This window comes from Callorhinus ursinus, unplaced genomic scaffold, assembly GCF_003265705.2.
Source record: "Callorhinus ursinus isolate GAN/ISIS: 27379988/994484 unplaced genomic scaffold, GSC_fseal_2.0 scaffold25, whole genome shotgun sequence".
Classification (NCBI taxonomy): Eukaryota; Metazoa; Chordata; class Mammalia; order Carnivora; family Otariidae; genus Callorhinus; species Callorhinus ursinus.
In genome coordinates, this window is record NW_027397087.1 from 38,043,471 (window position 1) to 38,112,332 (window position 68,862).

The 68,862-nt window shown below is 53.9% G+C and overlaps 3 protein-coding genes and 1 long non-coding RNA gene across 7 annotated transcripts in view; 3 read left to right on the forward strand and 1 right to left on the reverse strand.

The window, feature by feature from the left end:
- The first annotated feature begins 22,380 nt into the window (after positions 1 to 22,380).
- On the forward strand, positions 22,381 to 25,540 carry ISLR (immunoglobulin superfamily containing leucine rich repeat). 2 transcript variants are annotated; one of them, XM_025884170.2, is made up of 2 exons: positions 22,381 to 22,718; positions 23,521 to 25,540. In XM_025884170.2, the coding sequence occupies exon 2, from the start codon at positions 23,529 to 23,531 to the stop codon at positions 24,813 to 24,815; it is 1,287 nt and encodes a 428-aa protein (XP_025739955.1). In that variant the 5' UTR covers positions 22,381 to 22,718; positions 23,521 to 23,528; the 3' UTR covers positions 24,816 to 25,540. The 2 variants fall into 2 exon arrangements, with proteins under 2 accessions (XP_025739955.1, XP_073733561.1); XM_073877460.1 differs by lacking the exon at positions 22,381 to 22,718 and adding an exon at positions 23,130 to 23,320.
- Positions 25,541 to 28,040: 2,500 nt separating this feature from the next.
- Positions 28,041 to 54,711, reverse strand: STRA6 (signaling receptor and transporter of retinol STRA6). 3 transcript variants are annotated; one of them, XM_073877355.1, is made up of 19 exons: positions 54,670 to 54,711; positions 48,421 to 48,558; positions 44,908 to 44,974; positions 44,432 to 44,595; positions 43,177 to 43,316; positions 42,562 to 42,585; positions 42,218 to 42,384; positions 40,739 to 40,861; positions 38,403 to 38,470; positions 38,213 to 38,289; positions 37,880 to 37,941; positions 36,788 to 36,950; positions 33,488 to 33,563; positions 32,283 to 32,416; positions 31,005 to 31,122; positions 30,820 to 30,921; positions 29,897 to 30,060; positions 29,514 to 29,663; positions 28,041 to 28,914 (listed from the first exon to the last, which is right to left on the reverse strand). In XM_073877355.1, exons 2-19 carry the CDS (start codon positions 48,525 to 48,527, stop codon positions 28,745 to 28,747), a joined length of 2,076 nt encoding a protein of 691 aa, XP_073733456.1. In that variant the 5' UTR covers positions 48,528 to 48,558; positions 54,670 to 54,711; the 3' UTR covers positions 28,041 to 28,744. The 3 variants fall into 3 exon arrangements, with proteins under 3 accessions (XP_073733456.1, XP_073733455.1, XP_073733457.1); XM_073877354.1 differs by lacking the exon at positions 54,670 to 54,711 and adding an exon at positions 51,792 to 51,827; XM_073877356.1 differs by lacking the exon at positions 54,670 to 54,711 and having other exon boundaries at positions 43,177 to 43,247; positions 48,421 to 48,965.
- Positions 29,871 to 31,143, forward strand: LOC141370034 (uncharacterized). The gene is made up of 3 exons (XR_012373718.1): positions 29,871 to 30,066; positions 30,404 to 30,615; positions 31,011 to 31,143. It is a non-coding gene; the product is annotated as an uncharacterized lncRNA (long non-coding RNA).
- A 7,930-nt stretch (positions 54,712 to 62,641) lies between the features above and the next one.
- Positions 62,642 to 68,862, forward strand: part of CCDC33 (coiled-coil domain containing 33) — a 100,956-nt gene continuing 94,735 nt past the window's right edge. Inside the window, exons 1-2 of the mRNA XM_073877363.1 lie at positions 62,642 to 62,991; positions 63,880 to 64,215. Of these exons, the coding sequence (XP_073733464.1) occupies positions 62,682 to 62,991; positions 63,880 to 64,215 (646 nt within the window). The 5' untranslated portion in view covers positions 62,642 to 62,681. The remainder of the gene's footprint in view (positions 62,992 to 63,879; positions 64,216 to 68,862) is intronic.

A 68,862-nucleotide genomic window follows, 5' to 3' on the forward strand; every position in this document is an offset into this window, starting at 1 on the left:
GTTGTAATGTGTCAATTAATTGTTTGCATTTGTAACACACCCACCTACACATATGTGTTCAATGACAAGATTTTGCCTTAGGACTCAATAGAGAATAATATACTGAAAATGGAAGATCTGCTGTGACTGGCATATAAAAGAGATTGAATTAGAAAATGTCTTGCAGTATTAGCATTTAATTCAAAATATGGCCAGTTTTCCTAATGAGACTTGATATGGATTTTTTGAAAAAGCCATCCAGAGACCCCATGATGGGCAGAAAATAAAACCAACTCATTGCGTTAAATCAGTTGGAAAGACTTTGTACCATCCTTTGGTTGAGTAAGTAATTTAGGTAATTTGAAGATGATATGATTTTTTAAATTGTGCTAATTGCACATGCTTTGTCTGGACATGTGAATATAAGTTTAATAATTAAGTTTTAGTCCACATGGAATAAGGAAAATAAATGTTTATATTTTTATCAACTGTTTACTGCTTAAACATGTCCCCTTGTGTATTAGGAGTTAATTTGGTTTTGTCAAATTAGATGCACTTTCTCTTAGCAACACTCTAGCAAACTGGTCCTTAAATTGAGTCGAAAAGCCATTCAAGGCGTCCAACCATTTGAGAGAAAAACTGCCACAATCATAAACATCAGAGAGGAACTTCCTAAGAATTGATCAGTGTTGAAATAGGGAAAGAATGGGAATGGAGAATTAATTATCAATGCTTTTTTTTTAGTACAAGTGGCTTACTGTGTATTTAGACAGACTAAAAATGCTAATGGTTGCCTAATAAATATTAAAATAAGTAAATTAAATGAAATTAAAATGACTTATTAATACTACCAACAGTAGCTAACAACTATTGAACTCTTAACCATATTTCATGCACATACATACTGTGGAATTTATAAGAGTTATTTTATTAATCCTTATGATAATCTTGCATGGTGATAATATTATTTCAACTTAGGCAAAGAAAACAAAAAGCAGAGAGGGTTAGAAATTTGCTGAAGGTCACATAGCTGGTGATTTGCAGGGTTGAGGTTTGTGCTTTGCAACAGACCTCTTAGCCACAAAGCCAAACCTCCTTCTGATACCTCTATAAATCAGTTTAAGTGAAGGATAATATATTTTATATATTGTTAAATTTGCCTGATTATGAAGTTTGTCTAGAAAAAGAGTTTCTCTTGCTGTCTCTCTTATTTCTCAAAATCGCAATTTTTTTCCCAATTGTAAAAGTTATGCATGATTAAATGCAAATGGGTATAGCTACTTTGGAAAAATATTTGACAGTATACAAAGGTGAAAGATACATTATAGCTTGTGACTTAGCAATTTCACAGGCATCTATCCAATAGAAGTGAGCACTTAAGCCCATCAAAAGACAAACGGGTCTTTCGGTGGACACAAGTGCAAGAATGTTTGTAGTAGCTTTATTTGTAATACGCCAAACTGACAATAACCCACATATCCACCAAGAGTAGAATGGGAAAAAAACTGTGGTATATTCATGTAATAGAATAGCACACAGCAATGAAAAAAAACAAAAAACAAAAAACAAGCTGCAACTACACACAACAGCATGGACGCCATGATGTTGAGGGAAATAAGCCAGGCACAAAAGAATGTGTAACGTGTGATTTCATTCATATGAAGTTCAAGGCAGGCAAAACTAATTTGGGAGGAAAGAAGTCAGAATAGTGTTGGAACGTACTGACCAGGGAGCTTCCCATCTGGTTCAGTTCAGTCTCCTCAAGGGAATGTGTAGGTGTAGGGTGTTATCTCCACCCTCCACACCCCACCAGGGGTCTAGGGCTTTACACTCCTTCATCTTGAGCAATGGTGGTCCTGGGAAAGCGTAAGAACTGACATCACCTGGGCCAAGTCAGACAAGGGGCTAAGCACAGCCTCAGGGCAGAGCTGAGAGGTGCTATTCCTGACTGTAAATTAAATGGAGGTTTACCCAGTAAGGACTGTATGGAGAGCTAGCCTGTGGCCCAGGGCCAGCCTGCTGGTGACGCTTGCTAGGGGGAAGCCTGGGAGATCCGTAGATATGACTCAGCTCCCACTGGACACTCTCACAAAGGTCTTGTGCTGCTTTCACACCGCAGTGGAGCCCGTAACTCTTTTGCAAGGTTGCCCAGAATCCTGCTGGTCCCAACATAATAATTTTCTCTCTGGGTAGCACTGCAGCAACTTCTGGCACGGGCTTCTTCTGACTCAGACCAATAAAACTCTCCGTGTTTACTTTTGGAGTTCAGTTCTTAATTCATCAATTTTTAAACTTTATTCATTTTAATGTACGCCTTTAGAGCTATTAATGTCCCCCTAAGTGCCATTTTAACAGCAGGCCCCAAGTTTTGATAGGTAGTGTTTGCATTGTCATTTAGTTTTAAATATTTTATTTCGTGAGATTTGTTCTTTGGTTCATGAATTATTTAGACACATGCTTTTACATTTCCAAATGTATGTGTTTTTTTTTTTCCTGCCACTTTTGTTTTTTTGGTACTGATTCAGTTGTATCGTCAGAATTTAGACTGTATGATATTGGTTATTGGTTATTAAATCTTGCTCTGAGGAATAGTATGTAGTGAATTTTTGTGAAGGTTTATGTATGTTTGAAAAAAAATGTTCATTCTTGAATTGGGTTTGTGATTATGTGTTCATTAGGTCAAGTCTGCTAATTTTATTGTTTATGTCTTCTATTTCCTCACCAATGTTTTGTTCGGCTTGCTCTATTAATTTCTGAAGATGTGTCCAAATCTCCTTCCGTGATTATGGATTTGTCAATTTTTTTTGTCATGTTGCTCATTTTGCACTGTATATTTTTGAGGCAATGTCCTAAGGTGTATTCTTTTCCAGTTGAATTTTTATTGGAATATAACATACACACAGAGAAGTATTTTCACAAAGAGAAAGCATGTACAAACAGCCCTCAGATCAACAAAAAGAGAATGATGAGGCCCTAGCAGCCTCCCCTTCTTCTCTTCCCTCACTCCCCTGCCTCCTCTCTCCTGTCTTCTAACAGCATCAATTAGTTTTTTTTTTTTTAAGATTTTATTTATTTGATAGAGAGTGACACAGCGAGAGAGGGAACACAAGCAGGGGGAGAGGCAGAGGGAGAGGGAGAAGCAGACCTCCTGCGGAGCAGGGAGCCCGATGTGGGGCTCGATCCCAGGACCCTGGGATCATGACCTGAGCCGAAGGCAGACGCTTAACGACTGAGCCACCCAGGCGCCCCCAGCATCAATTAGTTTTGCCTGTACTAACATTCTGCTTGTGAGATTCATCCGTGTTATTGCATATAGCACATTGCATCGTGTTATTGCATATGTTGTTCATTCTCACTATTATATAATGTTCCATTGTGTGAATATACCAATTTCACCATTTATTCATACTACTGTTTTTGGACATTTATGCTGTTTCCAGTTTTGGGCCATTAGCAATCATGCTGTTGGGGCGCCTAGGAGGCTCAGTTGGTTAAGCATCTGCCTTCTGCTCAGGTCTTGATCCTAGGGTCCTGGGATAGAGCCCCTCGTCGGGGAGGGGGTCCCTGCTCAGCAGGGAGTCTGCTTCTCCCTCTCCCTCTGCCCCTCCCCCACTTGTGTGCTCACTTTCTCTCTCTCTCTCTCTCAAATAAATAAATAAATAAATAAAATCTTTAAAAAAGAGAGAAATAATGCTGTTGTAAACATTTCTGTATCTGTCTTTTGGGGAACTTATACATTTTTGAGGGACTGGAATTACAAGGCAGTATAGTATACATATGGTTAGCTTTGGCAGATACTGCCAAACAGTCTTGCAATATGTACCAACTGACCCTTGCACCAGCAGTGAGAGTCTTCAATCAACACTCAGCATTGTCTGCTTTGGGTTATAGACATTCTGCTGGGTGTGGAACAGCATTGCACTGTGGTTATAATTGACATTTCGCTGATTAATACATTGAATGCTGTTGTTTACTGTCCATCTGGATAGCCTCTTATGTAGTAGTGTCTTTTACTCCTTCCATTTGGAATAAGAATCCTTTTCTTATTGATTCATAGGAGTTTTTTATATTTTCTGGAATATGAGTCCTTTGTATTTAAAATGTCTTCTCCCTTGCTATAGTTTTCTTCTATTTTCACTCTTTAAAAAAAAATTTATTTATTTGAGAGAGAGCACGCAAGCACACACATGAGCAGGGGGAGGGACAGAGGGAGGAGGGAGAGAGAACCCCAAGTAGATTTCCCACTGAGCATGGAGCCCCACTCCATCTCACCACCCTGAGATCATGACCTGAGCCAAAATCATAAGTCTGATACTTAACCAACTGAGCCACCCAGGCACCCCTATTTTCACACTTAATGGTGGCTTTTTTTTTTTTTTAAATAAAAAGCTGTTCTTAATTTTAACACATTCCAGCTTACTGATTTTTTTCTCTATGGTTAGAACTTTTTTGGACCATGTTTAAGAAATTTTTGCCTATCCCAAGGTCATGAGATTATTCTCCTATGTTTTCTTCTAAAAGCATTATTATTTTACCTTTTACACTTAGTCTACAAGCCATCTGGAAATTCCTTTTGTGTATGGAGTAAGGTGGGATCAAGATTCGTTTTTTTTTTCCATGTGGATATCCAGCTGACCCTACACCTTTTATTGAAAAGATGATCTTTTCCCCTCACTATAAAGCCTTGGCACCTTTGTCATTAGTTAGGTAACCATATATGTGTGGGATTTTTTTCTTTTTTTCTGGACTCTCTGACCCTGCTTCTGTCATCATGTCTCCTTCTGTGACTTTCCTGTATCCCTATTCTACTTTTAAGGATCTTTGCAATCACATTGAGGCCACCCAGACAATCAAGGATAATCTCCCCATTTTAAAGTCAACTGATTAACAATTTGGATCCTGTCTATAACTTTAATTCCCCTCTGCCTGTAACATTGTCACCGGTTCTGGGGATTAGGACATATATATCTTTGGAAGGCTATTAACCTTCCGACCACAATGAGTGACCCAGTTTTTCTGAATCCTCACCAGCATTTGGCAACATTACTATTTTTTATTTTAGCCATTCTAATAGGTGTGTGGTGATATCTCATTGTGATTTTCGTTTGCATTTCCCTAGTGGCTAATGACATTGAGCATCTTTTCATGTTTATACACCACCTGAATATCCTTTTCAGCAAAATGTGTGTTCATGTCTTTTGCCCATTTTCTCATTGGGTTTTTTTTTCTTACTGTTGAGTTTTGAAGTTCTTTATATATCTTAGATACTAGTCCTTTGTTGGATACATGGTTGGCAAGTATTTTCTCCCACTCTGTGTCTTGTCTTTTCATCCTCTCAAAAGGTCTTCCACAGAGCAGAAGGTTTCATTTTTTATGAAATCCAGTTTTCAAATTTTCCTTTTATGGATCATGCTTTTGGTGTCAGGTCAGAGAACTCTTTGCCTAGCCCTAGATCCTGAAGATTTTCTCCTATTTTTTCCTACAAATTTTGTAGTTATAGGTTCTACACTTGCATCTGTGATCCATTTTGTGATCCATTTTGAATTAATGTTCGTGAAAGACGTGAGGTTTAGATGGAGAGCGCTTTGCCTACAGATGTCCACTTGCTCTGACACCTTTTGTTGCAAAGGCTGTTCTTCTTCCATGGACTTGCTTTGCACTTTTGTTGAAAATCAGTTGGGCATATTTGTATGGGTCTATTTCTGGGTTCTCTATTCTCTCCCATTGATTTGTCCCTCCACCAATACTAGACTGTATGGATTATTGTGACTGCCTTAGCCAATAGAATGTAGCAGAAGTGCCATGTGACTTTAGAAATTGGGTCTTAGGAGGCCTCTAGCTCCCTCTTTCTCCCTCTCACCCTGATTACCAGGCTGTGAAGAAGCCTGACTAATCTCCTGCAGGATGAGCCACCACATGGAAGAGAACAGAGGCACACCAGCCAACAGCCATCACCAGCTGCCATACATATACTGAGGACATCCTGGACTCTCCCGCCCCAGTCGAGCCACCAGCTGACATCAGCCTCATGAGTGATCCCAGGGAAGACCAGCAGAAGAACTGCTCAGACCACCAACCCACAAGATTGTGAAAAATGAGAAATCACTTTTTGTCTTTAACCACTAAGCTTTGGAATGAATTGCCATGGAGCAATAGGTAAGTGAAAACACTTACATATCACATATAACTGGATTTTCAAAAATCCAGTCTGAATGCCTTTCTTTCCATTGATAACAACGTATTCACAATTTATTGTACTGAATGGTATGTTTGGATCTCTTCCTATCACCTTATTTTGAGTTTCCTATCTACCATACTTTTGGTTTTCTTTTTTTTCCTCCTGTTTCTTGCCTTTTGTTAGATAGGTCAAGTTTGATTTATTGTAGTTCTCCTCTTGGGGTCTGGAAAGTACAAATTCTGTTTCATTCTTCTGGCTTTTCTATTGAGGAAACAAAGGAATATATCTGAACCTGTCTCTTCATTTTTCTTTGGCTATAGGGTGTGCTCTGGGTGTAATTAGATTGAATTTTACCCAACGGAAGGGAAGCTACTATTTGTGGCCTGGAAAAATAGAAAATACAGAGTAAAGCAATCAGAATCACCACAGGATAGGAATCCTATGGTCTGTGTGTGCGTGGGGGTATGTGTGGCTGTTTACTGGGAAATAGTTGAGGGATGCAACTCACCAGCAGTGGCCTCCTGCTCACCCGTCTGACACTTATCAAAAGCGTCAGTTTCTAGAGATTGACCACGTGTCCACAAAAGCCCATTGCTTACTCTTTGCTTGGTCTCAACCACATTTTAGGCAGACTTCCATCTTTCCTACAGACCTTGAACTCTGCTTTACCCCATGCCTGAGCAAGCACAAGAAAAGGGGAATGTATCCCCCTTACTAGCCTCTCCTGGAAACCGGCTGACCAGGAGACACTTTTTTGGTCAGACCTCACTGGCTTCCCCTCCAAACTTTCTGCTCATCTTTGCTTGCTTCCCCTCTACCCTATGAAAGAAAAGCCCTTTTCTGTTTTATTTTGTTTATTTATTTTTAAAGATTTATTAATTTATTTATTTGAGAGAGAGCATGAATGAGGGACAGAGAGAATCCACAGACTCCCTGCCAAACGCGGACCCCGATGCAGGGATGGATCCTGGGACCCCGAGGTCATGACCTAAGTGGAAACCAAGGCTCCTTAGCCTACTGAGCCAACCCAGGCACCGCCCCCCCCCTCACTGCCGCCGTTTGATTTTAAAATGCTTGCACATTTCTGAGATGGGAGTGTTCTTTCACCCTATTGCAATAATCTTTGTTTCTAATGAAAGTCTCTCCCTATCTAAACCTGGATTTGCATTTGTATGACAAGATATAATCCTCATTTCCTGGGACTGAAAACTTGGATAACAGCAGAAACCAGGAGGGTAGACTCCTTGCAGGCAGGAGGACCTTACTCACCTCTTCGCTGGAACATAGGCCACATTTGAAGCGTAACAGGTACTAACTATGTGTTTCATGAATGAATGAATGAATGAGTGAACGGAAAGTTGCACAACTCAGGAGATGGAGAAGGAAGCTGGGAGACTTGCCCCTCTTTGCCCCAGAAGCTAGGTTCTCCCCATTTATAGTTCCAGTTACCAAGGATTCTGGAAACACATCCTTCTGCCTTGGAAATATGTTCAGTCGAAAGCAGGAAGCTTTGAGTTACTTCTCATTTAGAACCTGATCACTAGAAGTCCTTTCTTCTGCAGGAATCCGTGAATGGGCAACAGCAATGGAGTTCACACGGTTACCTGTGACAGTCTCACGCAAAAGGAAAGAAAGGAAAGAAAGACAAAACATTTTGCCAGTGACTTGAGTTCCCTGCCGACGCTTGCCTTGCTGTCCCCCAGGTTTACTTCTCCAGCTTCTTGCAACTGGATGTCTACACGTGTCTCAGCAACAGCCTGGCCCGCCCGCGTGACTGAGGCAGGAAGTCGATCTGTTCAGCTCAGCTGCTCCTGACAAAGCTGAGTCGACTAAAATCTGTTCACCCTTCCCTTGAAGCGGCTGCTAAGGCCCATCCCCATCCCCTGGTGGCTTTGTCAGCCTTGTTTAGCTTTTCATCACTCTTGACCGGCTCTGGATTATTTCTGGATCCTATATCTGTCCCCTGACAAATCCCACATCTCTGCCAGCTTCCTGGTGTGTATAACTCGGAGAGGCATGGAAAAACGACATTGTCCAACAGAACCAGCATCCCACCGTGGCAAAAATAGACTCGTCAAAAGCAATTTGGGCACACATGAATGTCCCCAGTCACTGAACAGCCCTGGTTTTCCCCGTGGCGAGAGGTCCATGTTTAAGCATTTTTATGGACTGATTTTAATTTTGACGGCTCCTTCTCTTTCTCCCTTTTACTTAAAAAAAAAATCACTGAAGTCCATTTTTAGCTGATGATTCCTTCTCTGAGCCACAAGCTCAGAAACAATGTAATTATCCAACAGTGAGAGACATTCCGCCTGGCCCCGGTGCATGCTCTCTGGGGCTCAGGGTGCAGGCCAAGCCCTACTTATCTCCTCCTCTGGCCCCGCTTGTAGCTAACTTGTGGTCTGGTGGCGTGGCCCTCTGTCTTCCCCAGGAATCTTTTCCGACCAGCTGACCTCTGCCTGGTCCATCCCAGTGTGACAGAGTGCCTGTCTGTTCCCGGGGAGGGGGCTGAATGGAGCCGAGGTCCCGCCCGTGGATAACTGATGACAAAGGTCTGTCTGATCTGTGCACCCAGCGTGCTCCCTCTGCCAGGAATTCAGCTGTATCCCAGGAGCTGCATCCGCTCGCTCTCCCTGCCCCTCCCCAGCGCCGAGAAGGGAGGATATTATGGTAGTGAAATCCTCCCCTAGCTCACAGTGCCCAGCACTCGCCCCTCCCCCACACCGCCCAGTCACTAGAAGGCCTGGAAGCAGGCCTGATGATTACGGCATCGCCTCCTGCCTTTCCAGCTCGTGGAGGAGCTGTGCACTGGTCTAGAAAAGTCACCCTGAAAACCAGCTCTAGTTTGGGGAGGTGACACACTCTTGTTTTGTTCCAAGAGATGTTCTTCTGCTCTCTTTGCCATGGGGGGCATGCCTCCTGCGCTGCATGCATCAACCTGGCCGACCAGTGAGGGATCTGGTCACCACCTATGGAGGCTGAATCTCTCACAAATCCAGATGAGACAGGTATTTCTAAATCAATCAAGATTTTTCATCTCCTCCCCCGAAACACTAATGCTCAGTTGAACCATGGTAGCCACTGAATTAACCCCAGGCACATCACACAAACTCTCATTATTGTGTTGTGTCCTTGATTGCTTTATGAGACATAAGCAAAATTATGTTTCCTGATTCGGGGGTTGCAAGTAAAATGTCCTGTAGGGAAACAGAAGGGGCAGGACTTTCTTTCTTTCTTTCTTTCTTGCTTTCTTTCTTTTTTTTAAGATTTATTTATTTACTTGAGAGAGAGAGAGAATGTGTGAGGGTTAGGGGAGGGGCAGAGGGAAAGACTCCTCAAGCAGACTCCCCGCTGAGCACAGAGCCCAGTGCAGGGCTCCATCTCACCACCTATGAGATCATGACCTGAGCCTAAACCAAGAGCCGGATGCTTAACCAATGGAGCCACCCAGGTGCCCCAGAAGGGGCAGTTTTGCTAATGGATGCTGTAGCACTTCACAATGCAGAGCTGATTCTGTGAGCTACTCTAGCAAGCAGACATTCTAAACTATTCCAAGCAATGCGTTGAACATGGCAACAAAAACATGCTCTCCCTAGCTCTTGGGTATTTTGATCTGAAAAATGGAGCTTCAAATTGTTTTCCTGACTTTTAGGAAGATCTTAAGGAAATCACAGCATATATGAAATCAAAGATTGTTGCTATCTTTTCCAAATGCAAACTAGACTTTGCTCATCTATCTGCATATGTGGCAAATGGTGCAAAAATAAGTTTTGGAAAATTCTCTTCAGTCTGTGAACTTCTTATCAAAAAATTTTTTTACAAATCTTAGAGCCGAATGTCCTGCTTACCTTTTAAATAACATTGCATTAAAAAAAAAAAAAGGCGTGATTTGTTTACCTGTGATATTGAGACTTTCATAACAAAATTTTTGGTCACTTTTCAGTTTCCTCAAAGCTTACAGAAGCACTTAATGAGATTTCTTATTTATAGAAGTGGAAGGAGATAGCCTCCTTAGACATATGCCTACAAGATGTCTTGTAGAAAAGACGTGAAAACGTTGGCCTGCTGTAAAATGGTATTTTCAAAGTGTGGAAATTTCTCTAATTTGGAAATACACTGAGGAGGAGACTGGAGAAGGGGGTTACTGTAAAAATGGAAATTTACATGGTGTTTCCCCAAAACCATTTGATGACCTTCGGAGAGGCCATGCAAAAGGATGAACCAAGTGCACCTGACTAATTCCATTTAGGTTTAGGTGTGACAACACCCCACCCAGTGGGGAAAAAAAAATGACTCATTTCTTGGAAATAAGACTGCTTCAGAACTCAAAAAATTATCACCAGTAAAGGACAGCCAAGTTAACGGAACTTTCTGTTTCTTTACAAAACTATAACTTATCTGAAATCCAACTTCAATTTCACAAGTTCAGATTACCTCTGTGTTTTAAAACCATTTTTCCTGAGAAAAGAAGTTTAACCTCTGAAGACATTTGATGTGCTTTGAATTTAAAATGAGGACCATTTTAGACACGGATAGCTTCTATGAAGAATTTATGGATGTAAGGACCTGACTGACAAACCGTTGGTCTATCAAAGCAAGCCTGTGGGCACAGAGAGGATGGGCATTTGTGGAGAGGTGGAATTTAATCCCTACAGTTCTAAAAAGCTGCTCTTGCTGAAGTAAAATCTTAAGTATTCCATGATCAAACCCTTTGGTTGAGAGGATGTTTGCATGGTGTCATCACATTGAACTGACACGAGGAGCACGTGTAATGTGGGCTCGAGAAGAGCAGAGTGAATTTTACATTTGTCTCTATTTGGGTTTCACCACGACATGAAAGAAAAGGATATTCTAAAGGCTGCAGGAGATTCAGAGAAGTGTTACTGAATGAGGGAAACTGAAAGAGTAAAAATACCCACCTGCAACATAGGATGGAAGGAAACACGTCATTGTCATTTCTCTTTTTTTTTTTAAGATTTATTTATTTGAGAGAGAGAGAGCACGAGCCAGCAGGCAGAGGGGCAGAGGGAGAGGGAGAGGGAAAGAGAGAATCTTAAGCAGGCTCCACACCCTGAGCCTGACGTGGGGTTCGATCTCACAACCCTGAGATTATGACCTGAGCCACATTCAAGAGTCGATGCTTAGCCGACTAAGGAGCCCTTGTCTTTGTCATTTCTTGTTAAATATAGCTAATGTCTATTTAATTAATACTACAATACTTACATTTTCCTTTTTAGAAGTCTTAGATCTATGTATCTTAAGCATATACATTATTAGTCTGTAAAATGTAAATATCCAATACAGTTTAAAAAGTTAAAATATATTACAGTATTAGAGGATAGAGAGAGTATATAAATATTGTTATATTTTTCTCACATGTATTATATATTAATTAGTTCTGCTATTAATTAGTACTAATTGCCACTGTTGTTTTGTTTAAATAATAGCATTTATGTAACAGAAAGTAAAAATAAAGAATAATATGTAATTTCAAATAAATACTTATTTTCATATTTGTATAGTATATTTGTATTAAAGTAATAGCACATACACGTATAACTATTTATTATATATTATATTATGGATTTTTGTGGTCTGGCATGGCATGGCTGTGTCTTGGGTTGTCTTTCTTTTTAAAAAATATTTATTTATTTATTTATTTGTTTATTTATTTGAGAGAGAGAGCGCGCGTGGGGAGGGGCAGAGGGAGAGGAAGACAAGCAGAGCCCGAGTTCATGCCCTGAGCTGAAATCAAGAGTCGGTCGCTTTAATCAACTGAGCTACCCAGGTGCCCCTTGGGTTGTTTTTCTAAAGGGTGGTCACCCTGTTTGTCACTCAGTATTATGCTGAGAGTCATCCGAGTTGTGTTTATCAATAGATCTATTTTTTTTATTACACTGAGGAGTATTTTGTAGGATGGATATACCACTGTTATTTTTTTTTTTAAATCCATTCACTAGCTGATGGCCTTTCTTGCTATGTTCGTTTTTTGGTGATTATGTGCATGTAAGGTTCTGTATGAGCATATGTTTTTCCTTTTCTTGAGTAACTACCTAGGCAGAAATTGGTATGTTGAATGGTAAATGTATGCTTCACTTCGTGAGAAACTCTCAAGTTTTTTCCCAAGGTGGCTGCGCCATTTTGCGTTCCCCGCACCAGCAAGATGAGTTGCTCTACATCCGAGAGCGTTGGATAATTTGAGTTTAAATGTTTTCCCTTTTTCAGCCGTTCTGATAGATGCTCGGTGGTACTTCATTATTTAAAAATTCCACCGCAGCTATTTTGATTGACATTCACAACTGTCTCAAATGGAACAGCGACAGAAAGAAAACAGAGACTTCTTCCTGTGGAGCTGGAGAATGGGGCAGGTGTGGCAAGGGGCCTAGGAATGCGTGTGACGCTGAGCTTATTCCGGGTAAGGAATCCAGTTCTGGCTGAGCTGGTGCAGGAGTGGGGGGATCACCCAGACTCCCCTCCCCCAGAAGCTCACACCAGAGCCCTGAAAGTTGCCAAGAGGAAGGAAGGAATGGAGGGGGGAGGGGCGATGCTTGCTCAAAAGTTCATTCTCAGAGGGGGGCATCCACGAGCTGCCCATCCATCTGTGGTCAGTCTTGTCCCCTGCTCTGTCCCCAGAACCTGGCTTGCTGCCTGCCTCATGCCGGGAGCCCAAGAGAGACAGCGGAATGAATGAAGGAGTGTCGCTAGACCACCAGCCTTGCCACCTCTCCCCCGCCCTTTGCGGACATGGTCCCAGAGCAGCGACCAGGCTTCCTGCCAGCCAGGGGGAAAGCCCCCTCTGCTCACCCTAGGCCCAGTCTGTGGCCCATCTGGTCACTTCCTCACACCTGTCACACGTAACCGCCCCGCTGCGCCTCCTCTGGGGCCACTGACAAGCAGTCTCACAGCCCTCCCCGTGCCCCCACTTTCTGTCCCGCCCTACCTGCAGCGGTGCGAAGTCATCATTCCCAGCCCTCCGGGGCAGCCTCCCATCCACGCGTGCGCACTGGCCCCTCGGTGCCCACAGGAGAAAAGTCCTGCTCCCATCCTATATCCCAGCTCCCCCTGGCCCTCTGCAGCCTGGGGATTTTCGTCACATGCCACTTTTCACGTCTTCCATCCTGCCCTTTTCTGCTGGAGCCGCTTCCTATCCAGCCTGTGAGGCCCCTCAATGGAATGGAAGAACTCAGCCTGGAGAATCAGACAGACATGGGTTTGAACTCCGCTCCCCTTATGTCCTTAACCTGAGCCTCAATGTTCTCTTCTCCAAATGGGCAAGAAAAATACCTACCTTTTGTGTGGTTGCAAGGAGATGCAATGTATCAAGGGTCTGGCACATAGTAGGTATTTAAAGAATGGTAGATAATATTTTTGTTAATTTCTGCCTTGAGTAAGAAAGAAAAAAGGGCTGAAAACAGGGATAATTAAGGTGGGTTTTTTTTAATCCTCTTCCAGCCAAAACCCTGGGGGGTACTTCCCTAAAAACATCTGAGGAACTGCCTGGAAGAGATAAGATTTTAGGTGTGGTTGCTGCTGCCTCTCACCCTGGCATTTGGGGTCCCCCACCCAACCAAATAGCTCCCATACCTCAGGAGCTGGTCAGTCAAGATGCTCTCCACTACTCGTTTCTACTCCTTCCCTACCCATTGGCCAGCCTTCCTCCTTGGGAAAGAGATGAGATAAAAGACCAAGTGCACAATGGAAAGAATAGGAAGACCAGCCAGTGAAGGAGAACTCTCATTCTCCAGTGTGGGCAATAGGGATCATCTCAGGTGTGAGCCTCACCAAGGAAGAAGATAAAGATAAACCAACACCGGATGCCTGGGTGGCTCAGTCGGTTAAGCATCTGCCTTCAGCTCAGGTCGTGACCTCAGGGTCCTGGGATCAAGTCCTACATCAGGCTCCTTGCTCAGCAGGGAGCTTGCTTCTCCCTCTGTCTGCCACTCCCCCTGTTTGTGCGTGCCCTCTCTCTCTCTCCCCCCACCCCACAAATAAATAAATAAATCTTAAAAAAAAAAAAAGATAAACAAACAGAATGTGATCCTGATTAAGAGGAGCTCCCTGAGGGCAGTCGCTGAGCCAGGAATGGCCAGAGGGGGGACCACAAAAGACAAATGATGGTTAGACATCTTCCAAGAAGGGGACCTCAAAACTTTTCCAAAGCAATGGGCCTCCTTGGAGTAGAAGTTCCCCAGCATTGATAGCATTCTAGAAGGAATATTCTGATCATGCACTGGGGAGGTACATGAAGCTTCAAATGGGCTCTTTGGTTAGATGCCCTGGCAAACCCATTCTCATTCTGAGTCCTACAACTGAGAAAGCTTTGGGGTTTCAAAAGCCTTTCAGCTGCTTGAAAAGCAAAAATAAACAGAAGACACTCATACGTCAATAGCAAGTAATTAAGGAAAGCAGGGGCTATAAATACCAGGCAATGTCAGTGTAAGTAGATGTGTTCAAAGCTGGGTCATTTTTAGTATTTGGTGGAGGCATATTGTTCTTTTGATAATAATAATAAAGAAAGCAATTAGAAACTCCAGGAAAATCAAAAGCTGCACAAAAAGCCATGGCATACAAACAAAATGCGGTAAGCCTTTGAGCAATTGATGGAGCAAAGGAAAATTGGGTACATTTGACCTTGATGTGTTCTTAGTCACCTTTCAAGTAGCCTGGGCATCATGACATCAGAAGGACAGGAAATGTAATGATCAGAAGGACAGGAAATGTAATCCTGAGGTACATACTCCTTGGCTCAGTACTCACACAGGCATGAGAATGTAATATTGGTTTACTGGGGTTTTTCTACTTTTAAAATCAACATATGGACAAAATGCAACTGTTGTAATTTTGACTTCAAAACTTGCTTAAACATTATCATCTTCTAAAATGTGAAGGTAAGACTATTACAGACAGGCTGAGAGGCAGAAGAGTTGGAGGGAAGAGGAAAGACGGGAGCGGAAGATTTCTCATGTTCTACAGTGGGAAGTCATTAGATAGCATCTCCCTGTACAGAGCAGGAAGTAAGGGGCATTGTTTATAGCACAAATGTTACCAATAGAAGAATCAAGAATATTTTAACTAGGAAAAACCAGAAGGATGAACAGAGGGAAGAATAGGAGTATGTAAGTGAGCTAAGAGCTTATTTTGTAGACGCGTGTATGAGTTTCCTAAGTCTGCCATAACAAAGTACCAAAAACTGGGTGACTTAACAGAAACTGATTCCTCTTTTAAAGACTCTGTTTCCAAGTAGGGTCACATTCTGAGGTACTGGGGTTTAGGACTTCAACATACCTTTTTGAAGGGAATGCAATTCAACCCACAACAGGGAGTCATTAGATATTGCCTAAAGTTTCTACACTAAGACATGGTAGTCTATGCATATCATTTAGACTTACGCAGGTCAATATCACTTTGCTCCCGGAGCCCCGTGCTTTAGACGGTTCTGCTCTGGCCCTCCTTTGACCTAGAGTTGCCAGATTTAATAGAGTTTCAGGTAAACGATGAATAGGGCTTTTTGTTTATTAGTTTGTTTTTAGCATGAACATGTCCCATGTAATATTTGGGACATACTTATACTAAAAAATTATTGCTCTTTATCTGAAATTCAAATTTAACTGGGTGTTCTGATTTTTATCTGACAATCCCACCCTGGTCATGCCTTTCTAAGGCTAGTTCAATTGAGAGTTCTTGGATTTCTCAGAGGCCCTCACCAGAGCTAGACAGGCAGCCCCAAGCCCCAGCCCCCTAAATGAAACAGCCTGAGCCTGCTTCCAGAGGCCTCTGAAAGGCCATTTCAAAAGGCATACCGCATTTCGTTTGTATGCCGTGGCTTTTTGTGCAGCTTTTGATTTTCCTGGAGTTTCTAATTGCTTTCTTTATTATTATTATCAAAAGAACAATATGCCTCCACCAAATATTAAGCCTAGAGCTTTCATCCTTGCTTCTGGACCAGCCTTGGAGGATCTGGGGCCCTGGAATTCTCTGCCTAAATGAAACAGCCTGAGCCTGCTTCCAGGGCCTCTGTAAGCCTTTCACCCTGACCACTCCTCCCCAGGGAGGACTCTACCAAGGTGTGTGTCAGTTTGAGGGAGCTTGAGGATGTGGACAGAGCGTGGGTGTCTACCTACCTGCCGGCCCACCTGTATGCACAAGGCCCCGCAGGGTGCAGGATGGAGCTGGGGGTCGGAAGAGAAATAAGACAGCTGCAGGTTGGGGGCTGGGGCTTGGGGCTGCCTGTTTAGTTCTGGTGAGGGCCTCTGAGAAATCCAAGAACTCTCAATTGAACTTGGCCTTCAAGTTCTTATGAAGGACATTTGTCAAGGTAGGGGCATAAAACGTATTACACAGTTTGTAGGATTTATAACTGTTAAATATTTAGACACATGGTATGTGTGCCTCCAAATGTCCTTTGCCCCAGGCCCTGCAAATGTTATGGGCAGGCCTGATATGTAACCACAGCAGAACTAAAAACAGAAAACCATCCCAAACTGTTGCCTCTGGGGAATGGATGGGGGAAAAGGACAGAGGGGGAGTTTGATTTCCTGTATTAACATTTGCATTCTTTACTTTGTTTTGAAAATTATTCAAGTTCCCAACCTTTCCCTGAGCCTTCCTAACCCCAACGTTCACCTCTCTTCTAGGAGCTTCTGTAAACCTCGCTGGTTGTGCAGCATTCTGTCTGGACTGCTCTCCCAGAGGCCTCTGCAGCGGATGTCACTTCCCCGGGCCGACTGGCCGCCTGTCTCCTCTTCTTGTCTCTCCCAAGAGGTGGCCTTGGGCTGCGGTCAGCATGGCCTGTTGCCTGCCCCTCCTGTGGTCAGCAGCCCTGGCTGGACCACCTCCCCTCCCTCTGTCTCTAGGTGGGGCTCTGGCTCGCACCCCTGAGCCAGCCCCTCAGGGCTGGGAGAAGCCCAGGACCCTGTCTGCAGCCTCTTTCTGGTTGGTAGCAGGGAAATCTTGCTGCAGACTGACCTGTTGATGAGAAGCAGTGACCGCTGTGCCAAATGGCTCCGCTGTCAGCCCAAGGCTCAGCCTTGCTCCTGGCTGTCCCTGGCCTCACCCCGCCCCCTTCTCTTCCTGCTCAGTCTCTGCCTTCTCCTCTCTCTGCCCTGTCTCCCCGCCGCTCCTCTTGCCTGTCTTTGCGCTCTGCCCACTGCCTCATTTCCACGTTTGCTACGGGCCACAGGGGCTATTGCCACTCTCCCATTCCACACCCCAGAGCCTGCTTCTCCCACAGGGTTGCACTACATCCCCCCCCTTCCCGCCCCGCCAGCTACACCTGCACCCACATCGAGTCCTGGTCCTTCAAGCTAACAAATGGACCTTGGCACATGCCGAGCGTCCCACAGCTAATGTAGGGACTGAAATCCTGACCCTGTAACTCTGGCCCCAGTCTAAATAGAACCTTAATTCAAACACTCTCATTCATAACACTCCCGATCCTACCCCTTGCCTTTGGGAGGGGCGGGGGTGGAAAACTGGAATCTGCTGTGTGCCCTGGGCTGTGGCCAAGGTCTGGATTCCTGGAAATTGTGGGATCGGCCTGGGGAAGAACAAAAATAATTCTCATGAAATATGCCCCAGTTAGTGCGGCTGCTAAAAATGGCCCTGCAGACTAAGGGGAAGGTCAGGAGAGGGCAGCCAGGATGGTTCCGGGAGGGGGACCAGAAATACTGGCTGGAGAGGGGCCGGCGAGAGGGAGGGCAGAGCCACACAGAAGGGAGGAGCTGATGAGCCCCTGGGCAGGGTGAGGAGGGCTGGGGGCAGAGACTTCCTGCTGGACGGGCAAAGGCCAGTCTTCATCCATCCGTTCAACAACACTTTATTGAGCACCCACTCAGAACCAAGTGCCCACCCGCATGGAGCTCACATTCAGATTGGGAAGATGGACGGGAAACACTCCCACTGGGGAGCTGGCATTTGAACAAAGTCTCCAAAAACAAGAGGGAGTGAGCCCCGCAAATACAAGGGGACAGAGTCCAGTTCGAGAAAAGAGCAATAAGGGCAGCCCCGAGGTGCGAGCTGCTGAAGGGGGGGCCGGACGCGGTGAGCTAGGTGGAGCTGGGTGGAGATGAGGCTGGAGGCGGAGCCAGGGTCAGATCACTGAGGCAGTTTGTGTGTCAGGGAGGGTGTGTGGAGAGGAAGGTGGGAGCGGGAAAGGAAATGGGAATGGGAGGCGTCTGCTGGAGGTCAGCCTGGGGCCAGGCCGCCTCTGCCCGGGCTGGGCCTCTGGGCAGCAGCTGATGCAGAGGAGGGGATGGGGCCCGCCCTGCCCCGCCACCCACTGCTCAGGTGCACTCGTGAGCGTATGCACACACCGCCCCTGGACCCACATGTGTGCCTGCACCCACAGTCCCGCACGCACACCCAGCAAGGCTCCCATGCATACGAGTAGAATCGACTGCACGGGAACACACGCATGTGCGCGGACTCCTCACTCATTAGAATATCAGGGCTCTAGGACATTAGATTGTCTCATCCAACTCCCACGCAGACAGAGAAACTGAGGCCCAGAAAAGGAAGGGACTTTCTCAAATCCCACAGTCTGATGGTGGTGGACAGATCTCAGTCCCTTCCACAAGCACACACATGTACACACACCCACATTGAGTTCCCTCCCTAGCCCCGTCTTGTCAAGAGCCCAGGCGGGCCTCTCCATCCCAGGAAACCCCCAGGAAACTTCAACCAGGTCTGCCAGGAGCTCCTGAGCTTCCTCACAATGAACCCCACGAGCTGAGGAGGGAAGACAGGGTGGGATGGACATTCTTAGAATGTCCTATCCTAAGGCACCATGTGACCCTGTCCCTGTCCCAGTGTGACTCTGGGTACATCCCAGGCACTGTGTGACCCTGGGCACATCCCTGTCCCAGTCTGGACCCTGAGTGCCTATCTGAAAACGAGGTAGAGAAAGTGACCTCTACAGTATTTTATTTCTGGCATTTGATGGCCATGCAATTCGCTTGTTCATCAAGTCAAGGAATATTTATTGAACATCTTTTCTGTGCCAGGGGTTAACAGAAACCGGGAGGACAAGATGTCTGCCTTCAACGGGCTTCCTCTCTAGCAGAGGACTCTCACATTAAACATGTAGGAATAGATTTCTGCCAAGTGAAGTAACTGAGGAAAGCTCCAGTAGGAAAGACAGAGTCCCAAACAAGCCAGCCAGCAAGGGAACAGGCCATGTAGACAGAAGGAAGCCTAAACGGAAAAACGGGAGAGCTATTACTATATGCACAGAAATCAAATATAGTATCCTTGCAACAAGAACGGGGTACAGCATGTTTTAAAGAGAACATTCAGCAAATGGAAAGGAATCCTTGAGATTTAACATGTATACAGCAAACACTCTATGAGAAGGGTAGAATGGTAACAGAGAGGAGACCTCCTCGAAACGGGCACAGGAAGGCACAGAGATGTGACAAAGGAGGGACCAGCGAGTCAGGGGTCCCTCTGGGAAGAACCACGTCTCGTTAACTGGGGTTCCAGAAAGAGAGAACAGACAAAATGGAGGTCAGGAAATCTTAAGATTTCCTGTAAATCAAAAACCTTCCCAGAGCTGGAGAACATGAATTTCCGATTTGAATGGGTAGGCCCTCAGCAAGGCACAGCAGGGTGGATTATCCACTCATGGAGAGAGAGCAGGTCCTACAGGCTTCTGGAAAGACATATCCCAGGTGGTGGGCACAGAATCGATGCCCCACCAGCTGTGGAGCCCCCCACACCAGCCCTGGAAGCAACAGCAAAGTGACGACTTCAAAGGGAGGGCCCCCATTAACATTCTGGGGAAGAGAGCTCCCTCTGGAGTTCTATACCCAGCCCGACTGTCACTGGTGGGAGGGGGCACCAGAGTCTTCAGACAGCCCAGCTCCCAGCACCCCTCCCATACACCTTCTCTGGAAGGTGCTGGAGGGCGGGTTCTGCCAAAGGAAAAGTGTAAACTAAGAAGGGGAAGACGTGGGACCCAGGAAGCAAGAGGTCCCAGCCCCGAGAGCTGAGGAACGGACCCCTGAGCAATGGAGGTGGGCCATCCCCTGTGCCCGCGGCATAGCCAGCATCCAAATAAACTGAATGGGAGCAGGTCAGAAGGCTCAGGGAGAGATGCTCCAAGATAAAGCTGATAGAGTACTTTATGTGTTTACTTATGTTGAGTACTTCATATTTACCCAACTGGGGGAGAGTAGGCAATTGAACTAGTGATAAGCATGAAAAACAAAAAACCAAGCCCCCTCCCCCCACCCAGATAAAGACAATTAACTCCAAGGAAAACAAGAGTCATCAAGAAAGACAGTAAGAGCTCTGCAGAAAAACCAGGGAGGTCTATGAGGACAATTAATGGGGGTCTCAGCAGCTTTAGTGGTCTCAGAAGGGGCTGCTCCAATGAGATGATGTTTAATGGAAGCCTGAAATGCCAAAAGGTTCCAACCACAGCAGGAGGGTCTGAGGGCGAGGAGGATCTTTGCACTCTGGGCCGGATGGAGACCGTGAGCTCCTTAGAGCCCCTCGGAGGTGGCACGGCCCTTGTGTGAGTGAGGTGGTGTAGGGGCTATACAAAAGCACAGTGAAGCCCCTCCACCGGGAAACCCTCCGTGACTGACACTGAGGTGGCAGATTCTCCCCTCTGGTATATTGAACTCTGGATGTGTGTGCGTCCAGCCTCTAGTGGATCCCCCCAAATTCTCCAGCACAATAACAGTGATGCCAGACAAGGCTTTGCCTGCAGTGGGACGGAACTCAGACTTCGAGAATATTCTCTGAGTTGGGTATCAGACTGGGGTGTTTTGCAGGGGGCACACTGTGTTTGCCAGGACTTCTGCAGCCTCACTTGGTGACAGGGGAATGGGGGTGTGATGAGCTTCGATGAGGGCTCCCCGGGGATGCTTTTGGCCGAAGACGATACTGTTTGTCTTGGCCCTGCCAGGAGGGTAAGTTGAGTCCTGAGCAGAATTCAGCCAGATGTACAGACGGGAGGAGAAGGAAGGTTGCAGGAGAGGGGCTGAGGGGTTATGAGCAGGCTTATGGTGTCGAGGGCAAAATTATGTAGTCTACAAAGTGCTTTTCGGGAACTCTCCCATCTTTTGGTTTCTCCTCTGACTCTCTTGTTTTGGGCCCCTTTCTCCTCCCCATTCCCACTCCTCTGGGCCCTCCTCGGTGGGGAGAAAGATCAGATACCCTCGCCCTGGAGGCATATGTCCCTTCCACACAGTTAGTGTGGGAACAGTGCAGCCCAGAAAGAAAGCGGTGGCCCCCCACCCCAGGACGTGCAACACCAGTGGTGGGATTTCAAGCACTGTGGGAGGACACGGAGAGAATATTCTGGAAGGAGTGCGGCCCTCAACCTCACCCCTGCCTGTCAGGTGGGCAGTCCTGGGTAATGGAACTTTTTCTGTGAGCCTGGGTATCTCAGAATCCCAGCCAGAGAAACTGAAGCCTGACCCAGCCCTGTCCTGAGCTTCCTGCTATGGGGTTCAGAACCTTGTCACCCCTCTGCCTGCTTCCCTGACCCCTCCCCACCTGGCGCAGTGGGGAGCCGAGTCTGGGGCCTGGGTGCCTTAGCACCTCTCTGGACAACATGTGTTTAGAGCAGCCTGGCCTCGGAGCCAGCAGGCAGGCCTGACACAGACGAGGAAGATGTGTTTTCTTACAAAAACAGGACTAACATCTTGGTTTCTTACTGAGGTGTTGGAGCCTGGCGGGCTTTTCACACACTCTGGCCTTCTCAGCTTTTCATTGAAACACACCATCACCCCCACAAACACATGGACACAAAGACACACACTTCTACACACCAACACACCCCCCCACACACATACGCACACAGACTCAATCTACCCGGACGAACGCAGAGACAACACCCAGAGACACAGTCTCACGCCTACACAAACACAACTCAAACATTCACAAACACACAAATTTACACACACGGTCTTACACCTACATCCACACAAACACACAAACTCATCCACACATCGAAACGTCACACAATGTGCATACGTGATCACTCATACGGCCCCAGCTAGGAGAAGTTTCCCCCCGCCCCCCCCTTTTCTCGTTTGAAGTGCGGTTAAATGTTTCCCACCTTCCATGGGATTCGATTTTTACTCTTCGCTCCATAAAAATCTTTCCAGCCCCATCTTCTGTTGGGTCCTGTACAGCTAGTGCTGTGTCTTTAAGGAAGTTGAAGCTGCTAAAAGTGAGTGAGAGAGAGGGAAAAAAAAGAAAAAAATTGGCATCTTTTCCCCCTCAAGTTTCTGGTGTCACTTATGAAACACGGGTCCTTGCTGCTGCAGAGAAGTTGTTTTGCTAGAAGGAGGGAGTGTCCAGGCTGCCTTGGGCTCCCTTCCTGCAGCCTCTTCTCAGCGGGGCCCCAGGCACCCTGTCCAGGGAAGGGCGGGCACAGGCAAGCAACTTGACGGTGGGACAGGAACCAGGCTGCCCCTTCCTCCAGCCTCCTCATCCTCCCTCGAGCACCCTGGGCCCTGCAGCCTGTCCTGAGCTGACTCTGTCCTTTGTTGCTCTTTGGTTCCATCTTAGGAGAGGATCCACTTGGCTAAGAAAGAGTAGTTTGAAGGTAAGCCAGCGGGAAAGGGGGAGGCCTGCTGGGCACAGGGGCTGGACTGTCCGGTACTTTCCTGTCGGTTCGGGGTGCTGGGGACAATCCCTTGTTTGGATCTGGGCACGGGGCATCTGCCCCGCCAGCAACCGTATCCCCGGAAATCCCAACAGCATTTGGGCTGAGCCACTGGCCTCGCCCAAGCCAGCTGAGAGGTCCTGGCGGGGCTTTATTTAGGCAGCTGCCTGGCGCAGTTTGAACCGAACAGGCCATGGGTGTGATTCTGTAGAAAGGGTTTGGTGTCTGCCGTGGTCATAGCCCGTAGGAGCAGGAGGGGGGCAGATGGGGTGGATGGGGGTGGTGTGCACTGCACAAGGGGCCCTGTCTGGGCCGGGGCAAAGCAAACCTATGGGGGGCTCCGGTGGGAGGGACTGTGGCCAGGATGTGGGAGGGTAGGAGGGAGGTTCTGCGGAGTGCTGGGGGAGGGGGCGGCTGAAAACGGATTTCAAGTCATAAAGTCAGCTCCGGAGCTGGCCGAGGCAGGGAGCGCTCTCTGCTCAGAGGAGGCGCTGGGGTCCTCTTCCGTCCGGTCTTCGCCTCTTCTGGCTGCATGACCTCCGGCAAGTCCTAGCCCTTCTTTGGGCCTCGGTTTCCCCCTCTGTAGAATGGGCTGCGGGCTAAGGTGGTGCTGGGTCTTAGCTGGATTCTGTGGGGCAGGACCTTCTGATGGGGAAGAGCCCTATCTGGCTGGGGTCCTGAGAGGGACGAGTGCCTTGCGTGGGTCCTTAGGGTCACCTTGGCGGCATGCCCTTCTCTGCAGGAGGTGGGATGCAGGAGCTACGTCTGCTGTGCTGGGCGGTCCTCCTGGGCCTGGCGCAGGCCTGTCCCGAGCCCTGCGACTGCGGGGAGAAGTACGGCTTCCAGATCGCCGACTGCGCCTACCGTGACCTGGAGGCCGTGCCACCCGGCTTCCCCGCCAACGTGACCACGCTGAGCCTGTCAGCCAACCGGCTGCCGAGCTTGCCAGAGGGGGCCTTCAGGGAGGTGCCCCTGCTGCAGTCACTGTGGCTGGCGCACAACGAGATTCGCGCAGTGGCCGCCGGCGCCCTGGCCCCACTGGGCCATCTCAAGAGCCTGGACCTCAGCCACAACCTCATCTCTGACTTTGCCTGGCGCGACCTGCACAACCTCAGTGCCCTCCAGTTGCTCAAGATGGACAGCAACGAGCTGACCTTCATCCCCCGGGACGCCTTCCGCAGCCTCCGCGCCCTGCGCTCGCTGCAGCTCAACCACAACCGCCTGCAGACGCTGGCTGAGGGCACTTTTGCGCCACTCACCGCGCTGTCCCACCTGCAGATCAACGATAACCCCTTCGACTGCACCTGCAGCATCGTGTGGTTCAAGACGTGGGCCCTGACCACGGCCGTGTCCATCCCGGAGCAGGACAACATCACCTGCGCGTCGCCCCACGTGCTCAAGGGCACACCGCTGAGCCGCCTGCTGCCGCTGCCCTGCTCGGCGCCCTCTGTGCAGCTCACCTACCAGCCCAGCCAGGACGGCGCCGAGCTGCGGCCTGGCTTCGTGCTGGCCCTCCACTGCGACGTGGATGGGCAACCGGCGCCCCAGCTTCACTGGCACATCCAGACGCCGGGCGGCACCGTGGAGATCGCCAGCCCCAACGTGGCTGCTGACGGGCAGGCCCTGCCCGGCGCCCTGGCGGCCGGCAGCCGGCCGCGCTTCTGGGCCTTTGCCAACGGCAGCCTGCTCATCCCCGACTTCGGCAAGCTGGAGGAGGGCACCTACAGCTGCCTGGCCACCAACGAGCTGGGCAGTGCAGAGAGCTCGGTGAACGTGGCACTGGCCACACCTGGGGAGGGCGGCGAGGATGCACTGGGGCGCAGGTTCCACGGCAAAGCGGCCGAGGGGAAGGGCTGCTACACGGTGGACAACGAGGTGCAGCCCTCGGGTCCGGAGGACAACGTTGTCATCATCTACCTCAGCCGCACTGGGGGCTCCGAGGCTGCAGCAGCAGGAGAAGGGGGCCCTGGGCAGCAACCCCCTGGCCTGCTCCTGCTAGGCCAGAGCCTCCTCCTCACCTTCCTCACTTCCTTCTAGCCTGCTCCCACACCCCCACCCTGGGCCGCAACGCCAAGGCCTCCCTGACTGCCCCCCCCCCCGCTGACATCACAGATGTCCCTTAAAAGTGTCACAGGGCGCTGAGGGTGGCAACTCCCAAGCCTGCATGGGGGACTTCGCGTCTTCCTACCTCCCTTCTCATCTCTTCTGGAATACTCACCACTCCCAACTTCTAAACTTGCTCAAAGCTAGTGACTACAACAGGACCTGATTCCATACTCACCGTCTACGGTGCTGATTGCTGCTAACCACCCTGCCCATGCTCCCCTATCAGGGCGATGCCCTAACCAACTGGGCAAAGCCTCACCGATGGCATTCCAGGCACTGGGACCGACAAGCTGGCAAAGGCTGGGGGCACGGGGCTGGGGCTGGGGGCTTGGCAGGGAGGGACCCTGAAGCAGACAGGGCACAGGGGGGAGGAATAGGGTCTAGGGGCAGTGGTTGGCATGGCTCTGGGCTCTTGGTGACCTGCTTGAGCTCCTGCTGCCTCTTGGCATTCTCTGATGATCTGGGGGCTCGGGAATCAGCGCCCTCATCTCAGACAGGACTGGAGGATCCAGGATGGCCTGCATCTTTTCCCGCCCTGGGCCCCTCCACCCTGGACAGCTGTCCTACCTTTTCTCCAAGTATGCATCTGTAGCCTGCCCCTCCAAAGAGGCTAGCCATCCCAGGGGCGGCCGAGAAATAAACAGCATTTCTGATGCTCGCTTTGTGTTTCTCCCTGGCGTTTTGTCTGAATCTAGGACCCCTCCTTACCAGCCCGGTTGGGATAGGACAGGGCGCTGGAGAGTCAGGACGCCCAGGCTGCCTGTGCACACGTGGCGGGGCCCGCGAGGCACACAGACTGTGCAGCAGGCAGCACGAGAGGGGCGGGCCGGTGGGCCGGGGACTGGGCCTCGAGCTGAGCCGAACGGCAGATGTTCTCTCTCTTCAAACTAGCCCACAGGACAAATGGGGGTGCGGCCCTGATAACCATTACAGAGGCTTCCCTGGGGTCCTGGTGGCCCTGAGCAGGGCTTCCTGCCAGCAGTGGCCTGGGGAGGCCTCGTGGAGGGGGACGGGGAATGGGAGTCCCCGCCTTGTGGCCGCTCTTCCCGGTCCAGCTCCTGGAAGAGATGGGAGGAGATGAGGCACAGACAAGACAAGATGGAGAGGAAAGAGCAAGGAGGAGCTGGGGACACAGGGCAGTGGAGAGAGAAGGCGGAGAGAGAAGGACTCAGAGAATAAGAGAGCAGCTTCGAGGGGGAGGAGACGAACAGTGCTTTCCAGGAAGAGGAAACGGTGTTCCTGGAGGAAAGTCTGGCCTTGCCTTGGAGACTTTCCCACACAGCAGGTGGATCACTGACTGACGTGGGGCGGGAGTGAGGTCCTGGCAGCATCTTGCGGGTCTCTTAGAGTGGGGAGCACATACATGGAGTCGGAACCTGGAGACTGATCCCCGTATCTGTGCCCAGTCCGAGATGTGTCTCCGTCCCCACCCCTTTCCGGACTGAAGGGTGCTGCCCACAGGGACAAGACACCACCCCCTCCCCCCCGGGAGAGGCTCTGTGGCCTCCCAAGCTCTGCGCTCGAGACTGTTGAGCCCAGCAAAGTGGAGGCAGGGAGGCCAAGGAGCCTGGGGTTGCAGCTGTGAGCCTTGGAGGCTGGCCAGCTCCCCATCCCCCTCCTCCTGGTCCCCAGACAGAACCTCCCCCAACCCCCTCAGCAGCTCGTGGCTTCGGCTGAGCTGATGTCACCAGCAGCACATGTCAAGGGTGACTGCGCATCTGGTGGAAAGAGCAGGATGGACCCAAGTCCCCTGTGCCGCCTTGGGCAAATCACTGCCCACCTCCGGGCTTTGGTTTCCTCAGAAAACAAAGGACGGGTAGGATGCTTAAGTGTCCGATTGACTCTGATTATCTAAGGCTTGATATCTTAACCCAGCTCGGACCCCTGACTTCTCTGGCTCCATTCACAGCACAGCAGGCTTGTCTTCTGGAAGTGGGACCTGGGCCCAAGACCTGAGTGAGGGGCAGCTGGGGAACACTGTGCTCTGAATGAACTAGCCACTTCCCTGCTTTAAACTCCTCCGTGGCTCCCCCAGCCCTCAGGGTGAAGCCCGAGTTCCCCAGCCAGCCATGCATCACCCCTGTGCCTGATTCTCTCATGAGAATCACTGTTCCGTGCCTCTGCTGGGCCTGCTGATTAATTGTCCCCTTAACCGTCTGTGATGTGTTACCCTCTGCACCTTTACATATGTCGTTCCTTTGGTCTGGATGCACTTCCCCTCTTTCTCCCTTGGCTAAGTCGGTTCAAGCACCACCTCCTCCAGAAAGCCTTCCTGGATGCCGTTCCCACTACTTCCCAGTGTGGATGAGGTCCACTCCTCTGGCTCACACAGCCCTGGGCATCCGGTGTCCCAGCCTGATCACACTCTACTCTGTCTGTTTCCCTGTTAAGGGCAGAGAGCCAGTTTGCCTTCTCATCCCTGTGACCCTGTCAGTCACCAACACGGGGCCAGGAAGACATTTTTCAGCGGACTGCAGTGGGATCAGGGCCTGCCCTCTTTGCTCTCCTCATGGGCAGCCTTAAAGGTGGGTGTGAGCTCCCTGGCCCTACCCCTTGCTTCCTGTGTATCTGAGGCTGTGGTGGGGGCGCAGGTATGGGGGCAAGGAGAGAGGTTGATCTCCACGATTTGTGTAGACGTTTCTCAAGGCCCCACTGACCCAGATCTGTGGAGTGGCCATGTTTTCCCCACCCTCTGTAGCCCCCAGGCCCACAGTGGAGCCCACACCCTGAGTCACACATCCCCCGCCTCCACCAGTCCCCAGCAAGGGAAGGGACCCCCCCTCGCAACGCATGGGGTCCATTCCTTTTAGGACAGCTCCGCCCTGTGCCTCCCCACCGCCTCCACACCTTTATTCATAATGCTCCCCGTCTTCCTGAAATCCCCCCTCCCCAAGTCCTGCCCATTCTTGAGGACCCAGAAAAAGTTCTACCTCCAAAGGCAATGTCCACATAGCTCAGGGGTGGCGCCATAGGGTCCCCAGGCCCTCTACCACCCCAAAGGGATATGGCTATGGGTCCTCCTCTGTCCCACACCGCATGGCCAGCCCCACATGGGAGCAGAATACCCCACCCCACCCCAAGCCCCATAAATGCAGTGCTGATTTACTGGCAGTTTTCCCCCAAGTACCCCGCCCCGGAGGAGGACTGTTTCTCAGGGACAAGTTTATTACAGAGAGCACACTAACCTCTTTCATAATATCTAAAGGCATACCAACTGCAAAAATATCGGGCTCTCAAGTGTGGCCAGCTCAGTGTGGGGCCTGGTTGGAGCCATGACTTTGCTGCCCCGTAGGAGCCCATGGCTTCCTCCTGGGCTGCCTCACAGGAAGGCACGAGGCCCCAGAGAGGAGAGGGGGAAGCTGGAGGAGAGAGGAAGCTCTGTGTCTGGTTCCGTGGTGGTGCATCCAAGGCTGAGGTGGGGCTGAGCTGGAATGTGAGGCTGTTCTGGCCTGACTCACCGACCCCAGTCAGGAGAAGGTTGCGTGAGCTCAGGCTGGTGGCAGAGCCAGCCTGGGGAGGGGCCTGGAGGTGGCCACCCCAGTTCCATTGCCTCCCAGACCATGGCCGAAACCACTGATTACTTCCTCCAGAGCCCTCGCGCGCGTGGGCTTCCCAAGACCAAGGGGGCAGACCAGAGCGCTTCGGAGGCTGCAGCTGCGGGACAGACCTCCACCCAACCACAGCGCCCCCTGGCTTCTGGTGCTGGCAGCTGATGCCGATCCCGGGAACTCGCGGGCCCAGAGGCTCCCGTGGCTGGGAGGATGCTGGGGAAGCTGGGAGGGAGGGGGCTGGAGGGAGGGGGCTGGAGGGGGGGGGGGAAGCACCCCAGCACAGACAAGGACACGGTGGCTTCCCCACCCTCAGGGCTGGGCTCCGTTGACCTGGGCACCCGACAGGGTCCTCTTCCGGAAGGCCTGCAGAGCCGGATTGTGCAGCAGCGTGTAGGCCAGCCCCCAGCGGGCCCTGCCTTGGCGGGCCCTGGGCCCTGATCCCCTGGCCACGGGGTCCTTGGTCTGCAGCAGCTGCATCCCTGAGAAGGGGAGACTTTCTGTGAGTGACTCAGCAAACACCCAGCCACGCCCCAAGCAGTCTGAAAATCCCACGTGTAGTGCTGGGGAGGCTGGGGGGTCTGGTGTTCCAGGGGCCTGCTCACTGAGCAGGAGGTGGGGAGAAACGTGGGCTGCAGAGGGGTGTTTGTAAGGGCTCAGGATGTCATCTTGCTGGTGGCAGACAGAAAAGGGAGGGGACAGCTCTATGGAAGGGACTGGAGGAAGGGCTGGGACAGCCAGCCCAGTGCCCCCCTCCCCACTACACACTTTCCAGGCAGGGAGGAAGCGGGGAGACATCTATTCTGTGTGTGAGAAGGGGGTGTGTGTGCACGCTTGTGGAATGGGGAGAGGGAGACAGGGTGTGTTTGTATCATGGGAAAAAATCACCCTGACAGGGACCAGGAAACTTCTCACTTCCTTTCTCCCACAGGCCTCAGAGGGAGAGAGGAAGTAAGCATTTTCCTGCCACTCTTACGTTGTACGTTGGACATGCATCCCATGTGGTGGGGAGGAGGCGTGCCTCGTCCCTTAGAGAAGGGGGTGGTCTCAATTCCCGCCATCCCCCGGGGGCAAGGTGCACCTTCTTCTTCCTCCCCCTGTCTGAGGCCATCCTGGGGGGCCCGGGGAGGCCGGGGCTGCTGGGTCTGCAGGAGCAGGGCGCAGAAGGCAGTCGTGGCCGGATGTGACTGGCTGGCCTCCATCTTCAGGAAGCTGCAGTATGTGTGGTAGCCTGGGAGGGGTGGAGGACGACGGTGCTGGGGGGAGCAGGGCCCCCCTCCCACGCACCCTGCCCCCGAGCAGATGGCGCATGCACCGCACGTGGGCCCACTGCCCACACCCGCCCCACGGGGTCACAGACAGGCTCTGGGACAGTGCCACGTGGCCCAGGTCAGGACAGACCCTCCCTCGATGCTTGAACGGCCTGAGCCACCGTTGCTCCTGGCCCCTGCCCAGTGACCTTACCGGGGTCGAGAGTGGCTGCTCGAGGCGGCAGCAGGCTGAGATCCATCTGGCCAAGGTGGACGGCATTGTAGACGGCGGAGAGGAGCACGCGCCCAGCGGCCACCATGGTGCCCACCAGCACGTTGATGAGGAAGAGGAAGAAGGTGGCTGCGTAGAGCACTCGCCTGTGGGTGGGGAGAGAAAAGGCCGAGGCTGCCCCCACTCCCACACACACACAGAGCCTTCCTCAGGGTCAGGGTCAGACGTGGATGAGCACAGCTGCTGTGTGTTTATTGACGACCTACCATTTATCGAGTACACCTTCAAAGCACCCTGCCCTGTGCTGGGCCTGCTCTCTCAAGCCAGCTTGCGCCCCACCAACCTGGGAGCGGGTGTGGTACTCTCTCTTCTACAGAAGGGAAACCGAGCCCCAGAGAGATCGGGTGGCTTAGCTAAGGCTGTCTAGCTAGTCAGTGGCAGACCTGGGGCTTATGGCCCGGATCTTTGTCTCCCACCTCCCTCCTCTAGGTCCTTTGTCCACCGACTCTGAGTCCCTCCTGGCGCTGAGTGGCCTGGCTCCCACAGCCTTTCCACCTATCATGGAAATCATGTTTCGATTAACCTCCTTCCTGTAAAGGGAGAGGCACAGGGTTTTGGAAGACACAGAGGATCCAGGGGAGAGCAGTGCTGACCCCCAAAGCAGGAAAGGCCCGTGGCTCATATTTCTGATACGGTAACAGGTGAACAGAGAAGTATTCCCGAGTAGGCTGGGCCACTGTTCCCTTTCCGTCTGGGTAAGGCAAGCTCTCCTACTCCCCACTGGGCTTCCCGAGAGAGAGGAAAGGGAGAGGTGGCAGTGGAGGGAGAAAGACACAACAAGAAAGACACCGAAGGAGAGGCTGAGGTCCTGGGGGGAACCACAGCCCAGGGGGGAGCCTCCTCACCGGTTGGTAAGCTCCGGGTGTCCATGGTGAGTCTCCAGGAAGACCCAGTGGGCTGCCATTTTCTGTAGGACCACAGCCAGGGCCAAGGTCAGCCAGAAGGGCCTGCAGGTGGGGTGGGGAGGATGTCACTATTAGTAGCCCTCTGGGAAGTGGTCCCAGAGCCCTCAACTCTTTGCCTCTCTCACCATGAGGACTCCAAGGATCGGAGGAGCAGAAGGTTCCTGCCATGGAGGACAGGCATGAACACCAGGAAGGCAAGGATCATGGTCCCCAGGAAGAAGATGATCTGCTGCACCAGGAGCCCTGCAGGATGGGGAGGTGCAGGGGGACGGACATTAGGCTCTGCGGGACCCAGCCCACCCTGGCACTCCCAGGAACCCAAGGGCTTAGGAATGGCGCAAGCCTGGATGCAGATCCCTGCTCTCCCACTGCCTAGCTGTGCCAGCTGGAGCAAGTTCCTCTACCTCTCTGAACTCCGGTTCGACCTCTGTCGAATGGGGTCGTGGCCCCTACCTCAGAAGGCTTGTTGGGACGATCCAGTGTAATGTCTGTGGCAACTCTTTGAAAACCACAAAGTGCTCTGCAAACGTTATTTTCCCCCAATTGCCCCTGAGTCCTTGGGGACAAGATTGCATTTTAGATTAATGTTTGCATTCCTACTGGCCAGAGACTGACACAGAGTTGACCCCAGAAAGCCGTCTATTGAAACAACTGGCTAGTTGTTTACACGGCGTAATGCATGTAAAAGAGCTTGGGAGGTATAAAATCTACCAAGATGAGGAATTACAACTTTTTGTACTAGTCATTCCTCTTCTCCTTTATCATTCTTCTCCTCTTCCCCCAGGGAGGTGAGAACTGAAGGAACCGTCAGGGAGGGGAATCTGGCCCTCACTTTTTGCAACACTGACCCCAGGCCCCTCACATTTCAGAGGGCTTTATTCACTGTACGGCCCCTGGGAAGAATCAGAAACTTGGAGGTAGGAGGGGTCCTGGAAATTGATCTAACCTAACTCTCTCAGGGCAGGATCCCCTTTGCAGCCCCAACAGTGACCACAGAACCTTGCTTGCATATCCCCGGTGATGGGGATCTCATTGCCACCGAGGCAGCCCACTGCGGCATAACACTCTCTTATACAGGCAGGAATATGCCTCCTTGAAGTTCCCACCTTGCAGCCCTGGGTCCACCCTCTGTGTAAACGGCTGGTGGCCCTGAGGGGCTATCCTCACGTGAGGGGCATCCTTTCCCCAGGGGCTTCTGCATCTGCGCCCCCCTTCCCGAACCTGAGCGAGCCTCCTAAAGGCAGAGAAGGCAAGGTGGGCCCCTCTTACTCTCGCCCCAGAGTTTGCCCCAGCACAGGCAGACACCCAGGGACAGCCAACACCTGCTGGGTGTTCTCCCCTCCCAAACTGGGGCCAGTTTCTGGGGCCAGCTGCAGCCAGGTGGGGTGGCAAGGGGGGCTCACCAAGGCAGGTAAAAGCCGTCTGGTAGGCGCTGAAGCTCATCCAACAGAATATGGCCTCGCGGGAGGGGTGGGGACTCTGGGGCTGGGGGCCCAGGTCGAAGGCGGCCCCTCGGTGCAGAGCTTGCAGATTGGCCCTGGTTGGGGGATGGGGGGGAGGGGAGAGGAAGGCAGGGATCTCAGAGACCACACACACTCCCTAGATTCCTCCTCTGGTGGGACTCCCTGTCTACTTACAACCTGTGGCCACGGACAGGAAAGCCAAGGGCTGTGGGAGCCCTGCAGAGGTTACTAACCCAGCCTAGGAGGTCAGGTAGGGCTTCCTGGAGGAGGTGGTATCTGAGTAGAGTCTTAAGGGATGATAAGAGTAAGTTTCAGAGCAAGGTAAGGGGCAAGGCCGGGATCAAGGGAGACAAGTTCAGGCGAAGGCTCAAACCTGAGCCAAGTCAGAAAAGTGAGGAAACAACAGTAGGGATGGAAAGTGACTCGGAGATCAGCTACCAGGGCAGGAGGCAAGGTTCCAGGCAGGCAGAGGCCTGAGGGCCTGAGTGCCAGCCAAAGGAGGGCCAACCCTGGGGGAAGAGATCCCTGCGCAAAAACCCTGGGGCCTGGCAAATGCACTCTCTGACATTGCTCCCCTTCCCATGCACCCTGCTCACAACTAGAACCTTCTTTCCCTCTCCACTCACAACTCAACTCCATATCACTCCCCGTGAAAGGGCAAGCGAGACAGTTTGGCATTCAGTGGCCCATCACAGCCTCTTCGGTGCCCCAGCGCCAGCCAGGTCACCACCACACCCACCCTGGCGTGTGGCAGCCTCACCCCTGCTGCTGCTTCTTACACAGTCCCTCCGGCCCCGGAGTGCCCTCTCCCTCCCTCAGCTCTTGCCTCTTCTTCGGATCCCAGCGGAGGGCTGGCTTTCCAGGCTGCCTTCCCCATTGAATCAGTCTGCCCAGCGGTCCCTTCTCAGAGGGCCAAGTCCACCCCACAGCCCTGCTCAGCTGAGCCCTGTATCACTCCCACCAGACAGGAAGGCCCCACCTTCCCCACCCACCACGGGGCAGCTGGGCGGGGGACACAGGGACAACCTGGGCCTGCAGTGGCTCTCCCTTCGTCCAGCCCCAGGCCCTGCCCCACAGGCCTCCTGGCTCAGGGCTCCCACACCGCTTCCCCACATCTGCACCGGGGGTCAGACCCTGCCACTGACCTGTGGGTCACCAGTGAGCGGATCAGCATAAGGGAGCTGAGCGAGCAGGACAGGACCAAGGCCGAGATGTAGCAAACTGGAGGGGTAGAGAGGGAGCGAAGCAGGAGGTGGGAGCCCCTGAACTGCCCCCAGGGGGGGTGCCTGGGTGGGAGTTAGTCCTGCCCCATACCCACCCCCCGCCCTGAGCGGAGGCCCCTTGCCACCCCCCCCCCCGCCCACCTCGTTCTCCGATGCAGTACAACCCAACAATCTCAGCCCTCCCCTCCTGCCCAGTGACGTGGTGTCCAGGACAGGGAGAGGCCAGCTCCGAGGCTGCAGACCTGGTCTCCACCCTTGTCTCGCTACTTCCATTGCTGTGTGATCCCCAGAGAGAGATGCCATCCGACCTGGCAACTGCCTCCATCTCCTTGGGTTCCTGGCCGTGTGGCCTTCAGGGGACCCCTTGGTCTCCCAGCCTTGGCTTGCTCATGCCTGGCTGCCCAGCTCCCCGCATGACATGGGCCATAAACCCCATGTCATGTGTGGGCCCACAGAGGGTGTGAGTCCACGTCAGTGTGGCCTGTGTCCTTCAGAAGGAGGGAGGTGACCACTGCTACCCATCTCCTCCGGCGGTGGCCCCTCCTGCCCAGCTCCCTGCCCCCCTGCCATGCCCACACATAATGAGTTTGCTGCATCCTCAGCAACAGGGGAGAATGCACAGGGCGTTGTGAGCAGCCGAGGTATTGAGGCCTCGCAGGGATCTGAGGCTGCAGCTCTCCCGCCCTCCATCCACACCCCGCCTCGGTCTGCACCCCCACAACAGCCCCACCGAAGAGGCCCTGGGCCAACCCGGAAGGGAGGCTCAGCGAGAGAGCCTGACCCACCAGTCACACTGCTGGCAAGTGATGGGCTGAGAGACTGCGCCTGTTTCCAAGCAGACCCAGAATCAGCCCCTGGTGCCTGCCCCTGATCTCATCAGTCATCCAGGGGAAGTGTTGCTGGTGCCCGTGTCCCATCCAGAGCCTCGGGAGTGGGTGCAAACCCACGGGCAGAGGCACGCACTAGTCCCACGTAGCCTCGGTGCTGGAGAGCGGGGTCTCGGCACTGGCAGCACAGCAGGGCCCCCTGGGGCTGTGAAAACCCCTCATGGTCCAGGCAGCACCCCAGGCCAATTCAGTCAGAATTTCTGGGTGTGGGACCCAGTCCCTAGCTTTTGTAGTTCTGCGTGCAGCCTGGGTTGAGAACCACCGCACTGGGGGCTTTCCAAAGACAGAGGCTTCAGGACTCATTTCAATCAGCAATTGACTGAAATCAACCAACCCACAGGCAGGTGTCGAGTGCTTGCTGCAGCGGCTCTCAAAGTTAGGCTTGCATGGGAATCACAAGGTGGGCTTGTTTGGATCCTAAAGGTGGGGACCCACCCTCAGCGCTTCTGGAGTCCAGCAAGAAGCTTGAGCCTCGGGATTTTAAAGAAGTTACCAGGCGATTCTCAGGCGCAGCCAGGGTCGAGAACAATGCTACAGAAGAGAGCACTGGGCATGTGCAGCTCTGCTCAGCCCCACTTGCCCTTCGGGAGCGAGCTCAGCAGCAGCAGGAGGGCGTCCTGGACATTTCCTGCCAGGTGAGGGGACTGCCTGCTGAGCCTGCACAGGTGAGTGAACGGGTTAACACAGGGTGAAGGGTGAGCAAGCCCCCCTGGTGCCAGGCCTGGCTTTTGATCTTCATCCATCTACCTCCTGCTCTTCTCTCCCTTGATTGGTTCCAAACTTGGATCTCTCCAAACCCCGGTACGCATAAAATCTTCCTGCTCTTTGCTTCCTCTGGGACCCTGCTTGGTAGGTAGATCTGACTTCCCCCACGGGATGGAGGGCCTCAGGGACAAGGCTGCCTTTGTAGCTTTGACACCTTTTGCAGTAGGGAAGTTGAAGCCCAGAGAAGTGAAGTGGCATGCCCAAGGTCACACCGCTTATAAGTGATGGAACAGGAGTTCTAATCTAGTCTGCCTGACTGAGAGGCTGAGCCCTCTGTGAGCGGTGCCAGGCTTATGGCCCAGGTGCCCAGTGGGCAGCCTAAAACAGCTCTCAGTGTTCAGAAGACATTAGCTCCTTAAGCTCAGGAGACATCAAAGGGCCCCTGGGCCCAGATATAATCTCAGTTCAGACCCTGGCTTGCTGAGTGGCTTTGGGCATAGCTCTAATCCCCCTGGGCCTCAGTTTTCCTCATCTGTGGACTAGGAAAGTAAACACTGCTTGCTCTGTTTGGTGCCTGAATCCAAGAAGATCCAAAGTGGAGGCCTTGAGGCTTGGAAACTGCAGCATGTGATGTTAAATGTTGGTGTGGGGGGTAGAAGCAAAGCCCACCATCCTGAACAGGTCACTTCCCGCTCTGAGCCTCATTTCCTGTGACGTGAGTGAGGACTGATGACAAACAGGGCTGCTGTAAGCAGGAGGCTGACCCTGGGCGGAGGTGGGCCATGTGGGCTCCTGCCTGCGGTCCGGCTTGCGGCCAACTTAGAGAAATCTCCTGGGGACTCCAAGTCAGCAGATGCTGCAGGCCCCAGGATTCCTGACCACCAGACCTTGTCTCAAGATGGTGGAGAGAGCCCCAGCAAGGTGTCAGGAGACCGTGTTCCTCTCTTCACTCCACTCTGCCCAGCTGTACAACCCCAAGTGAATCCTTCCCCGCATGTCAGGTGTGGATATTTCTCAACCTCCTCCACAGGGGCCACTGGGAGGACCTGGGAGGTGGTGTAGGTGGATGACCAGACTAAGGGCTAAAGGAGGCATCAGACCCCAGAAGTGGAGGCTGGTATGGTTTCCTGGCCCGGGGGGCTCATTGTCAAGGGAAGGAAGGAGAATGGAGATGGCCCAGGAGGACAGGGACTGGGGACAGGAAGCGTCTCCCTGCCCAACCCCATGCCCCCTGCCATGGTGATTAGCTCAGAATCCAGCCCAGTGTCCCACACCACTGCCTCCTTCCCTCCTTCCTTCCCCTCAGCAAGGCTCAAGGGGCTGTCCCCTCAGCTCACACAACCCGAGGCCTTGCCCATTCCCCTGCCCTGAGAGCTGAGCAGACACTGGAGCTGGGGGTGGGAGACACCACATGAGCTGAGGGGCCGCTCAGATGACTCCTTCAGGTCTCAGAGACCTGGAATTGGAAGCTGTGACCACCCCAGTTTGGAGGGGAGGCAGTCGAGACCCAGAGAGAGAGGAAGGGACATGCCCAAGAGCACCCCGCATGTCCCTGGCAGGCTGGAACTGAGCTGGGGTATCCGGCTCATGTCCCCACTGGGCGCCCTCCGGGGCTCCCAGGAGGCCTCACCTTCCAGAGCCCACAGGTGATGCTTCACCAGCCCCACCACCTCCTGCCTGTCCTCTGAGAGCACGATCCCGAAGCCGGCCAGAAGGTAGGAGATGTCCGTGGTGATGCCCGCCCTCACCTTCTGGATGGTGGGTACCACGGCCACCAGCAGCAGCAGAGCCACCTGGAAGAGCCCCCACAAGGAAGGTGCCAGGACCTGGCTGTGCTCACACCAGGCCCCCATCCCAGAGGAAGTGTTTCCTCAGCTCCCAGGGAGACTTCAGGGCAGAAACTCCGGCAGCGCGCAGGCTGCGTCCCCATGCCCAGCACCCATCAGAGTTCGCGGCCCCGAAGCAGCGTCCTCCCCAGCACATTGCAAAGAGATAGGACTTCAGCCTAACAGGCCCCAGCTGTGCTTCCAAACGGCACAACTGTCCATCTACACCTTTGTCTACCTATCAGTCATCTATCTAAGCTGTGGAATAGAAGATTTCCAATTTCCCACGTTGGCAAAAGCCAAGTATCCTATAGATTATCTCAGGCACTGAAGCTAGATGGACCTGGGTTCACATCTTGACTACCTTGAGGTATTAGCTAGAGGAACTTGGCCGAGTCAAATTCACCTGTCGGAGCCTCAATTTCCCCCATCTGTAAAATGGAGACAAATTATACCCACCTCCCAGGATTTGGGCTTTTCGGTTTTCTGGGGGTGGCAATGGAGGGGAGTATTTCTCAAACGCATATTATTTCCGAACTAGCCAAATCTGTCTAAACCTTCCCAAACTGCTCAAAGAGGAAAGTAATTCTATTTCCTCTGTTTTACAGCTGAGCTAATGGGTTCAGGGATGTTGAATAACTTGCCCAGGGTCACACAGGAGGTAAATAATGGAGCAAGGATTTAGACCCGTGTTTGTATGACTCCAAAGCTCATGTTCTGACTCTACATGAGCCCCGTGAGAGTTGACCGCCCCCCTCTCTTCTGGGCAGGCCAGAAGCAGCTGGACGGGACTGTTGTTGAGGCTTTTGGAGAGTGGGGCTGGGCCTACGCTGTCCCACGCTTGGCAGTGGGGGCGGGAGTCCAGAGGCAAATGGCATGACAGGGGCAGGACCTACCTGGTAGATGGCTGTCCCTGTCAAGGTGGCTGAAAGCACCAGCTTCAGAGGGAGCCGGAATCCTGCAGTCCCCAAAAGGAGGGATGTGGTAAGCCCCAGCCCCACCCAGGCCTGGGAGCCCCATTCCCTCCGAAAGGGCCCAGGTAAAGGGCTGGGGCTTGCAGGACCCTGGACCACCAAAGCCGGGCCAGGGGCTTCCCCTTGTCCCCAGCTGGGGCTGTTCCTCCTGAGGGGTTCTGGGGGTTCTGGGGGACGGGAGCTGGCCTTCCACGGCAGCTGTTCTGCACGAGGCGTGGGTGAGGTCACCTGCCACTCTTAACCACAGCTCCATACCTCGCTGTGGAGTGTAGATGTAGTTTCGGTAACAGATCCAGGCCCAGGATAGGAAGCCATGCTTGGAGGTGTGGGAGCTGCAGAAAGACAGAGGCAGGCAGGTGCCCTCAGGAGAAGCCCCCGCCCTGGGCCCGAGCCCCAGAGTTTGATTTCTTTGTCACTCTGCCCCACCAGCTGCCTAGGACCTCACCTGCTTTCCAGCTTCTTCCGGCAAAGGAGGGTCCTCAGATATTCCTCACAGTAGCTGCTCTGCAGCCCCTGTGGAGACAGACAGATGGACGAGCAGATGAGACCTGCCTGGAGCCATCCCTGGGGCCCTGGTCAGGGTGTCACAGTGAGCACATGGTGCTCCATAAAAACCTCTTGGCTGTGGCAGGGTGTAGAGAAGAGCCAGCCTGTGGGGATGAGGTCCATGCCCCCCAAAGCTGCCCTTTCTCCTCCACAACTAGGAGACTAACCAGTCTCCTAAGAACACTCAGCACTGAGCGGTTCATCCTAAGGGCTGTGTCCAGTTCTCTCCTGCTTCACTTAGTCACATCTGCTCACTGCTTCCCCCGCCCCCCGCCCCAGCCCCCTGGCCTCGGCTAGCTGAGACTGGGGCAGAAGGAAGCCTAGGTCCCATGGGCACATCCCTGAGCAGGACACAGGATGGGGCCGTTCCAGGTCACATCCCCCAGGCCTCTCTTGCTACACTCCAGGGAGATCACAAGGGTGGCCGGGTTTGTCTAAGCCACATTCCAGGCCGTAAGCTGCCTGCTAAGTGCCAGAGGCCCGTGGTAAGGTGGGGTGAGCCCTTGCCCCTGATCATTAGGAGAATACAAGCCTGTCACCTGTTGCCATGGCAACACGCGCACACCACCCAGGGTAGGTGTGGGTCAGCTCAAAGCTTGACTGGGGCCTCTGAGGCTTAAACCTCTCTGCCCCAGGGCCAAAGAGGATTCTATTTCTTCCAGGACTTCTCGGGAGGAGAGGCATGCCTGGAGGGAGAGGTGAGGCAGCGAAGATCCCTGGAGGAGGAGGGAGAGGGCCCAGGGGGTAGAGATGTGACCAGTGCACTGGAGACCCTGGGGTAGCCGCTCCCCTCTTCTGAGCCAACTGTAAAAATGAGGGGACATCAGGCTTCCCCAGAGGAGTGTGAATGTCAGGAGGCCAGTAGTGACTGCACTTGTGGTCCTACTGCTACCAAACCCAGAGTCGGGTGGGCGCATGGAGGACCCAGGGCGACCACTGGAGGACCTGAGCCCCCAGGCCTCTCTCCCCTCAATCTCCTTCCCTCGTCAGGGGACCTCTCTGGCTTCCATCCCAGCCCCCCTCCTGAGCCCCAGGCGCCCGGTCCAGCCACCCACCACATCCCCACGACTGCGCGTGCGCCCCCCGCGCACCTGCCCACCTCCAGTGTTCGTCTCTCAGCACCTGGCACCAGCAGCTCGCTGCTCTGTCCTCTAGGCCACACTGCGAGCCCTGCCTTCACCCTCCCTGACTGAAGAGTAACCGAGCCCCTTGGCACCTGGGTCCTCAGCCTCTCCTGAGGCTGTCCCCCTCCCTTTGAGGGCCTCTGTAGGGTGGTTTTCTTCTTCCTCCTCTCCCACCAAGAAGAGTACTTGCCCCTGTCTCCGCCCTCACCCATGGCCGTGGGCTGGACCCCAGCTGCACTTCTCACGTTGCACCGGGACTATCTGTTGCTGCCCACATCTCCCCCAGTGCCCTGGGAGCCCCTGGGGGTCGGCAGCTCTGAGTCCACTGTCCCTTGCTCAGGGCCTGACACTTGGTAGGCACTTAGAAGGCTTCTTAATAAGATTGCCTTGTCTGGTAAGAATTCTCTCTTGCTATGATTTACCCACCCATCTATCTAAAACTTCAGAAATAGCTGCTGATTATCTAACATGTGCTAAGACCCGCCCAGTGCTACAAATTACACGCGAACAAAACAGACACAACCCGTGTCTGCCCCTTTACTCCTCTTTCCTACACCTGCAACACCTTCTCCTTATTCTCTCCCTGCTCCAGATCCTCCCTGTCCTTCAGGGTCCCTATTGAAGTCAACCTCCTCCAGGAAGGCCCCCCCAGCCTGCCTCAGTTCGCCCAGCCCACCCCTTTATCCGACTTTATCAAACCATACGCAGCCTAGAACTGATTCATAATGCGACTCTGCCCTGGGAGCTTCCTGGAGCTCATGGGCATCTGCAGAGCTCCTCGGAGGCACCAAGCTCCCGGCCTGTCTCATTTCTCCAGCTGGAGCCTCGGTGTTTCAGAAGAAGACCTCAGACTGCCCTGACCTCTGGTCCACCCCCCCGTTGATTCCCCGCTGTGCATGCAGCTGGGTGCCCCAGGTATCCCGGGTGCCAGCCGAGGGCCTGGCCTAACCTTCGCTCCAGGAGGGAGGACTAGCCTGTCACTTGGTGACTCGGCAAATATTTTTGAGCACCTACTATGTGCTGTGCCCGTGCACAGGGAGCCAACAGCCGTGCAGGAGTTCAGGGCATCCTGGGGGCTGAATAGGAGCCCAGGCCAGCCCTGCCCCTTTACCTCAGAGCCCGCTCCTGCCGTGTTCCTGAAGCTTCTCACCAGCTGCACCGGGTACCAAAGGCTCAGGAATCCGAGGCCCAGAAGCAGAGGCAGGGAAGCCAGCAGGGAGTAGTACTTGTAGATCTAGACAGACAGACAGACACCCAGATACACCTACCTTCTGCCTTCCTCCCCTGACAGAAGACCAGGACCCAGTTCCCTTCCCACTTCACTCCCACCTGGCTGACGGTGCTCTGAGGCTTCCGGTCCTCTCATGCTCCCCCCTACCGGGGTCACTCAGCACAAACACTCCCACTCCCCTTCTGAGGCCCTGCGGACCTGCTTCCCCCTCTCCCGGGCTCTTGGACTCCCACAGCCCTTAGAAGAAATCCCCTCCTCCCTGCTCCAGGGGGCTACCGTGGGGTCTGAAACCGGGGCTACCCCCTTGCTATGTTCCTTTGTCCCTGGGCTCTGGGCACAGGCCCCTGAAAATTAGACAAAGGCCTAATATTGACTGTGTACAGTTGTGACCTGGGCATCAGGGAAGTGCAAGCCCTACCTCCTGGCACTGAGGCCTTCCCAGGGTTGGGCTCCTTCTGCTTTCACTCATTTATTTGTTAATTCAATACATTTTCACTGAGAGCTTAGTATGTGCCAGGTTCTGGATGGTGAAAAAGACCCACCCAGTCTCTGCTCTCAAAGAAACCAACTAATCCTCATCTCTACCCTGGAGGATTGGTGGTATCCACTCCATTTACAGGGAGGGAAACTGAGTCTCAGAATGGTGACACGGTTTCCTCAAAGCACTTAGCATCACCTGGCATCTTTCTGTATATTTATTTATTTATTGTATCTTCCCTTCTGGAAAGGCAGCTCTTGGGATGCTAGGGACTTCATCTGTCCTGTTCACAGCTATATTCCCACCGTGCTGGGAAATGTCCCTGTACAGAGTATGTGCTTCAAATACATTTGTGGGAGGAAGGGAGGGTGGGAGGGAAGGAGGGAGGGAGGAAGAAGCTGGGTTCAAACTCAGGTTGTCTGGCTGAGGCCTATGCCTCCACCCTTTGGGCACTCCCAGCCAGCAGTCAGTGAACCAGGTTCTGAGGTTCTAGAATTCTCTTTTCAGCCCTCCCAGTCCATCCCCCCAATTCAGGGCTCGCCTTCCTCCATCTCTTCACTCCCACTCCGGCCTGGCCAAAGGAAGGCTGCGGAATCAATCATGGAGGGATTCCAGGCTTCCTCTTCCTCCACCTCGGCCCCTTCCTCCTCCCCGCCCCCTCCCAGACTGGAAGCTCCTGAGGGCAGGCCCAGCTCCCTTGTCCCCTGCTCTTGCCACAGAGTGCCCAAGGTTGGAAGGGCCTGCGTTCACAGGAGGGGAATTCGGTGCAGAGTAGAAGGCAGCACAGAAGTCCAGCACATAAATAAGAGGAAAGGAGCCTGACCGGTTTATGCAGTTCCTTCATGCCCCTCTGCCTCAGGCCATTGTGAGTCAGTGGTTACCTTGGGTGCCTGAGGACACTCTGCGTTCTGCCAGACCTGGACCCCAAGGTGAGCCCAGGACAGCATGCTGCCGAGCAGCTGTGCGGTTCCTTGCCTGACTGTGGCACAGGCGGCCAGAGGGTAGTAGAGGGCAGGGTAATAGAGCAGGGCGATGATCTTCCAAGACCCTGGAGGGCAAGATGGGCAGAGGGAGCCACGTGATGGAGAGGCAGATGTGGGGCCCCCCGCAGGCCCCTCTCCTGCCTCCCGCTTCTGAGCCCCTCGGCTGGTTCAGGGAGCAAGAGCCCCACATTCACATTCAGGTTCTGACTTAGTACCAGCGTTTGTGATCTCGGGCAAGTTACCTCTTGGACTCTCAGTTTCTCCATCTGTAAAATGGAAATAATGGTACTACATTAGCCAAGGCAAAACGAGAAGGTAGACGTACAGGGCTTAGCACAGTGCTTAGTCTGTTGTCAGTAAACTGAGCTCCGACTTTCCTATTGTTCCCTCCCCTGACACTCAGCCTCCTCCGGCGTGAAATGGCGCCAACACCCACACCGTGCAGAGTCATTGTGAGGGCTGGTTGATCTAAAGAGGTCATGTTGAGGACAGTGGCTCCTCTTGGTGGCAACTGTCCTTGTGCCGTCACTTCCTTGAGCCCAGCTCAATTGTCCAGAACCCCTCCTACTTCCTGCCCACCGTCCTTCACTCTCAGAGACCTGAGCTGTTCTGGGAGAGGGGTTGGCACAAGAACAGAGGGGGTGGAGAGGGCAGCCGTGACCTGATAGCTGGGACCAACGAAGGGCAGGTGTCGTGTGGTGCGGCTGGGAGGTCCGCGGGACAGCATCTTCTTGGCGGTGGCTCACGACGGGGATGGGAGATACCTGACTCACTACGGAAGAGCCTGCCCCATGCTCTGGACGCCCACCCAGCCCAGCCCACCAGTCCAGCCCCAGGGCCTCAGCTGCGCTGGGTACCTCGGCTGGGGGGTGAAGCCAAGGGCAAGAAGGGCAGCGGGTCCTTGGTGGTGAGCAGCAAACACAGGGAGCTGAAGAGGACCACGAAGACAGCTGCAGGCACTGTCCAGGCCGTGTCCCCCGCCAAGAAATCCACGGGGCTGGTGCAGAGACAGGGGCAGGACAGAGGGGCATTGCTCGGGCCCTGCACCCCCACGAACCCATGCCGTGTTCCATTTGTCAGGGAGGTAAAGATGGAAACTTTCCAGAAGGAAACCAAGGCCCCGTTACCCATTCATTCCACAACTATCTGTGGAGTGCCTCCTGTGTCCCAAGTTCTGGGCCCTGGGGCAAAGTGACTCAAGAACTATGCGGCCCCCACCCTCACACAGCAGGAACAGGCCCAAGCGCTGCTCCCTCCGCCCACCCTGGAAGCCCCGGGAAACAGCTGCCTCCACACAAATCAGTCTGACTGGGCTGGCAAATCTTCAGAGAGCTCGGAGAGTCACAACATCCTTACGCTACAGCCACGGCCCTGGCTTGGGTGTGGCCCAAGGCAGAGGGCAGACTGCGGGCACAGCTGTCCCAGGCATCGGCCCTCTGGGCAGGCCACTCAGACCCTCTGTGTCTGTCCAGCTTGACCTCATGCCCTGAGGTCATCCGCTTCCTTCTCCCCCTCCTCCCCCCCACCCCCAGGCAGGGCAAACTCTTACCTGGGCCCACCAGTGACAGAAACCCAGGCTAGTTCTCCACAAAACCATCATGGCAGGACTCACCTTGGTGTATGGCCTGGGCCTGGGAGGCAAGGCTGTCTACACTGGGGCTCCAACTGCCACCTCCCCCAACCCTTTGATCTCTCCCATATGAGCCTGCCCAGTTCCATCTCAGGGTCATCCCTGTCCCAGGCTCTGGGGTTATAGGACTGAAGGAGACGGGGGAGGAAAGTTCTAGCCATGGGGACTGGAGATCAGTCCCTCATAATCTGCCATTAAGCATCAGGGTCCAAGTGATGCCCTCAAGGGAAATGAGGGTCAAGATGGCACAGGATGGCCATCGCCTGTCCAGACCATGGGCCACCTGAGGAAATGCGTCCTGGAGCCAGGCCCTGTTGGGCTGGTGTCTCCTGGGTCTGGGACAGGAGCAGGTGGGCCTGAGTGCGGCCCTCCCCTTCCCTCTGGGGCTCCCGCCTAAACCTGGGGATCCAGGTAGGGGCAGCGAGAGCCCCGGGCTGAGAGAAGTGGGGATGTTACTGAGGCCACAGCTGGCTTCTAGGTACCTAACAAACCCCCACCGTCCCAGAGTGGCCCCATCAGCCGGGCCACCTGAGTGGGGGCGCCCCAGCCTCGGCACCAAGCTGGGCAGTCCAAGCCTGCCGGGCCCGTGGTGGGGTCGGAGCCGGCGGCACCTCACGAGCACAGCCAGCAACAGCAGCGCAAGGATCTGAAAGGAGAGCACAGAGCAGGCCTTGGGTGCCCAGTCCTTCCCCGAGGGGCCGAGTCTGAGGGCTCGGCCTCAGCACCCAGGACAGCCCTACCTCCCCGGGCACGATCACGCGGCAGACTGCCGACTGGCCAAGAGAAGGGTGACAAAAGTCAGAGAGGTTGGACTTGGCCCGCATCCTGGTTTGGGTCCCCACCCTGGGCGAACTCCCAGAATTGGGGCTCCTGGGGTCCCCCCTCGCCAGCCCCAGCAGGGAGCTCAAGTCCCCCTGCCCAGTCTGGCAAGAGGTGGTCGGCCTCAGGGTAGACTCACCGACAGCAGGGCCAGGCCGGCATGGAGGAGGCCCGTCAGCAGGCTGGGGTGGCAGGTGGGCAGCACTCTGCAGAGCAAGGGAAGGTTGGCTCAGGCCTGGGTGTGTAGCCGGATTTGGGGTTCCAGGCTGTCTACCCTGGAGCTCTGCCCGCCACCTCCCTCCAGACTCCGATCTCTCCTCTGCAAGCTGGCCCAGCTCCACCTTCTAGGGCTCGTTCCAGGGTTTCCATGCCCCTCATGGTGCGCCAAGCCCCATGCCACGCTCTGAGGTTACAGGGCTGAAGGAGACGGGGGGCTCCCAGGAGAAGGCATGGCAGAAACAGAGTGGGCCAGCTCAACCCGGCTCCTCTTCTCTCTCACCCATTCTTCCTAGCCTTCAAGGCCACTTCATTCCCCCCTCTTCCAGGAAGCCTCTGACTGCTCTAGGCCTCACAGACCTCTCTTTCTCAGAATCGTGGCGGAGCCTCTTGCCCGGGTGGAGCAATCGAGTGTTTGGTCCTACGATTTGCCCTGTGGCATTTGATGTGAGTTTAAAAGATGGTTAGCATCTTTTGAGGCAAAGAAGGGCAAAAGGAGCTCCGTGCAGAGGGAGGAACACGAAGAAGTGAAGTGACAGGCAGCTGACGGTATGGCTGGGGCCAGGCAAGGCTTTCCGTTTGCCTGCAGTCTATAAGGTTGCCGGCAGGCCGGGAGCAGGTCACAGAAGGCATGGGAGGCACTAGGGAGCCATTGAGGGTGTTGGAACAGGCCGGTGTTCTGGATCTGGGGAGATTTTGAATAATAACAGCAGTAACTAGTACTTACTAAGGATTGACTACGTGCCAGACGCTGTTTGTTCCTTGTATTAACTCAGGTATTACTGACGAGGTGGATGCTATTATTGTCCCCGTTGTGTAGACAAGGAGACCAAAGCTCAGGGAGGCTAAGTATCTTGCCCAAATCACACAGGCAAGCAGCAGAGTAAGGATTTGAACTAAGGTCATCTGGCTTCCTTCCTCTGACCAGGAGGGAAGAGGTAAGGAGTATGGAAGGAAGTTTTAAGTTGAACCATATGAAAGTGTCATTTCTGTACATCAAAAACGGTTGAAAACTCATTTTCAAGGAGTTCAATGTAAGCAGCGACTGGGGAAGGGAGATGACAGGCTGCACCTCAGACATGTATAGGAGGAAGAATGTAGATGCCTGGAGATGGAAGAGCAGAGGGAAGGGGGTTTCCAGAATGACTGCAGAGTTTTAGGCCTTATTCCAAGAGGAGAGGTGAGGACCAGAATCACATGTAGCCAAGGAAGCGAGGCTCGGTCTCAGACACTCAGAGACAGAGGCCGGACTGCAGAGTGGTGAGGACACTGGCACAAAGAGGGAGCAGGACAACTGTTTCTAGAAGTTAGTCTTTGAGCAGGAGCCTACAGAGGGCCCCACTCAGAGGGAAAAGGCCGACTGTCTGGGGTGCGGGCCCTGATACCCACCCCCATGCCACCTGCCCCCCCCAGCAGAAGGGCCTGCCAGTGACCCTGGTGCTGGCCTCATGCTGGGAGGGCAGACCAGGAGGGAAGCCTCCAATTCCCCAGGCAGCCCCGTGAAGTGGTGGGGAGGTGGCTGTCATCCTGGACGGCTGCCACAGGCATTCGTGTCCCCAGGCTCTGGCTGTTAGTGATAAGTGGACACCATGTGGGCAGATGTCAGGCTGGGTACATGACCAGGTCGGGGGGCTCTGGCGGTAGGAAAGGGCCAGCTGGGCTTCTGTGGATCAGTCCCGTGCCCACAGAAGACCCCACATGACACAGCCCACCCCCATCAGACTCACTCCCTTCCCAATCTTTTCAACCAGGTCTTTCCACCATGAGGGCACCCGGACAAGTGTGACCAGGAGACAGAGTCCGGCCGGCCACTAGCACTGGTGCCCACCAGCCCGGACCAGCCTGCTGGGGGCACACCGAGGTGCGGGGGGGGCCCCCCATCAGGAGCGCTCGGAGCTTCAGTGCACCATCTCCCTGGGGTGTCTGACTCACTCAGGGAGAGGTGGGCCCAAGTTCAGCTCCTTGGGATTCCCCTTGAGCTTCCACTTTTGGGGGTGGCACTGAGGGGACAAGCAAGGCCACTTGGATTGGCCAAGTAAGTAGAGTCAAAAACAAACCTTGTTGTTCCCTGCAGTGGGGGAAGGCAGCTGCAGATTCCAGATGCCTCACACATTAGAGTCAGTGCTCCCCGTTGCCCGGGCCCTGCCACGTACCCAGCTTCATTCTGAGGCCATATCTGAAGAGCCCGGCCCCAGCCAATGCCCGGGCCCCGAGGCTCCCGAAGACACAGCTGCAGATTAAGATCTGACCCCAGGTCAGGATCCATATCCTCATGGGGTCCTGGGCCCCTCCCCATTCTGCTGCTTCTCCCACTCCAGAACTATGCAGCAGGGACAAGGGGAGCCTGTGGGCTGTCCGGAGCAACCAGAGAAGGGCACGGCGAAAAGCCTTGCCAACACAGAGCTGCCGACCAGGTGGCCAGCGCCCTGAGTCCTCCCAGCAGGAGGCCTAGCTGGGGCCTCTGTCCCTGCCGGTGACCCAAGCCTGGCCAGGCCACAGCCCCAGCCCCTGGAGGGGCACACCAACGTTTCTCCTTTTCTAGTTTCGGTTGTTGATGGAGAGCAGATGTGTGCACATCTGGCTCCGCCACCCCCACCCCCCAGCCTCACCTTTCCAGCTCCCCAAACCCTCAGACAGAGCAGGGAGGTGGGGGATGGGGCGAGGGCCGGGAACAATAAGGGGAGAACCGGGCTCTGGGGCCTGCACAGGCCAGGCGTCCTTGGCAGCACATGGGGCCCAGGGAGGCCCAGCCCCTCGGCCGGGGTGCCCAGACTAGACAAAGATATGGTCTGGCAAAGGGAGCCGTGGGCCGAGCCCTCTGGCCACACTGGACTGGGCCGAGGCTGCCTCCCTCCCCTGGGCTCACCTGAGCACTCCTGCAAAAGAGAAAGGGCCTCCTCATCTTCATGGAGACTCAGAGCTGGCCAAAGGCATTGGGCATCTTTCCCCAAGGACCCTCCGCCCAGGCATTCTTCCTCAGGCCTCCCCCTGCCCCGGGCTACCCAGAAAGCCTGACAGCTGGTGACCACCGCACCCCAGGAGGTCACCACGGGGACCAGGAACCCCTTGAAGGCAGGCCCAGTTTCCCTCAACCACTCAGCCAGCACGCTGCATCCCAGCTACCGGCCAGAGCCGCCCCAGACCGGACGGATCTGAATTTGCAAGGAGAAGGCCCAGGAGGTTGTATTTTTAACAAACCACATAGGTGCTTTTGAAGGGACAGTCTGGCCCAGGACCCCCACCTCAAGTATCAACACTGGGGCCAGGGCCATTATTCTCCAGTAACAGGAGTCTGAAGCCCAGAGAGGCTGTGACTTGCTGGGGGTCACACAGCAAGGGGCCGCACGATTCATCTTAGCAGTCCTTGCCCAGGGCCTTCCCCATCCCCCCAACAGTAACCTCTGCCACACCCCACTCTGCTGGCAGACAGACTTACCCCTCTGGCTGGAGCTCCTGGTCCCCCTGGGGCTCATCGATGTACCAGTTGGAGTAGTCATCCGTGGCCCCGGAGGAGGTCTGGTTGCCCACTGCCTGGGACGACATTCTCCGGCCTTTCTCCTCTGCCCCCCCTCCCCTGGACAAGTGGGGAAAAACCACTACAGATGTGAAAAGAGGCTTAGGGAGAAAAAAAAGAAAGAAAGAAAGAAACCCAAACAAAGAAACGTTTCTGTTTAATCCTAAAGGTTACTTTCTTGCTTTTAGCTTTCTGGGAAAAGCCCGACTGGGAGAGAGGGCCTGGGCCGACCCGCTGGCACAGGGAAAAGGGGAAGGGCTTCTCGAGTCCCTTCCCGTCCCTTCCCGCCCCGTCTTGCCCGCCGCTCCTGCAGGGAGTTCTCCCCTTGGGAAGAGGGCGGCCCTCGGGGTCTTTGGGGCTCTTGCCAGAGCACCTGCCTGTTCGTCTGACCACCAGCCTCTGTGCAAAGGCCCATTTTCAAAGAAAGTTTGTCCAATCCAAGCTGCCCACAGAGAACCCCCCCTTCCTTCCCCCCTCTCCAAAGCCACCCAAAACGACCCACAGACACACACTCAAGGAAGGGCAGGGAGGAAGGAGCTGCAGAGATGAAAGGGTGGGCGGGCAGCAGGCGGGCCCAACACAGCTGGACCCTCCCAGCTGGGCTTCAGGTCCCTCCTGCCCTCAGGGTCAGCCCAATCCCCCTCTTTGTTCGGCTCCCCCAAGACAACCCCCCAACCCACCCCACCCCCAGCCTTAGCCTGCCCCTCTCTGCCTCCTTTGGCCCTCAGTGATGGGATCACATCATGGTCCTGACAAAGTGTCCCCCCCTAGGGAAGGAGGCCCCAGCTCCACTGGTGGCCTGAGCCCTGCAGACGTGTGGCCAGGAGGGTCCGGCACCAGGCTGCACACACATACCTGCCCCCTGTGCCTCCCCCAAGCACCCACACCCCTGCCCTCTGCATCTGCAGGGCGCCTCACACACAGTCCAGCATTCGGCAACCCAAGGAGGCAGCTGGGGCTGGACCAGGGGCGGAGGCAGGGAGGGGGAGCCTGTCCACTCCTTCTCCCGGGTTTCCATGAAGGAGGCAACATGCGTCTCACTGGTAAAAACTTCTAGTTTCTCCAACTTGATTTCACAAGGAGGTAACTCACCCTCATGAGGCGGAGATTAGTCCTCTAAACACAAACCAGACCCACGGGTAAGCAAGAAGAACCCCTCCTATCCACGGCTCCTCCCATGCCATGGGGTGAGGGTGAGGAAGGCAGGGCCCAGGCAGGGGCTGGGGATCCCTCTCCATCCCCCCCCCCGAAGCTGTACCCCTAGCTGGCTCCCTTCCCCCTCCCGGCCCCAGCTCTGGAAGGGAGACAAGATGCAGATAAAGACAGTGATCCCTTCTCAGGCGCCTGTCCCTGGGTGGGGGTCAGGCCCCCTGAACATTTGAGGGTCCCTGTCTTTCCAATACCCCAAGGGGCCCTGGGCCACACACACCCCCCAGCTAAGGCACTCATTCCACAAGTGTTTTTTCTAAAGGCATTCATCCATTTATTCTTTTAGCATAAATTCACTGAACAACTACTAAGTTGCAGGCACTATTCTGGGCCCTGGGATGTGAGAGTTTATGCTTTGGTGGGGACACAGACGAGGAGGTAAATAACCACGAGTCTGAGTCTTCCTGTCTACAAAGGGATGATGTATACCACAGAAAGCTGAATTTGGTCCAAAAAAAATGGGGGGGTTCTCGAAAAAAGAAATCTTTTCATGGAGATCTGAGGGCAAGGAAAAGTCAGCTGTGCAGAGGGTGGGGGTCTTGAGGATGGGAGTTGGAGAAAAGGAAGTGGTTATCCTGATAGAGGGAACAGCCCCCTGGGGTGAGGGGGTGCTCAATGGAGACTGAGCTTGAAATCCTAAAAGCTCCCCATGCAAACTTCGTAGCCAGGCCCACGAGGCCTTCCAGGATTAGGGCCTGAGTGCTCTGTCGGCCTTGGCTTCTCCCCGCTCCTTCCCAAATGACCCTCTTCCAGGAAGAGGGCTCAGAACACCCCTCCCCAGCCCCCCACCCCCACAGAGTTGTCAGTGGCAGCTGACTCAGAACTGAACCTGAGCTCTCTGTGATGCAATGCAGGAGCCCACACTGCCCATCTGTTCCCAGGAACTTGGGGTGAATCCAGCCTCCTAAGCCTGGCTGTGATGTCCGGGGGGCAGAACTCTGCCTCTTCTCTTCTTCCTCCCTTATTCCACTGGTGCACACACAGTATGGGGCTCTCGGGTGACGAGGACTTTATGAACTGGGTTTGGCCAAGCCATTGCTCGTTCTAGTGACCACCACTCCTCCACAGGCTTGCCCTGTGCAGGCTACTGTGTGTGTCTCCAGCCAGGCATTTCAGAGCCCTCTGCTCCAACACCAGAGCCCTGCATCCACTTCTCTGCTCAGGAGTTTTGGACCTCCAGCCTAGAGAGCAATTAACTTCTATCTGATCTTAAATCCCCCTGGTGATATCTCCAACAATTAAGAGTCCAGTCTGTGATGGAGAGCTCACTCCCTCTACACAAGGCAGCGATGTCCATCACTTGGCAACTCTGCCTGTCAGAAACTGCTTCCTTCCCTGGAGGAAGCCTCCCCAGTCTGGTTTGTTCATTCATTCATTTACGCAACAAGTGTTGATTGCATCCCGATTATGCACCAGGCAAGGTTCTACATGCTGAGAATGTAGCAATGAGCAAGAGAGGTGCTGGGGGCAGTGGGGAGGCAAACGTGTCATGGCGCTGGGAGGGAAAATAACGTGGGGCGAGAGAAGAGACAGAAAGACAGGAGGTGGCTGCGTTAGGCTGGATGGTCAGGGAAGGCCTCACAGAGGAGGTGACGTGTGAGCAGAGACCTGGAGGAAGAGAGGGGTACCCAGCTGGGCACTGAGGAAAGACATTCAGGCTGCCTGAAGAAGGCTCCATCAACCTCAGGGGCTGAGCCAGGCTGGCAGGAAGGGGCCCAGCTGAGCCCAGACCCAGTCCCTGACCCAATCCCTTCCCCACAGCACCTCTCCCCCCACCAAACCCCGCTCCACCCCCAAAGGGACTTGCAGTGGATGCCTTCTAGCGGCCGCCCCGGGGACATCCCAGGGCCCATGAGATCACCTCCCTCCTCACTGGGGAGATGCAGAGGCCGCCTTCAGGGAGGCCCCAACCAGAGGTGAAGAAAATGTGAGCTTTGTCCCTCTGCTTGGGTGTGGGCACAGGGGGAGAGAAGGCAGCACCTTGATGGAGGCCACACTGGCAACAGGCAGGAGCAGGCCCAGGGGGAAAGAACATAGTTCCTATATGGCAGTGGGAAGTGCCCCGGTCAGGGACGCAGCCTTACCTGGGTTTGAACGCTGGGGCTGGCTGTGTGACTGTGAGGGATTCCCTCGGCCTCTCTGGGTCTCAACCCCTCCTCTGTCCCAGGAGGGGTGGGGCTTCCAGCCTCGCTTTGACTATGGGCTCTGCTCTCCCTGAGGCCCCTACTCCCTGCCCTCAATGACTTCATGGCCCAAGAATGTGGAGCCAGCACACCAGGCACTGGCTGTAGCGAGAAGGTCAAAGCCACAGAGGCTGTGACGACCCAGGTGTCCCCTATCGTCTTCTACCCACCCTCCTGCCCACCCCCCACCCCCCCCCCGCTGCTCCCCCATCCACGCTGGTGGGGGCAGGGAGGGAGGCAGGCCAGGTGGAAGAACCATGGATACTGGGGGGCTACATAGCTCAGGCTGGGAGGGGGACCCCACTTCTTGAGTCCAAAGTACCTCCTCAGCTCGGAGCCGGAATGGCTTGGTGCTTGCATCTGGAAAATGGGAGGGTTGGTGCCAAGGTGTTAGGAGAGATGCCACCTGGCCAGGCTGCAGGCAGGCCAGGAAATGTACTGAGAAGAGAAAGATGCGAATGATGTGCTCCTGACTAATTTCTCCACCTGGCAGCAGAGTCCACAGCTGACCCACGGGAGTTGGCTTTATAGGGTGACTGACACCCAGAAGAATCGGAGACTGGTACCTGCCATCTGGAGAGTGGAGGGACTTCAGAGACCGACTGCAGAAGTTCCGAGAAGAGAGGTGGGGAGGGGGATTTATAAGGAGACGTCTTGGGCAGTCTTGGAGGCTTCCTGGAGGAGGGGGCCTGGAGCAGGACCCCAAGGTCAGACAGGGTCAGCCATGGTAGTAAGAATGAGGTGCCTTAGGAGAGCTAAGAAGGGGAGTCTGGAAAGCAAGAAGACAGGGCAGGGGTGCGGGTCTGGTGTGGTCTGCGTGAGCCCATGTGGGTACATTCAGAAGAGGCTAGTAGCAATACCTGAGGGGCTCCCAGTGGGGCATAGATTGGGGGCTGCCTAAGCCCTGCTCACTGTAAGAAGGGGTCACAAAAAGCTTCTGGGTCCTGAGAAGACAAAGGCCATCTGCTACCTGGGCCTGGCACTGAGCTGCTCTGCTCTGCCCCTAGGGCTGGAGCTGGCCCATGAAAGCTTTGGGACAGGGCTTCCTTCCTCCCCATGTTTTTGTTCAAGTTGAATAAATCTGAGGAATGTTTGCGTCCAGGAACAGAGGCCCACGTGGCGCCTTCAGCAGCCTGTGGTTATCAAAATCTTCAAAGGGCAAAGTGCTAGGCTTAAAAGGAGCTAACAGTGGGCCAGAGGCCAGCAGCATCCCCCAAATCTCAGAAACACCCCCAAGGGTTCCCCGATCCCCCAGAGCACCTCCAGAATCTCAGCAATATCCCCAGAATTATAGTAATACCACAAAAACTCCTGGAACCTCACTGTCACCCCCATGAGCCCCCAGAACGTCAATATCGTACCAGAACCTCTGAAACAGCTCAGAACCTTGGTCCCATTCCAAGGACCCTCAGACATGGGCAAATCAAGCACAGGTTGGAGCATGATGGTCGGAACCACAGTGAGTAGTCGCAGAAGGTCCAGAGACCCCCATTGCTTGCCATGCTCCCACCCCAGCCCTGGGCTCTCTGAGTCCGACACATCCCCCCAAAAGTTGCACAACACCCAAACTTCAGTGACACCTCAGAGAGTCTCAGCACCATCCCTAATCCCCAGCTTTGCAGCAGAGAATTGCCAAGGGATGTTAGGTCCAGAAGTGGGGTGGTGGGGGGGGGAGGGGGGGCGGGGGGCGGGGCGATGGCCGATGTGCCTGCCTATACAGCTGGGTCCTGCCCATGGGGTCTCCCGTGGAGAGGCAGCCAAGTCAGGTGCAACCCCATGCAGGCCAGTGAGCTCCGGGTCTGCCCCCATCGACAGGGCGCCCTTGTATCCGACTGACACGGGTGCCTAACCTGTCCCCAGACACAGATTGACCCCGCTCAGTGGCGTGTTGTTGGCTGCCAAGCTCGTGAGGGGAGAGTGTGGATGGCTCTCTACCTCTTAGCTCTCTACCTCCTATCTCCCTTGCCACGAGGGAGCGTCGGAAGCATCACCTGACCTGCCCTTCCTGGAATTCTCCTGTCCCCCGCACCACCAACATCATCGGACATGAGGGATTTGGGCCAGACGGCTCTGGCGTGAGTGTAGACCCTGGTGAGGGGTAGGAGGAAGGTGGCCATCTGTGTCAGGGAGCAGCATGTCCCTCCCCTCCCAGAGAGCTAGGCTAGAACTGACTCAGAGGAGGGAAGCTAGGGAGGCAGATTTCAGCCCGGGACAAAGGTAGCTTTCTTACTCTCACAGAGGAGTGAGCCCCGAATCAGGGGAGGCAATCAAGAAGAGGGTGGTAACGTCAAGATGCTACAGAGGGTTTCCTGCCTTCAAAGGAGGACTGGCAAGAAGGCCATGAAGATTCCCCCAGCTACAGGAGCCCCAGATTCTCCCCTCCTGGCATGTCCTTCCTGGCGTGGTGTCACCATGGTCTGGCCTTGAGATGTAGCCTTCATGCTGCCCTCCCTCCTCACTGAGGAACTGACAGATCCCCTGAGTTCTCTCTTTCTCTTTCTCTGAGTTCTCTCTTCTTGTTCCCTCCTGGCTGCAGAATAGGGCTCTCCATCAGCAAACCGTACTCAGACCTGACTCTTCGGACGTCTGTCTCCCTGTCTTTGGAGCCGGCACTAGCTCCCCAGTGTCCCCCAAGTACAGCCATCTCCAGGTCTCCAACTTCATCCCTCAGAATTGCTCCCCGCTACCGTCCTGCCACCTTCCGGCCTCCAAGCCTTTGTTGGGGCCCTGTCCCCGCCGAAGTGCCTTGCCCCTGTGGACTCTCCTCGTCCGGTCCTACCTGGCCCGCAAGGCTTGGCTCCAGCCCCAGGGTGCTCCCCAGCAACTGAGGCCTCCTCCTCTGAGTGCTAGTGCCAGCCCTGGCTAGGATCCCGGAGGGCTGGCTGCTTGTGCAGTCTCAGCAGATGGTCCCGAGCAGGGTCCCCAGCACCTGCTTTAGAAGGTGTTTGATCTCCTTCTCCCAGAAAAGCAGCTCCCTCCTTCCCACCGGCTCTGGCCCTGCCCCTCCTCCCACCCCTCAGGCCTCCTGCCCCCCACCCCAGGCCTCCCGCCTGTGCAGAATCAGAGAAGCCCACCCCACCCCCATCTCTCCAGCTCAGGCCCTCAGCCAGGCTGGGCCCCACATAGCACACAGGACGGCTTGTCTCCAGAGAAGCCTCTCCACCTCCCGAAACCATTTGCCCGAAACTTGATCTCCCTGGCCCTCAGAGTCACCTCTGGTGGAGAAGCCTGCACAGGGCTTTGATGGCTGAGTTTCCCCAGCTGTGGCCCTGGAAGGGCTCAGGAACCCCCTACCTACTCTCATTTGTCACCATCCATCACTCCCGGGGGGGCCGTGGCCTGATGAATTGCTCCAAGCCAGAGGGGAACCACCAGCTAAGCTTTTAATAACCCGCTGCTGCCCAGCTGCGCTGAGGGCCCTGACCACGGGAAGGGGCTCTGTCACACTTTCATGGGGCTTTGGGGCTTGAATTTCAGGAATGATCCATTCAAGGGGGAGAGCCTTCTCCTCAACTCTTCGTGGCCCAGTCCTGTCCAGGAGAAGGCTGGGGTTCTGGGGCCTGCTGTTCGTCCCAAGCACATTCCTGCAACCCCCAAGGCTGCAGGGACAGTGCGCCCATCTCTGTCGGCTGGAGGCGGGCTTGGGCTCACCATGCTCTCCCCTCCTCCTCCTAGAGGGGGTGCCCTGGAGGGGTAAACAGCACTGGGGAAGGAGAAGGGGGCTCAGAAGGTGTCGTGCTCTGGCAGGCAGGGAGGGGGAGGGAAGAGATAAAGATGGGGACCAGAAGCAGAGCCCTAAATCCCCCGGATACGGGGGGAGGCACCTTCCTCCTCCTCCAAGGAGAAACGGGGAACAGTCAACAAAAGGGTGGGGCAGCCTAAGGAAGACAGGCTTTAGGATGTGAGATCAGTTCCCCATGATGGTGAAGACTCCAGACAGAGGGCAAAGCCATGAGAAGAGATTTTACATAGAAAGGGGTAAACCCACAACTCAAAGAGAAAATTCACCTTTGGCCTCTTTTCAGGAAATCTAGAACATTTGCATACATATGCAGGGAAGATGCCCTGCATCTCCAAGGCCATTGGTAATGCAAAACTTGGCAACAAGCCCAATATCCATGGCTCAGCTTTGATAAGTCTGTACAGTAAGGTACTTGCTCATGGCCTGGCATGGTAAAACTTACAAGACATAGTGTCAAGTATAATAAACACGAATGCAAGTTGCTGAGCAATACATAAATGTTCCTTTAAGCTAGGTATGTGTGGGCATGCACGTGTGTGTGCGCGCGCGTGTGTAAATACATTAGAAAATGAACTGAGCAGACACACAGCAAATTGTTCATAGTGGTCACACTTGGGGAAGGAATGAGTTTGGGAAAATGAAGGGGGATTTTCATTTGCTTGAAATGTATATTTAAAATCTATCTGTCTGTCTATCTATTTCTCCATCTGGTAAATCAAAGGAAAATACTGTAAGGCTGTATTGAAGCCTGCTGTGTGAGAGATGCTGTGCAGGCATCACTGAGCTGTGTGAAACAGATTCGGTCCCCAGACTAGTACTGCACATCCCCCAGACTCTCCTGAAGGTTACATACAGCCCTGAGACTAGGTATTGGCCAATGAGATGGAAAAAGAAGCATTGACTATAACTTCTGAAAAGGGGTGTTCATTAAAAGAGCGATGTTTTCTTTACTCCTTCCTCCTTCCCGATGGCTGAAATGATGGCTGGATCTCAGGCAGCCATCTTGGCCTATGAGGTAGAGGTCATGAATTAAGTAGGATAGAGCAGCAAATTAGCTGCAAAGAAAGAGCCCAAGGTAAGGCCAGATCTTAGGGCAGAAGGAGATCTCAGAGACCCCTGCTTTACCCATATTCACCATCACCTCAGAGGAAACTGAGGCCTATAGAGGCCACATGACATGCCAGGGCAGTGACTGAGCTAGGAGAAGTTTTGCCAGAGATCCTCCCTCCTTCCACCCCCTACACACACACACACAGCTCACAGCTCTTTGCCCAGAAACCTCCCTTCCCAGGGCTTGGACTCTGCTCCCTTCTGTGGTTGGGGACCCTGTCTGAGACCCAATCCCTGGACTTGGGCAAAGGCCCCCAGAGTTGGTCAAGTGGCCCGCCTGAGACATACCTCTCAGCATTCTGTCTGATGAGAGCACAGCGGGAGCTCTGCCCACTGGTGCCCACGGGTGGGTCTGTCTGTCAGTATCTCCCATCTGGCTCCTTTCTCTCTTTCTGTGTCCTGTCCTTCGGCTGCCTGTCCGTCCCAGTCCGTCGGTCTCTCTTTCCATCCCTGTTACTGTCTCTCTCTCTACCCCCCCCCCCAGTCTGGCTCAGTCTGCCTGGCCCCCACCTTTCTGCCTCTCCTTCTATCTCTCTGTCTCTGTCTCACTCTCTGCCAATTTCTGTGTGTCTCTCTCTCTCTCTCTAACCTGTCTCTCCCTTTCCATTCCTCTCTCCTGCTCTTCGTTTTTTGTGGGTTTTTTTTTTTTAAGATTTTATTTATTTATTTATTTATTTATTTATTTAGAGACACAGCGAGAGAGGGAACACAAGCAGGGGGAGTGGGAGAGGGAGAAGCAGGCTTCCTTCCGAACAGGAATCCCAAAGCGGGGCTCGATCCCAGGACCCTGGGACCATGACCTGAGCCGAAGGCAGACGCTTAACGACTGAGCCACCCAGGCGCCCCTCCTGCTCTTTGTTTTGTTTTTCTCTCTGTCTCTCTGAGCCTGACTGTGAAGTTGGTCTCTCCACCTAAAGGTTCTAGGCAGCACCTTTTCTTGGGCCTTCTTGTGTGCTAACTTAGTGCTGCACCAGCCAGCTCCCCTGTCTCCCTCCCCGCTTACCTGCCCTGCCTGTGTCCGGTGCAGAAGAGGACTGGGGCTGGTCTCTGAACCCCCAGAGTCTGCAGGGCCCCCAAGCAGGCCAGACGTGGGGCTCGGGAGTTTGAGTCCTTGGAGCCGGTAGAACAGCTGAGCGACCATGGGAGGCAAAGGTCAGTGCTGCTGATGCTGCCCGAGTGCGGCACCCTCTCCCTTCCACTACCTCAGGAACTTTATCCCTTCTAAGCTACGGCTGGCAGAGAGGGGCTGTCAGGTGAGCCCAGGGGTCACGGGTGCAGCCCCAGCTCCTGCGTAGCAGAAGGCCAGCCAGAGGGCTGCAGGCATGACCCGAGACTCTCCTGACAGTGCTCCGTGCCAAAGCCCAGAGCAGGAGGCCAGGAAGGGGAGGATATGCAGCCCACTGGTGCCAGAGACATGGAGATTGGATCAGAGTTACCACTCAGAGGGAAGAGTCTCAAGGTAGCCAGGCCCCAACCCTAACCGCCACTCTCAGTGGAGGGAAGATCCCAGACTTCTAATTTTGCCTTTACCAGTTACTGAGTGACCACAGAGGCTCTTTCCTGCTCTCCGCCTGTTCTCCTATCTGTGCAATGGAGACAGGCTGGCTGCCATGCCTCACTTTACCAGTGCTGAGTCTATGATTCTATCATCCCGAAGGCTTCTGGCGCTGTGGACTTGAAGGGAGAGGGCCTAGGACTATTCCATGGCGGGGAGTGGGGAACAGGGTTAGGAGCGGAGAGGCTGCTGGAGGGAGGAGGCTGGCTACTGAAATCACCACACTGGTCTGGGAATCAGGAGGCCTGAGGTCCAGGTCCCTCCCTTCACTCCCCTGCCTGATCTCTCTGAACCTCTGTTTCCCTGTCTGTAGAAGGGGATAATTGTGCCAGCACTATTAGGAGGATCCAGGAACTCACAGATGTCCCTGCTGGGAGGATTCAGCTCTGAGCTGAGACCAGGGGTTGAGGGAGAGCTGGAGATGGCTCCTTGGGGATGAGGAAGGGGGTCTGAGGGCCCACAGGTGTCAACAGAAGAGGCTAAAAGGAGCCATTGTGGGAAGCAGGAAGGGGCCCTCTGGGATGGGCTAATTACAGGCCAGGCTCTTCCAGACAAAGCCAGCAGCCTCTGAGTGGCCATTCTTCCAGAGAAGAAAGAAGCCTGGAGGGCTCCATTAAGGCCTTTCATGCTGGGGCCCAGGAGGGTGGCTTGGAAGTCAGCACTGCTGCCCTCCCTCCTCACCCCACATCCTGCCCCTTCCTGACTCCTTCTGCGGGAACCAGGCCTCTTCCGGCAGGTTCAGTCTTTTGAAAACCACAGAAAGCTGAATCAGGGAGGCAGCTAGGAGTAGAGAGATTATTGCAAAGGGAGTAGGGAGCCAGTCCTGGTCTGCTACCCTGGGCTCAGTTTTTCCATCTATAAAGTGGGAGCGCTATCCAGGCCTGACCTGCTAACATTCACTGAGGTTTCCAGACTTTCTCTGTGGAACTGAGGCCAGGCCCAGAGAAGCCTGAGCATTAGGAACCACTACCTCCTGGGGCGCCTGGGTGGCTCAGTTGGTTAAGTGCCCAACTCATGATTTCGGCTCAGGTCATGATCTCAGCGTTCGTGGGATCAAGCCCTGTGTCAGGCTCTGTGCTCAGTGGGAATCTGCTTCTCTTCTTCTCCCTGTCCCTCTGCTCTCTCTCTCTCTCTCTCTCTAAAATAAATAAATAAATTTAAAAAAAATCTTGATGAAAAAAGAACAAAAAAGAGACCACTACCTCCTGCCCTGCCACTTAACCCTGCCCCGTCTCCGAGGCACCAGCCTGCCCAGTGAGGCACCAGGATGCATCTCTGAGTCTAAGCATGAATCAAGAGCCCAAAATGGTCTTCTCTTCTCTCAGATGGAATCCAGTTGAAGTAGCCAAAGAACCATTTCTTATTCTTTTCTGTACAAGCAAAAGCTGGATCGGGTTTGTCCATCCACTCATTTATCCTTTTATTCATTCACTCATTCATTCATCCCCTCACTCATTCATTCCTTCAATAATGCTTTAATGGTCCCCCAGGTACCTATCCCTTGCTTGGCCCTGGCCTGGACATACAGACATGATCCCTGACGGAATACTCAGTCGCATACGGCAAGTCATCATTTGAGACAGAAGGAGGAAGGTGCAGAGTGGGGCAGCGGAGGGAGTCACTGACCTGGTTCCAGAGGAAGAGGCTTTTAGCTAGTCTGCAGGCTGCATAGGATGATACCGGGTGTGGCTGGGCAGTTGGGGCAGAAGGAAGAGCACCAGCAAAGGCAGGGGAGGGGAGACAGGGCAGGGCAGGCCCAGGGCCCAGGGCAAAAGTAAGCCTCCCCAGGGCATTATGTGAAGTGAAATAAGCTAGTCACAAAAGGACAAATACTGTGTGACTCCACTTAGATGAGGAGCAGTCAGTCACATTCATAAAGACAGAAAGTAGAAGGGCCGGTTGCCAGGAGCTGGGGGGAGGGAGGAATAGGGAGTTGTTTCATAGGTATAGAGTTTCAGTTTTATAAGATGAGAAGAGTTCTGGAGATGGGTTGTGCAATAATGTGAATGTACTTAACATTTACTGAACTGCATACCTAGAAATGATTAAGATGGTAAGTTTTACATTATATCTATTTTACCATAATTTTAAAGGATAACTATCACATACAAACACACAAAATGAGCCTTTCCTAGAGACTGAGTTGGGGAGGGGAAGCAGGAAGTGGAAGGGGTGCAGGGCCCTCCAACCATGCTGAGACCAACATGGTCACCTCAGACCTTTTATAGAAAGTGGGAGGAGGGAAAGAAGAGAGGAAAGCAGGAAGAGGGAAGTGTGGCACGGCTCAGGGTAAACCGACTAGAAAGAACTGTTGTGTGCATGGGATCTGCTTATAGGGTCATGGGGCTGGGTGCAGCTCAGAGGTTGGCCCCAGGGCAGAAGGGAGTGACTCCCATCTTGTGACATCTCTGGAGGTCACTTCAAACATGCAAGGGAAGAGAGCTGCTTCAACTGAATCACTGGATCTCCAAGACCTTAGACCTAGCGGGGGCAAACTATGGCTTCCAGACCCAGGTTGGTTGGTCAGGCCCAACTGTTGAGGCAAAGGTTTCCAGGTGGCCTCTCTTCCCCAGATGGCCAGACTCTGGCCTTTCCCACTCTGACTTACAGAGTTGCAGACCCCGCCAGAGCTATGGGAAGGCTTATCACCCAACTCACACTTATAATACAAATGGAGCCACTGACACCCAGAGAGGGAAAGGGATCTGCCCAAGTTCACGTGCAAGTCAGGTGGCTAGACCCTCTGCCGCAATTTCTCCTTGGGGGAATCTGAAGGAACCGGATTCTAATCATTGCAGAGGAAGCCTACCACATACTTTGGGACTCTTAGCAGGGCTGGCCAATACTATCTTTAGACTGGTTATCTCTTATTTGTGGAAATAATGCATTCCAGTCAAAGTGACTTCAAATGAACTCTTGAATGAAATCTATGCTACCCATACATGTGCTTTTTGGACTCAGAACTGTACTTGTCAATTTTAGGATACAGAAGTCCCTGATAATATGAATTTCAATCTTCGAGCCAGTCCTAGAACAGACTTAATAGGAGAAAGTATAGTGATAGGTACAGATCTCAGCTCAGCTTCTTACTAGCTGTGTAATCTGAGATTCTCTTAGCCTCAGATTCTTCATCTGTAAAATGGGAATGATTATATCTACATCACAGAGCCATGTAGTATGCCTGGTATGCAGTAGCCACTCAATGAAGAGTATCATAAATGATGGTGATGATGATACTGGACGTGAAGATGGTGATGATGGTGTTGATGGTGACAATGATAGTGATGGTGGTGATGGTGATAGTAATATAATGATGGTAGTGATGGTAGTGATGATAGTGGTTGTGATGGTGGTGATGACGAGAGTGGTGGTGGTGATGGTAGTGATGGTGTTGATGGTGATAGTGGTGGTGGTGATGGTGATGATGGTAATGGTAATGGTGATGGTGATGATGGGGTGATGATGGTAAAGGTGATGGTAATGATGTTGGTGGTGACAGAGATGGTGGTGATGGTGATGATGGTGATGGTAATAGTGATGATGGTGATGGTAATAGTGATGATGGTGGTGGTAATAATGTTGGTGGTGATGGTGATGGTAGAGATGGTTCTTACTGAAGAATGTTCAGAATTTTCCCTCTCCTGTTGGGTATCAGCAAGACCCAGGCTCAGGAAGGATGGATTCCAGCTTGACAACTCTTTAGTGTAAGAAGCTCTGGGTTCTCTGCCCGATATTGTGAGTTTTGATTACAAAGGCAAACTGGTTCCAGAAGCAGGTGCTAAGGCCATGCTCCCAGAGAAAAAGCACTGTCCCTCTTCCCTTGAGACCACCCCCCCCAACTCACCAACTTTTGGGAATGAATAGGCATATAGAGACAGGCTCTCCCAGAAATGGAAAGTCCTGAGAACCCCATACCCTGTGCTCCCCACACCAGTACTCCTCATCCCTGACCCTGCACTAATTTTCCCATAGCATTATCATCTTCTAACACATATTATAATTTATTCATTTTCTATATTTTGTGCCTGTTTCTATCTGTCCCAACCTCCCTCTCCCACTAGACGAGAACCTTCAGGAGGGCAGGAACCTTCATTTGTTTCACTGCTGTATTCCAAATGCCTAAAATAATGCCTGGCACACATTAGATGCTCAATAAATATTTGTTGAATGAACAAATGCTAAAAGGGAGGGATCAGTGGCGGCCTTTGTCTCCCATGACAGACCCAGCTTCCTGGCTTGTTACCTGGTTTCTTCTCAAACAAACAGAGAGGGGTGGGGTGTGGCCCTGAGCGCCCAGTGTACAGGCTTTCAGACTGGGCCCAGGCTGGGGCTCTGGGAGGGAGGGGGCAGCGCTCAGCCTGGGGGTCAGTCCCCGGGAAAGTTCATGGCCTTCAGGGGGCCTGAACCCTGGGTCCCCGCATCCCTGCAGAGCCAGAGGCTGAAGGCAGAGGAGAAGATACTGGATCTAGAATTTGAAGTCTTAAGTGTGGGATTTAACGAGGAGGGCAGATACGCCCTGCGGCTGACAGCTGAGAACCCCCTGCAGGCTGGATCTGGGGCTGGGGTACTGTTGCAGGTAAATAATGGGGACCCCCTCCCTACCTGCTCTGCTGTCACCGATGTCATTGAGCAGCAGGATCCTGGCCAGAGCCTCGCCCTCACCAGGAACAAGTTTGTCTTTATTTTGCCCAAAGGTATGAAGTGAGGGTGGTGGTTGGGGAAAGAGAAGGATCCTGTAACTCCTGCCCCAGCCCCTGTCAGGGACCCCAGGGAGCTTCAGGGCAACTGGGAGGGTCAGAACTTTAGACTGGATCCCAAAGCTCTGTCTGTGTGATCTTGGGCAAATGCTGGTCCTCCGTGAGCCCCTGCCTCCTACAGTGTGACAGGGGGACACTGATGCTGGTCACACGGGTGGGTCGGGTGAGGAGGAAATAAAAGGACAGATGAGGAATGGCTTTGTAAATTTACAAAAGCTGAGTACACAGCAGGTTTGGGGCCAGTCCCACCGGCTGTCACACTGAGTAACATTGGAGCCAGTGCCCTGGGTGCCCAGGCTTGAGCACCACTGGACTGTGGGCATGGGGGTGGACGGAGAGGTGGAGATCTGGATCTGGGCTTCGGGAAGTTTCCAGATTAGGTAGAGAGGCGGGAATCTCAACAGAGAATAGTTAAGTGGTCCAGAAGGAGCAGAAGATCCATGCCTCGACTGCGAGGCCACGTAGGCAGGCTTCCAGGAGGAGGAGGGATGTGAGGGAATGGGGAAACCAAGTCCCAGGCCTTCAGGTGACCAGAGATCAGGGACAGGTTGAACTCTTCCCTCCAAGTAGTGATACTCAGGACCATGTCACCGGCTGAGAGCCCTCCCAAACCCCACATCGGTAGAGGGAGGGCTCAGAGGTGGGGTCCGAGAGGTGTCAAAGCCGTCATCCGCTGGGAAAGCTTAGCCAAGCCCAGTCCCACTCAGAAGGCCGGCTGCCTAGGTTTCCCCTCCCCCGCCCAGGGCCCTACCAATCATTCTTCCCCCCGGGGGGAGGCAGGGAGCCCCGAGACACGGCCCCTGAGCCCACGCCTCCCCTCTCCAGGCTTCTGCAAGAACGACGGGCAGCACGACGCGCAGCTGCGGGTGGAGGCGCTGCGGCTGGGCGGGGCCTCAGGACGCCCCGCCCAGCGGGTGGGCGAGGCCATCTTCCCGGTCTTCCCGCGCCCGGACCAACCCCGCATGAACCTGTGGGCGCGGGAGCACGAGGACCTGTACTGCTACTGCGGCAGCCTGGCCCTGCTGCGTGCCAGCGCCGACCCCACGGCCCGCCACTGCGGGGGCCTGGCCTACAGCGTAGCCTTCCGGGAGCACCGGGGCCCTCAGCCTCCAGCCCCCAACTGCTCCCCGGGGGCCGGCCCCCCAGGACCCGTGTCACCAGGCCCAGAGCCCCAGCTGCCCGGGCTGCAGGTGGGTGTTCCCTGGGACCGGCTCAGGTTCTGGCATCACCACCACCCCCCCACACACCGGCCCCCAGATCCAGAGTCTCTGATAAGCCTGGCTGTCCCCAAATCCTCACTGAGCAGAGCAGCAGACCTTCCTAGGGTGGCCTCATTCAGTTCTGGAGAACCTGCAGTCTGAGAATGGAGGCAGGGAGTCCCAGGGGGTGACAGAAATATGGAGCAAAGCCCACAGAGCAGGGACACCACTGGGTAGAGTTTTTTTTGCCCAATGGGTGAGTGTCCCCCGAGAGCCTTTAGTCCCCAAACACAGTCTCATGCATTGTCACCATGTTTTGAGGGAGGCCGAAGTGACCACGAGACAGAAGTCTGTGTGCACCCACCTCCAAACGCTCCAGCTCCCACCATGGCCAGGAGGGACTCAGCCCCGAATCGGGACCCTGGCAGCCTCAGACCCAAGTAAGAGACTCCTGTCCTTGTCCAAGCTGAAGGAGGGTTTCCCGGTGTGGTTGTGTTCTGCAGCCAGGCCGTGTGTTTGGTGAGCCTCGAAGCCAACACAGGTGGAAGCTAATAGAGCAAGTAGCTGCCCATTTCCTAGGCAGTGAAACAGGATCATGCCCCAGGATGCTTGGTTCCATTTAATACCAATGATATTTCCTGGGGAACTTTACACTGGTGCGTGGGATCCAAAGCTAGGTCAGTCCCGGAGCTCACAGTGCCACCCTAGCTTGAAGACAGCGGATACAGTGTGAGCATTATATAGTCCTGTAGGTCATGTGCGGGAAGGGGCGCTCTGGTGAGGGAGTGTGCAGGTCACGCTCCTCAGAAGAGCTGTCATTTGAGATGAATCTTTCATTCATTCATTCATCCGTCAGACATTTGTTAAGTGCTGACTCTGTCAGAACCTATACTAGGTGGGTAAGATTTTGGGGTGCTAGCTCCGGGCTCTGGGGAAGGTATTCCAGGAGGGGGGACAAGAATAAGCTGGCTGAGGCGAAGGAAAGGGTTTAGCTGGCCGCAGGAGAAAGGAGGCAAATGGGGAGAAAGTTCTTGTGGGAGAAAGGTACACCATGAACGGTGGTTCAGATAGCAATCTGGCAGCACGGCCAGGAGAACTGGGAAGGGACCCAGGGGCCGGTTTCTCTTGCCAGGTCTCAGCTTGTTACGTGGACCACTTTGGCCTCTGTTCGTTCATTCATTCATTCATTCATCCGTCAATCCATTAACGAATACTTTTTAAAAAATCAACAAATACTTTTGACCACCTACTGTATGCTGGGGGCTGACAACCCCGCTTGTGAGGGAGTTGGAGCGTCTCTGGGTTCCTATGTGACATTCCACTGCCTCAGGCTGCAAGCTCCATGACTTTGGGGCCCTGGCCCCTCTGTCCTAGTTTGTCACAGGGCTAGATACACACACCAGAGGCTCAGAGCGCAAGGAGAAGCGGTCCCCTGCTCTCTGTGACCAGCCTGAGCCAAGGCCCCGCAGACAGCTTGCAGGCTGCAGGGAAGGGGGGCCTTGGGTGGCGGAGCCATCCTCGGCAGCTCTAATTTCTGTTATTTAATGCCATCATCTTCCTGCCGTTCTCCCTCTTAAAGTGTCAGATGTCTGCTTCTACCAAGACAAGAAAATGGCTTTCAAGGGAGAGGAAAATAGCTTCCCTCCTGGGGGGTCAGCAATCACAACCCTGACAACAAGGCCAGGAAACCGATGGGGGACAGACAATGCCACGGGGTCGTTCAGAGGATAGAGGGGCTGCCTTCTCTCAGCTCAAGTGGACAAGGAAGGTGGGCACCTTTCTGGAGCTGGGACTTGGAAGCTCAAAGACACAGCAGGAAGGACAGCGGCAAGACTGGGGCTGGGGAAGCGGTTGTGGCCTAGAACCACAGGGACCCTTGAAACCCTCCTCCCTCCCCTCTTAGCAGTTGGGGAAAACGGAGCCCAGGAGGGAAGGACTTCACCCAGCTCTCTTGGGCTCTCAACTGAAGAGGAGAGAAACAGCTGAAAGGGGGATAAGGTGAGGTGGTGAGAAGAGGCAGTGATCCGGAAGGATGGAGAGAGGAGACTTTATTCATTGCATTCAGTTCAGGGCCAGGAATGGATTTCTGAGCTCAAGGTCACCTCCTCCAGGAAGCCTTCTCTGCATTGATTTTGTTCCTTCCAAACTATCTTCAGTCCTGTCTGCATCAGGCATTTCAACCATTGAATCCACTGTTCTCCAACTTGTGTGTCAGTTTTTAAACCGGAACTGATGATGGTCATGGGACAAGTGGGGAGCAGAGGGCAGGGGGTTGGGAATGCAATGTCAAGAGTGAGTAGGCAGGAGGAGGCGGGGCTCCAAGGGAGTGTTAGTGACTGACTTTGAATCTGAACCACTCTGCTCCTCAGCCACGGCACTAAATGACACACCAGTGCGGGCCACAGCATTTCCACAATCCTGAGACTCCACCAGGACAGTCAATCCCCCCACACTAACATCATGTGGGCAGTGAACACCTTCCCTTCTTCAGTCCTCAAGTTTCCCCGTGTGTGTGTGTGTGTGTGTGTGTGTGTGTGTGTGTGTGTGTGTTGAGGGGTGAGGGCATAGCCCCCGCGAATATTTCCAGCGGGTATAGCCCGACTCCAGGAGAGAGATCACTCCCTAGGCCCCTGACGCACGGATGGGGGACCGGGGTGCACAGGAGGAGGCCACGGTGGGGCGGGAGGGTAGTTTTCCGTGCATGGGACCAAGCTAGCTCCAGGTTTCCTGCCCTCAGCTGCTTGGGGTGCTCAGTGGCTTCCTTTCCGGGCAGAATTCCACCAGGCTCATCCTGTCCCTGACGCTACCTCCTTATCCTCTTGGCAGGTTTAAGACCACATGGCTGTGCCACCCCAGCGCCCCAAGGCCCGCCCTCCCCCAGAGTAAGAGGGAGTTTATCTGACCAGAATGAGGGTGGTCTGTCCAGGGCTGGGCAGAGGGTGTCCCGGAGGTGAGGAAAGCAGCAAGGTGCAGGCCACAGTCAGGTGGTGACTCCGGCTCAATTCTTTTAAGGGGGAGCGACACCTCCTGGGGGTTGGAGGGCAGGGGGAGGACACCACAGCCCTCCGGGACCACATCCCTCCTGGCACCTCGCTCGACCCCTCCTAGGAGATCCTGAAGGCTTGAGGACAAACTCCCACAGGCAGAGCTGTTTAAGAGAGAAACCTTGGGCTGGAAATTCCCAGTGATGAAATTTCTGGAAACATGAACTTAAAAACGCCTTGCTTGTAGCTCTGGGAGCCATCCTGGGGGCTCCTTCACTCTGCAAGCGAGCATCCTCCCACTGGTGCGGGAGCTGGGGAGGGGAGGGCGCGGGGGGGGGGGCTCCCTCCCCCACCCCTGCCCTGCATTTACCTCTTCCAAACAATCGCAGTTTTGTTTCATGGAAACTATTCCGTTCCCCAGGAGCCTTTTAAATGACGCTTTCAAGGGTCTTTTTTTCGTAGTCTTTCCATTTAAAACACCATTTTTTTTCTTTTTGCCCTGGAGGGGGAAAAAGAAGAAAAAGCTAATAAAGCAATCACCAAATGCTGAGCACCTGGCTCGCAGCCTGTGGCTTCTGATTGTGGCTTTGGCACCAACAGGCGGGGGGCTTTCGTTAAGGAGCCATGGAGGGGAGGGGAGCTGGCAGCGGCTGGTCAGGCCCCTCTGCCCTCTGTCCCTAAACCTCTGGCTCCACTGTCTCCCTTTGTTCCCTCCCTCCCAGTCCCTCTCCCCCTTTCCTTTCCCTCCTCCCCGCCCCCACCCCCTCCGGTCCCCATTCGGAGCTCCAGGCCTGCACACTCCCGGCCCCAGTGGCCCCAGCGGCCCCAGCGGCTCCCCTCTGGCCAGTGCGCACTCCACGTCTTCACTCTCCTTTCCTCTTTACTCCTTTAAATTCATTGTGCCTTTTATTGCTCGCTATTGCACACGAGGTTTCTATTGCCCTGGAGACTAAAAATAGTTCAAGCGGAGATAGGCGCACAATGTGGATTTCATTAACTTTACCGCCCGGTTCATCTCAGGGTGGGGGTGGGGAGCTGGCCTGGCTGGGGAGCTGGGCACCTCTTTGCTCAAGCCCCTTCGCCTCAGTGCCAAACCTGTGGTGTTCCTCACCTAGAGAAACCTCCACTTCTGCTACTCCCACTTTCCTGTCGGAGGAGGACGCCCATGACCCATTTCACAGGTGGGGAAACAAAGGCTCCAAAAGGCAGGGCTCGGGCTGCTACTAAGAGGTGGGAAAGGTGAGAACAGGTTAGACCGGGCCTGCTGGCCCCCTCCCAGGCTAATGTCCCTAGTCCCTCTGTACAGGGACCCCACTGTCGCCCCTCCTCCTCCCTCACCTCCTGAGCTCCATCAAATACGGAGGATTGGAGCAGGTCAGCTCTTTCTTGCAAATGAGGCAGTTTTATGGGCTTTAGAAAAACACTCCGATTGTTCCCTCAATTACTCCGAGCGGATTGAATATATTAATCTCTCTCTTAACTCGAGTGAGACTTGGCTGCCGCCCCTCCCCCAGCCACCAGCACCCTTCTAGAGCTCGGCTAGAGTGACTCCCAGCCCCTGGCCTTCCTGGCCCTGGGCAGGTCAGCCTGGGTCCAGGCAGCATGCTTTTGCTGCACACACGCGT

What these genes read in the sequence shown, in the direction of transcription:
- STRA6 (XM_073877355.1), bottom strand. Translation starts at nt 48,527, where the DNA reads ATGTCGTCCCAGGCAGTGGGCAACCAGACCTCCTCCGGGGCCACGGAT. An exon ending in CGGCAGGAGCGGGCTCTGAG is followed by an intron (nt 38,471 to 40,738) that starts GTAAAGGGGCAG and finishes CTGTCTCCACAG; the next exon opens with GGGCTGCAGAGCAGCTACTG. An exon ending in CACCCGGAGCTTACCAACCG is followed by an intron (nt 30,061 to 30,819) that starts GTGAGGAGGCTC and finishes CCCCACCCACAG; the next exon opens with GCGAGTGCTCTACGCAGCCA.